This window comes from Nicotiana tabacum, chromosome 16 (assembly GCF_000715075.1).
Source record: "Nicotiana tabacum cultivar K326 chromosome 16, ASM71507v2, whole genome shotgun sequence".
In the NCBI taxonomy this organism is placed as follows: domain Eukaryota; kingdom Viridiplantae; phylum Streptophyta; class Magnoliopsida; order Solanales; family Solanaceae; genus Nicotiana; species Nicotiana tabacum.
This window is the reverse complement of record NC_134095.1, coordinates 64681093-64753181: the sequence shown is the minus strand read 5'-3', so window position 1 is coordinate 64753181 and position 72089 is coordinate 64681093. Positions and strand designations below refer to the sequence as shown.

Genomic DNA, 72089 nt, shown 5'->3' with positions numbered 1-72089 from the left:
TTTTAAATATATCAGTGAAAACCCAAATCTTTCACCGAAAACTTAAAAAAATATGAGATAGTTTGAAAACTATAATTTTTCCCAAAAATCCTTTCCACAATAAATAAGATGTTTCATTTATTCTTTCCAGATAACAAATGTGAAATACCTCACTATGCCCACATATCAATATGTGTGAAAAGTCATGAATAACGTGATACCATACAACATGATGAAAACGCATATATATATATATATATATATATATATATATATATATATATATATATATATATATATATATATATATATATATATATATATATACTTGTAGGTCATGTGTGCATGTCAATGCGATGTATCTCAGAGATGAAATCATGTACTCACACTCTCAGAGTACTCAACCTTACTATCTCGCATTATCTCTTACCGAACTCAATACTCAGCACACTCAGTTACTCAGCACTGTACAATACTCATTGCGGCATGCAACCCGATCTACATACATATACATAGTCGACTGCGCTCACTGGGGGTGTGCAGACTCCGGAGGGGCTCCTTCAACCCAAGCGCGATAATCCATGCGGACAACTCACGTGCTGCACGGACAACTCACATGCTGCACGGACAACTCACGTGCTTTAATATCAAATCAAGATCCGCACGGAAAACTCACGTGCCATAGTATCAATATCAAGGTCCGCATGGATAACTCACGTATTGCACGGACAACTCATGTGCCATAGTAACAATATCTCAAATCAGGCCCTCGCCCTCACTCAATCATCAATTTCTCCAGTCTCTCTCTCTCTCTCTCTCTCTCTCTCTCTCTCTCTCTCTCTCTCTCTCTCTCTCTCTCTCTCTCTCTCGGGCTCACAATGTCATGAAACTAGCCCAAAAATAATGATATGAGGTATCAGTAAATAACAACAGAGACTGAGATATGATATGCATATGAATACGTATGACTAAGTATATAAAGCAATGAAAGCAAATAATTTAATAGCAGAAATGACCTCAGTGAGTCCCAACAGGATAAACATGTAGCCTAGATATGGTGTCCAACATGGATCACAGCTCAATTACTTCATCACATGGTGAAAATACAGATATCAATAAAATAAGGCCATTATTTAGTGCCCTGGAAACAGCAAAGTCACAATTCACAAGGTGCGCACCCACACGCCTGTCACCTAGCATGTGCATCACCTCAACATCAATCACATAACACGTAATTCGGGGTTTCATACACTCAGCACTAAGTTTAGAAGAGTTACTTATCTTGAACAAGCCAATTCCAACACCAAGCAAGCCAAGCGATGCTCCAAAATTACCATCATGCACGCAACGACCTCTGAACGGCTCAAAACTAGCCAAAAGCAACTCAAATACATTAGATAAAGCCCAAGAAAGCAATTACAAATGATAAAGATCGAATTCTACATCAAATCCCCAATCCAACCAAAAATTACACCCGGTCCCACACCTTGAAACTCGACAAAACTCATAAAATCCGACAACCCATTCAATTATGAGTCCAACCATATTAGTTTCACTCAAATCCGACTCCAAATCGGTGTTCAAAACTCAAAATTTCATATTATGAAACTTTAGGCCAAAACCTCCCATTTCCTCTTTAAAATTCCTCAACCAAGAGCTAAAATCGAAGATAGATTCATGAAACATAACCAAAACCGAGTAGAGAACACTTACCCCTATTCATATGATGAAAAATGTCTTCAAGAATCGCCTCATTCCGAGCTCCCTAGCTCCAAAAATGCAAAAATGGACGAAACCCTCGAAATAGAGTACTTTATAAACTTCCCAGGCCTCCTCTTTCGCGAACGCGGGACAACCATCACGTTCACGATGAATAAAAATATCAGCCACCAAAAATCGGCACAAGCCTCACGAACGCGATGAAGAAAGATTCCATAGCTCTAGCTCTCATCTAAACTTTACGCGAATGCGAAGAAGACTAGCCCCAACTCTTCGCGAACGTGGGCCCATATTCGTGAATGCGATGAAGAAAATGCCAATGCCAACCAAATACACCACGCGTTCATGACACTTGCCTCGCGAACGCGATGAAGGACTGAGACACCAGATATCAGCAGAATGCAGCAGTGAAACATGAAGGAAAAATAACCCGAATTCAATCCGAAACACGCCCGCCCCTTGGGACCCCGTCCAAACATACCAACGAGTCCCATAACATAACAAGGATCTACTCGAGCTTCAAAAATACTCATAACAACATCGAAATGATGAATCACACCTCAATTCAAAATCAATGAACCTTGAAACATTAAACTTCTACAACTGATGCCGAAACTTACCAAATCACGTCCGATTGAACTCAAATTTTGCACACAAGTCACATTTGACATAACAGACCTGCTCCAACTTCCGAAATCGGAATCCGACCCCGATATCTGTGATGACCTAGCCAGTCGTCTCATGAGTTACCACTCTGTTTCCCCCATTTCTGTTTCTTTATGCTTTGTTTATCTGTGTTATGTGGTATCGGTTCGGTCGGATCGAGTTCGGAAATGATTTGGTAAGGTTTGAGACACTTAGTCTTTTTAGAATGAGTTTAAGTTGGAAAAGTTAACCAGATGTTGAATTATATGTTAGAGGGCTCGGATGTGAGTTCCGATGGTTCGGTTAGCTTCGGGAGGTGATTTAGGACTTAGGATCGTGATCGGGATGCGTTTTGGAGGTTCGGAGTAGATTTAGGCTTGAATTGGCGAAATTGGATTTTCAGCGATTTTCGGTTGGTTGGTGATATTTTGATATAGGGTTCGGAATGGAATTCCGAGGGTTGCAATAGTTCTATTGTGTCATTTGGGATGTGTGTGTGCAAAATTTCAGGTCATTCGGATGTGGTTTTGTTGGGTTGTTGATCAAAAGCAGAATTTAGAAGTTTTTGGAAACTTAGGCTTGAATCCGATGTATTTTGGTCGATTTCATGTTGTTTGAGGTGTTTTGAAGATTGATACAAGTTTGAATAAGGTTTTAGGATATGTTTGTTCCTTTGGTTGAGGTCCCGGGGGCCTCGGGTGAGTTTCGGATGGTCAATCAGACCATTTCATACCTTGGAAAGTTGTAGATTTTGGAGTTTAGCTGTTGCAGAGTTTTTACTCTTCGCGATCGCGTAGGTTGCCTCGCGATCACGTAGAGCTATTATAGGGCCAGTCCAGTTTGCTCAGTGAGTTCGCGAAGTTGGGGATGCAATCGCATAAGGTGAAGGCATTGTTGATCGCGAACGCGTGGAGTGGGTCGCGTTCACGTAGAGTTAAGTGGACTAGGGGTCTTGGCTTGAAGTTGTTCATGGCGAACGCGGTAGCCAATCTTCGATCGCGTAGTGTTAGATGCCCGAGCATCGCATTCGCATGGGATTTTACGCGTTCACATGGGATTAATTTTGGGAACTGAGAATTTGTGCTTCGCGATCGCGAAGGATGTCCCGCGATCGCGATGAAGGAATTTAGGCCTGGGCAGAAGGTTTAAATACTCGTCTTATCCGCGAATGTGGGGTTTATTTCTTCCATTGTTTGTCGTTTTTTGAGCTATTTGAAGGGGGTTGAAGAGGGATTTAAGGGGAATCACTTGGAGGTAAGATTCTTGGACTTAAAACTCGATTCTATTGTGAAATCTACCTAATAAATCATAGAATCTAAGCCTAAAATTGAGGAATTAGGGCTTGCGATTAAGAGACTTTAAATGAGAATTTGAGGGGTCATTTGGACTCCGATTTCAGTGTTCTTTGTATGTATGGACTCGTGGGAGGATAAGAATTTCATTGATATGATTTTTATCGAGGTTTAAGACATGGGCCCGGGGTCGGGTTTGGCCAATTTCGAGATTTTTGGTATTATTTGATTGTTTTCGCTTGGGCTTCGTTCCCTTAGCATATTTGATGCCATGATTTTGATTTAGGATAGTATCGACGTGAGTAGAGGCTGATTCGAGGGGCAAAGGCGTTGTGGAGTAGTATTTTCACCGGATTGAGGTAAGTAACCATTGTAAATCTAGAACTGAGGGTACAAACCCCGGTATTCGACTTGTTTTGACAAATGTAGTGACGCACATGCTAAGTGACGAGCATGTGGGCGTGCACCGATACGGATTGTGACTTGGTCCATCCCGTAGCGACTATTGAGCTGCGTATTTGATTTGAAACCTTATGATATTCCGTACTTTAGTCATTTATATTGTATTATGGGTTGTATGCCATGTTTGGGGCCTTGTGCCGACCTGTTGAGTCCCTTAGGGGCATTTTTACTATTTTTCCTCACGTTACTTGTTGAAAGCATATCCTCAGTCATGTTTTACCTGTTTAAATGTTTAAAACTTGTTTTATCACTCCACTTCTAATTGTGAGGATTGTTTGGACTGAGTTCCCTAATTTTTATTGTTGTGCCCGAGAGGCTGTGAGGTTAATGACTGAGAGAGGTTGAGAACCTAATAACTAGGATATTATATGTATATATTGGATCCGGCTGCACGCCACAGCGATACTTATATGAATCGGGTTGCACGCTGCATCGATATATATATTGGATTGGGCTGCACACCGCAGCGATATATATATTGGATCGGGCTGCACACCGCAGCGATATATATATTGGATCGGGTTGCGCACCGCAGTGATATGACTCTTGGGCTGTAGGAGCCCCTCTGGAGTCTATACTCCCCTAGTGAGCATAGTCGACTATAAATTATGGATCGGGCTGCACGCCGCTGCGGTTACTATGACTTCTATTATTATGAGATATTAATGAGCCTGAGTGTTGAGAGTGAGTACTGAGTGACGAGAGTGAGTCACGATTGACTGAGAGGCTGTCTAAGAGGCCATGTTCTGAGTGATACCTTGCCCGAGGGGCCCAGTTATGATATTTTCACTGATTTAACTCTTTTTTTAAAATAAGCCTTTGTTGGAAAATTGCTAAGTATATGATTTCAAGTGTTTAAACTAAAATTAATGATTTTATGACGAAACTGGTTTTAAACTGTGAAGTTGACCTATTATCATGTTGTTTATTCAGTTATATGATTTTTAACTGCTCGTTGCTGCTTTCAGACCTTATTTACTTTAGTTACTTACTGAGTTGGCATCTATGTTGCGCGGACTCTCCAAAACAGCTGCCGCACCCGTGTCGGATCTTCCAAACATACACTATTTTTGGAGGATCCGACGCGCACCCATCGATATTATCGGAGAGTCCGAGCAACATAGGTTGGCGTACTCGCATTACTCTCTATACCTTGCGTGTAGATCCAGGTGCCCGAGTGGCAGAGTGAGGGTCCTCAGCTGATCCAAAGGTTACCGGAGATTTCAAGGTAGTTGCATGGCGTCCGCAGCCCTGTTTTCTCCTTCTTATCTTGTTCTTTTTCCGCATTTTCTAGACTTATGTTGTTATCAGACAGTCAGTTATGTAGTAGAGGCTCAAGACTCATGACACCAGATATTTGGAGTTGTGTATTTCATGTTTATTTGACTTCCGCTTATATTTTGTTGTTTTTAAACACTTATTATGGAAAATTGGTATCTAAACCTGTATTAAAAAAATGGTTTTATAAAAGGAACTTATTGTGGTTAATGGTTTGGGTTTGCTTGCCTAGTAATGTGATAGGCGCCATCACGATCGGGTATTTGGGGTCGTGACAATATCAAAAAGTCCACTCCCGGTGAAACTTTCCAAAATTTCAACTTTCGCTATTTCAAGCCAAATTCCACATCGGACCTCCAAATCACAATTCGGATGCGCTCCTAAGTCCAAAATCACCCAACGGAGCTAATGGAACCATCAAAAATCCAATCCGAGGTCAAATACTAAAAAGTCAAAACTTGGTCAAACCTTTCAAATTTAAAGCTTCTAGCTGAGAATCATTCTTCCAAATCAATTCCGAATAACCTGAAAACCAAAACAGACGATTCACATAAGTCATAATACATCATAACGAGCTACTCATGCCCTCAAATAACAGAGCGAAGTGCAATTGCTCGAAACAACCGGTCGGGTCGTTACACTCTTTTACATTTTGAATATTATTTTTTCTTTTAAATTTATGTTATAGACTTACCTATAAAACAAAAAAATCTATTCATAAAGTAAAACGTGCAAAATATTTTTCAAGCATATATAATTTTGGAATAATAAAATAATTGAGCACAATAAAATTTTTAATTAGAATAATTTAATTAGAAATGATTTTGATAATAATGACAAAAACTCAAAACAAAATTACAAAATTGAAATAAAATAGAATAAAAACTTTTAAAACTTATATTCCATACGTTTAATATAAACAATGCAAAATAGAGATATAGCTGATAATATATTATATATGCTTAAAATTTAGGCTCAATTATTTATTACACCAATATTATATATGCTTAAAAAATATTTTGCATTTTTTCGCTTTATAATAAAATTTATTTATTTTATAGGTAAGTTCATAATATAGATTAAAAATAAAAAATATCATAATAATTTTTTTAAAAAAAATATACAAATGAAAATCTAATGGGTAAAATAGATAATTAGCACTTCAAAGTTTGAGAAATTTTGGCTGAGTGCTATAGACATTGTTCAGTGACATTTCTGTTATAAATGAAAGAAAAATGACTTTACTAGATAATTAGGGATAGTTGAGTAATCATTTGAGTAATAGATTATACTCACTAACATAATTTAGAGCCTGTTTGGTCAAGCTGCTAAAAATTGCTTACTTTGAAAAGTACTTTTTTCAGAAGTGCTTTATCCAAAAGTACTTTGGAAAAAGAACAGTTTGTGCTTGGCCAATTTATTTAAGAATTACTTTTTGCAACATTTGATAAACAAATTGTGTTTGGCCAATCTTTCTAAAAAGTACTTTTGAGTGTCAAATTACCAAAAAGGACAGTACCAAGGTTTTATAATTATTTTAAAGAGAAAAATAAAGTTAAATATTTTGTCGTAAGAGACTTTTATTATTATTTTTTATTTAGTTAAAATATAAAACATAAAGTAAACATACTTATTAAAGATTTAAATCAATATAACACATATAATTATACCAAAGTATAAAATATTATCTCGTATAATTACTTATTGTTTACATGATGATTTGAATAATTAAAATACGTCATTCAGTATGAATTAGAAGTTTATTCCACAAACTACTATATATTGAAAATCCACCATGAAATAATAAGTAAAGCCACTTACATGATAACATTTCTCAACAAATTAGTAGAAGACTTGCCTTGCATTTCTAAAGGAATACTAGAAGGTCTATATCCTTTCTCAATCTCTGTAGTAATGTCTTCATTAGTGTCACGACCCCAAATCTATCATGTCATGATGACGCCTATCGTACAACTAGGCAAGCCGACTCTTTTACCAAAATAACCCGATATTTTAATTTAAAAATTTCTTTAATCTATTTAATTAATAAAGCTTTATAAGATCGGTCTAAATAACAAAGTGCGGAAAGAAAAGTCCGATATTGAGGTGTCACTAGTCATGAGCATCTACTAAAAACTGTCCGAAAATGCTAAGACTAATATAGTCTAGAAATCAACTAATAATATCTATAGGAAGATAGGAGGGAGAAGAGCAAGGCTGCGATCGCCATGCAACTACCTTGCTAACTCTAACAGATCCACAACGGATGAAAATCAACACTCGCTAGCACGTCCAACAACCCTTGGATCTGCACATAAGGTGCAGGAAGTAATGTGAGTATGCCAACTCAGTAAGTAATAAAGGTAAATAAAGACTGAGTAGCAGAAAACACATAAAGTCCACATCACAAAATCTCAGTAAGTATAATATGCTTTTAAATCAGTATATGAGTCAAATTATCCCGTTTAAAAATCCAGTTGTCGATAAAAAATCATTTGAATAGATTTTTCAATAGTTTCAAGAGAGGCTCAATGCAAAGAGAGTAAAAGTGATGAAAATCATAAATAGCCACTCGGACTAACATCGCTCGTATATAGCCCCTTGGGAAGGGGCAACATAAATCATCAACAGCCCATTAGGCATAACATCACTCATAATCAGCCTCTCGGGCAAACCTCACAGTCACTCGAAAACAGCCCCTCGGGCATATCCCATATCACTCACTCAGGGTACCCGCGCTCACTGGGAGTGTGCAGACTCCGGAGGGGCTCCTACAGCCCAAGATCTATATCAAGCCACCATGTGGCATAAATCAATTAGGCCATCGGCCTCTCATAATCATGAATCAGTAAAAACATGTTGCGGCATTGTCACGATCCCAAAACCAACCCGGACGTATCATGGAACTAGGCCAGCCGACACAAACCCAAAACCAATCAATATCTTCACTCTTAGGATGAGATTAAATCTATTTAACAATAAACCTTTATAAAGTGTTTAAACACAACAGTGCGGAAAGAAAGCCCGACATCGGGGTGTCACTAATTATGAGCATCTATTACAACTGTCTGACAACCTCAAGACCAACATGGTCGGAAAAATCACAGAATACACTAAGGGAATATAAGGAGGGAGAAAACTAGGGCTGCAATTGCCAGGCAGCTACCTTGCTATCTCCGATGAACTTGCCACCGAGCTCAGAAATACCTGAATCTGCATACAAGGTGGAGGGAGTAATGCGAGTACGCCAACTCAGTAACTAATAAAAGTAAATAAAGACTGAGCAATAAAAAATAGTAAATCTACATCATGATAAACTCAGGAAGAACAACAAGCTTTCAAATCAGAATATGAGTCAATTATCTCCTTTAAAATCTAGTTTTTGGTAAAAATCATTTGAAGATGCTTTCCATAGTTTCAATAGAGGTTCAATGCAGTTTATAGTAAAAGTGATGAAAATCATAATCGATCCCTTGGGCAAAACGTAGTTCGTATACAGCCCTTTGAGCAAAACATGAATCATAAATAGTCGTCGGGCAGACACCTCGGTCACTCATATACACCTCATAACATAAAATATCAGTGGAAATAACAAAGCCAAATCTGTAATTGAATTCCGAACATCTCGTAAAAACTCTAGTTTCAATAAAAGTTGTTTAAAAATATTTGTTCAACATTTTCAACAAAGGCTCAATATAAAGAGGAGTGAAAACAGTAATTTCATAAAAACAAGCCCCTAGGGCAAAGCATCACTCATGTATATATATAGCCCCTCGGGCAAGCCTCTCGGTCACTCGAGACTCAGCTCTCATCAATCAACGCTCACACTCAGCAGTCACGCTCAATAGGTACCTTAAAATAACTGTTGCGGCGTGCAGCCCGATCCATAAATATATAGTCGACTGCGCTTACTAGGGGTGTGCAAACTTCGGAGGGGATACTACAGCCCAAGCGCTATATCGTTGCGGCGTGCATTCCGATCCAACATATCACTGCGACGTGTACCTCAATCCATATATATATATATATATATATCGCTGCGGCGTGCAGCCCGACCCATAAATATATAATCTTCACAACCAGGCCCTCAGCCTCTCTCGGTCATCAACCTCATAATTAGGCCCTCAGCCTCTCTCAGTCATCAACCTCACAATCAGGCTCTCTACCTCTCTCGGTCATCAACCTTACAAGCCACTCGGGCTATTAGTAAAACAGGGTGGTCAGCCAAAAAATATCATTTTTATGCATCAAAGGAGTAATAAATACTGAGTTATGAAATCAATAAAAATATAACATGACTGAGTACAGATCTTAAGTCAAAATAGTGAGAAAATAATAAGGAAAAGCCCCTAAGGGTCCAAACAACTTGGCACGAGGCCCAAATATGGCATTCAACCCAAAATATAGTAATATTTTCCAAAACACAAGTGTATCAAATAGTTTCAGTCAAATACGCAACTTAAGAGTCGCTACGGGACGGACCAAGTCACAATCCCCAATGGTAAACACCCCCACGCTCGTCATCTAGTGTGTGCGTCACCTCAATATAGTGAAACGAAGTGAACTCCGAGGTTTCATACCCTGAGGACAAGATTTACAATCATTACTTACCTCAAACAGGATGAACATCTACATCGCGATGCCCTTGCCGCTCGACTCGGCCTCAAATCACCCCGAATTTATCCAAAATCAGAATCATAACATCAATATAAGCCAAAGGGATAGAGCCCATGCAAAAACTGGAACCAACATAGCACATAACCGTGCAATCAAATGATCATTAGCAGATTCCCCCACTTGGCTCAAAGCCATAGATCAAAACACATGATAACTCATAATGCCTATACTCTATTACTGCCATAATACCATAGTGAGATTAAACTCAATCCCTCATAAGCTCGTGCAATACAGACCATCTAGTACTTCAAATCTTCTGCAAATCCCGCATTCATCCTCATAACAGTTAAGCCCACTCTCTTAAACGATCCAAATTCAAATTGCAACACTACATTTCACTGGTAAAAGAGGTCTTCCAACAAATAACGTAAGGATCACACAAACTTCAGAACACTCCGCAGGAGATAACCCACCTGCTTCGCCTCAAACTAACATCTCTTTATACCCTTCCACCATTATAAACATCACGCAATCACTTAACCTTCCTGAGTCTGAACTCATATCACAACGTGAAATCTACTTCACTTCCCAACTAGACAACATGAAAAGATCCTTCAATACACCTACAACTCAGGGTTATACATCAAATGACGATGGAAATCAAGCACCAGATATTTTTGCTACCCCAAGCAGACCCTTCTCATCTTATTCAAATCATATGAACAAAGCTCGCAGTCACATCATACTAATCACGTAGCTATCCAATCATCACTTCCCCTAATAGGGACACTATCGAACATATAAATCTAAAAGCACGTGCTCCCACAATTAACACCTCAGTGCTCAAGCTACAAACAGAGCCGGCCTCAAGTCATCTAGACTGGCCCAACATCAACACACAGAAATCACATCTTGCCCTCGATCAGGGAATCACAAGATGTCAATGCATAGCCGATACCGAGCGCTCATACGCGCATACGAACGCGTGGAAGGAAATTCAAAGAGTTACATTTCAAGAGGAATCAATGTCGCACGATAAGAATTCAAGAATGTGAAGTTTTTCTAAAGGTTCTGCAGCCTCTCAAGGATAAGTACATACGTCTCCGTACCGATCCACGAGACTTTACTAAACCCGCTCATGACTCGTGAGACCTATGTAACCTAGGCTCTGATACCAACTTGTCATGACCGCAAAATCAACCCGGTCATGATGGCGCCTATCATGGAACTAGGCCAGCCGACACAAACCTAAAACCAATCAATAGTTTAACTCTTAGGATGAGATTAAATCTATTTAACAATAAACCTTTATAAAGTGTTTAAAAAAACAACAGTTCGGAAAAAAAGCCCGACATAGGGGTGTCACTAGTCATGAGCATCTACTACTACTGTCTGACAACCTCAAGACCAACATGGTTGGAAAAATCACATAATACACTAAGGGAGAATAAAGAGGGAGAAAAACAGGGCTGCAATCGCTAGGCAGCTACCTTGCTATCTCCGATGAATCTGCCACCGAGCTCAAAAATACCTGAATCTGCACACAAGGTGCAAAGAGTAATGTGAGTACGCCAACTCAGTAAGTAATAAAAGTAAATAAAGGCTAAGAAGTAGAAAATAGTAAATCTACATCATGATAAACTCAGGAAGAACAACAAGCTTTCAAATCAGAATATGAGTAAATTATCTCCTTTAAAATCTAGTTTTTGGTAAAAATCATTTGAAGATGCTTTCCACAGTTTCGACAGAGGTTCAATGCAGTTTATAGTAAAAGTGATGAAAATCATAATCGGCCCCTTGGGAAAAACATAGTTCGTATACAGCCCTTTGGGCAAAACATGAATCATAAACAGCCCCTCGGGCAGTCCCCTTAGTCACTCATATACACCTCATAACATAAAAATCTCAGTGGAAATAACAAAGCCAAATCAGTAATTAGATTTCGAACATCTCGTAAAAACTCCAGTTTCAATAAAAGTTGTTTAAAAATATTTGTTCAACATTTTCAACAGAGGCTCAGTATAAAGAGGAGTGAAAACAGTAATTTCAAAAAAACAAGCCCATCAGGCAAAGCATCACTCATGTATATATATATAGCCCCTCGGGCAAGCCTCTCAGTCACTCGAGACTCAGCTCTCATCAATCAGTACTCACACTCAGCACTCACGCTCAATAAGTGCCTTAAAATAACCGTTGCGGCGTGCAGCCCGATCCATAAATATATAGTCGACTACGCTCACTAGGGGTGTGCAGATTCCGGAGGGGCTCCTACAACCCAAGCGCTATATCGTTGCGGCGTGCAGCCCGATTTATTTTTATATTTATATATATATCGTTGTGGCGTGCAGCCCGATCCATAAATATATAATCCTCACAACCAGGCCCTCAACCTCTCTCAGTCATCAACCTCACAATCAGGCCATCGGCCTCTCTTAGTCATCAACCTCACAATTAGGCCCTCGATCTCTCTCGATCATCAACCTCACAAGTCATTCGGGCTATCAGTAAAACAGGGTGCTCAGCCAAAAAATATCATTGTTATGCATTAAAGGAGTAATAAATATTGAGTTATGAAATCAATAAAAATATAACATGACTAAGTACAGATCTTAAGTCAAAACAATGATGTAATAATAAGGAAAAGCCCCTAAGGGTCCAAACAACTTGGCACGAGGCCCACATATGGCATTCATCCCAAAAGATAGTAATATTTTTCAAAATACAAGTGTATCAAATAGTTTTCAGTCAAATACACAACTTAAGATTCGCTATGGGATGAACCAAGTCACAATCCCCAACAGTGCACGTCCTCACGCTCGTCATCTAGCGTGCGTGTCACCTCAATATAGTGAAACGAAGTGAACTCTGGGGTTTCATACCCTCAGGACAAGATTTACAATCATTACTTACCTCAAACCGGACGAACATCTACACCGCGATGCCCTTGCAGCTCGACCCAGCCTCAAATCACCCTGAATCTATCCAAAATCAAAATCATAACATCAATATAAGCCAAAGGGACATAGCCCACGCAAAAATTATCAAATTAAACTCAAAATCTCGAAATTGGCCAAACCCGACCCTCGGAACCATGTCTCGGAATCTGATAAAAATCACAACACTAGAATCCTTAACCTCTCACGAGTCTATACATACCAAGAACATCAAAATCGGACCTCAAATGGCCCCTCAAATCCCCAATTTTAACTCTCCAACTTCAAGCTCTAATCTCTCAATTCCTTATCTAATTTTCCCACTAACTTCATGATAAGACAATGGAATAATCACCATAAACACAAGATACAAAGCCCAAGTAACTTACCTCACTGAAAACACTTGATTTCCCATTGAAATCACAGCTTGGAGCTCGAAAGTCGCACAAAAATGATGAAGAAATGACTGAAAATTGCGAAGGGCCTTTTTATACATTCTGCCCAGAACTTTCGCACCTGCGGCCCATTTCACGTACATGCGGGCCGCTTCTGTGGTCAAGATTACCGCATCTGCTGTTTTCACTTAAGTCACAAGGACCGCATCTGCGCCCAGGCACCTCACCTGCGGTCCCACATATACGTCCAAATAACCGCATCTGCGGTTCTTCTCCTGAAGGCCAAACTCGCATCTGCAATCTCCTCATTGCTTCTGCGGTCCCCAATCCGCAGGTGCGGAAATAACAGGAATAGCAAATCTGCAGCACAACTCAAATTCCAAACTTCCCATCAACCACTCAAAATCATCCCGAGGCCCTCGGGACCATACTAACAAGTCACATATCATCATGAAAATTCATACCAACCCTCGGAACACTCAAAACAACATCGAAACACCAAATCACCCTCGGATTCAAGCCTAAGGATTTCCAAACTTCCAAATTCTGCAATCGATCCAAAAACCTATCAAACCTTATCCGAATGACCTAAAATTTTGTACACATGTCATAAATGACATAACAGACCTACTCTAACTTCCGGAATTCCATTCCGACCCCGATATCAAGATTTCCACTGCTGACCGAAAAATACCAAATTCCCGATTTCGCCAATTCAAGCCTAAATCTACCATAGACCTCTAAATCACATTTCGGACATGCTCCCAAGTCTAAAATTACCTAACGCAACTAAACAAATCATAAAAATCCAAATCCGAGATCGAATACTAAAAACTCAAGACTGGGTCAAACCTTTTAAATTAAAAGCTTTAAGTTGAGAATCATCCTTCCATATCTATTCCGATTAACCTTAAAAACCACAACCGACGATTTATATAAGTCATAATACATCATATGAGGATAGTCATGCCCGTGAACTGGCAAGCAAAGTGCAAGTGCTCAAAATGACCGGTCAGGTCGTTACAGGCGTGCAACCAGATCCTATAATATCCTCACAAAAACAGGCACTCGGCCTCACTCAATCATAAACCTCTCAAGCCACTCGGGCTATCAGTAAAATAATAGAGTGCTCAGCCCAAAATAACTTTTTTATGCATCAAAACGGGGTAATAAAGACCGTATTATGAAATCAGTAAACATAACATGACTGAGTATAGATCTTAAATCAAAAAAGTGAAAGGATAATAAGAAAAGGCCCTTAAGGGTCCGAACACCTCTGGTACAAGGCCCAAATTCAGCCCAATTTGTAGAAATTCTTTCTAAATCATATAAGTATCATATAGTTTCAGTCAAATACGCAACTTAATAGTTACTATGGGATGAACCAAGTCACAATCCCCAACGATGCATACCCACACGCCTGTCACCTAACATGTTCATCACCTCAAAGTAGTAAAATGATGTGCAATCCAGGGTTTCATACCCTCAGGACTAGATTTACAATCATTACTTACCTCAAACCGATCAAATCCCTACTCCGTGATGCCCTTGCGTCTGGAATCAGCCTCCAAACATCTCGAATCTGACCAAAAGCAATACAATGTAATCAATATAGGCCAATGAATCAATTCCATACAAAAAAATATCAATTTAGACCAAAATCCCGAAATTCACCCAAACCCGGCCCCCCGGGCCCACGTCTCGGAATCAGACAAAAAATCACAAAACTAGAAAGCCCATCCACTCACGAGTCTACCCATACCAAATTCAACAAAGTCCTTCATCAAATGACCATTCAAATCCCCAAAATCATCTCTGCAATTATCTTCCATCCCCCCCCCCAATTTTACACCCCAATTCCCAATTTAAATGATGAAAATCAAGATACAATCATGGAATCTCACCAAAATCAACTGAAGAACACTTACCCCAATCACCTCTCTGAAATTGCCTTAACAATCGCCCAATTCCATGGTCTCTAACTCAAAATATGAAAAATGGGCTCAAACCCTCGATTTTGATATTTAACACCGCTGCCCAGATTTTATTCTTCGCGAACGCGATAGTGCCCTCACGTTCGCAAAGCGCAAACCGCCTCAGACCAAAAGTTCCTCCTTCGCAAATGCGAGGACCCACTCGCAGACGCAAAGACCACCCTGCTTGACCCTACGCAAATGCGGAACAATCCTCGCGAACGTGTAGGCTTAATTGCTTGAAGCTCCAATGACCGTTGACTCTACGCAAACGCGATGCCCAGGTCGCAAACGTGTAGCTTTAAAATCCTAAACCTTCACGAACGCGGGAACTATATCGCGAACGCGAAGAACAACTCAACTGCCCCTCTCAAAATCCCTTCGCGAACGCGAGAGCCCTCTCACGAATACGATGAAGGAATTCTCTACAACAAAAAATACCAAAAAATCTACCAACTTCCAAAACCAAGAATTGATCCGTTAATCACCCGAAACTCACGTGAGGCCCTCGGGACCTCAACCAAACATGCCAACACATCCCATAACATTATTGAAACTTAGTCGAACCTTCGATTCACTCAAAACAACATCAAAATACCAAATTACCCCCGGATTCAAGCCTAAGAACATCTAAATTTCCAAATTCCGCAAACGACGTCAAAACCTACTAAATCACCTCCGAATGACCTAAAGGTTTGCACACATGTCACAAATGACACTACGAACCTACTCCAACTTCCGAAATTTCATTCTGAACCAGATATCAAAATTTCCACAACCGACCAAAAAAGGCCAAATTTCCAATTTCGCCAATTCATGCATAATTCTACCACGGACATCCAAATCATATTCCGAACGCGCTCCTAAGTACAAAATCATCGAACGGAGCTAACAGAACCATCAAAATTCAAATCTGAGTTCATATACTCATAAGTCGACATCCAGTCAACTTTCCCAACTTAAGCCTTCTCAAAAGAGACTAAGTATCTCATTCCATACCGAGACCACTCCAAACCCAAACCAACCAACACGATACAATAAAATATAGCTAAGGAACACATAAGGAAGCAAAAATGAGGGAAACGGGGCTATGATTCACGAAATGACCGGCCGGGTCATTACATCCTCCCCCTCTTAAATAAACGTTCGTCCTCGAACGAGTCTAGAAACATAGCTGAAGCCTCAAACAGGTGTGGATATCTGCTCCGCATCTCCCGTTTGATCTCCCAAGTAGCCTCCTCCATTGGCTGACCTCTCCACTGCACTTTCACTGAAGCTATATCCTTTGATCTCAACTTTCGGACTTGTAGCTCCAAAATAGCAACTGGCTCCAAATCATAAGTCAAATCACCGTCTAACTGAACCGTGCTGAAATCCAAAACATGAGACGAATCGTCGACATACTTTCGGAGCATAGAAATATGAAATACTAGATGCACACCCGATAAGCTAGGTGGCAAAGCAAGCTCATAATCCACCCCCCGATCCTCCGAAGCACCTCAAAAGGCCCAATGAACCGAGGGCTCAACTTGCCCTTCTTCCAAAATCTCATAACACCCTTCATGGGTGAAACCTTTAGTAGAACCTTCTCCCCGACCATATAAGACACATCCTGAACCTTTTTGTTAGCATAACTCTTTTGTCTCGATTGCGTTGTACGACGCTGCTCCTGAATCACTTTTACCTTGTCTAATGCATCCTGAACCAAGTATGTACCCAAAAGCCTAGCCTCGCCCGGCTCAAACCAACCTACTGGAGATCTACACCATCTCCCATATAAAGCCTCATATAGAGCCATCTGAATACTTGCCTGATAACTGTTGTTATATGCAAACTCCACGAGTGGTAGAAACTGGTCCAATAAACCCCCAAAATCAATGACACAAGTGCGTAACATGTCCTCCAATATTTGAATAGTGCACTCAGATTGTTCTTTCGTCTGAGGGTGAAAAGTTGTTCTCAACTCAACTTGAGTACCCAACTCTCGCTGCACGACCCTTTAAAATTGTGATGCGAACTGAACCTCTATCTGAAATGATGGAAACTAGGACACAATGCAGGCGAACAATCTCTCGGATATAAATCTCGGCTAGCCGCTCTGAAGAATAGGTAGTACTCACAAGAATGAAGTGCGCGGACTTGGTCAACTGATCCATAATCACCCAAATAGCATCAAACTTACTCAAAGTCTGTGGGAGTCCAACTACGAAGTCCATGGTAATCCGCTTCCACTTCCACTCTGGAATATCCATCTGCTGAAGCAAGCCACCCGGTCTCTGGTGCTCATATTTCACCTGCTGACAATTGAGGCACTGAACCACAAACCCCACTATATCTTTCTTCATTCCCCTCAACAAATAGTGCTGTCTAAATTCCTATTGCATCTTCGCGGCACCCAAATAGATGGAATACCGCGAGCTATGGGCCTCCTCTAGAATTAACTCTCGAAGCCCATCTACATTGGGCACACATATCTGGCATCGCCGTGCTGAACTCTGTCCTTGAGGACAAGCAAATGAGGATCATCATACTGGCGCTCTCTAATACAATCAAACAAGGAAGATCGAGAAACCACATAAGCTAGGATCTGTCTGGGCTCTGAAATATCCAACCTCACAAACTGATTGGCCAAGGCCTGAACATCAACTACACGAGGTCTCTCCCCAACAGGAATAAATGCAAGACTGCTTGAACAAGTGTTGGAGGCTACGATGGTAAATGCAACACTACATTGGCCTTTCCCGAATGGTACAAAATAGTAATATCATAGTCCTTTAGCATCTCCAACCATCTTCACTGCCTCAAATTGAGATCCTTCTACTTGAACAAGTGTTGGAAGCTACGATGATCAGTAAACACCTCACAAGACACACCATAGAGATAATGCCTCTAAATCTTCAATGCGTGAACAATGGCAGCCAACTCCAAATCATGAATAGGGTAGTTCTTCTCATGGGGCTTCAACTAACGACAAGCATAAACAATCACTCTACCCTCCTGGATCAACACACACCTAATGCCAATCCGAGAAGTATCACAATATACCGTATAAAAACCTGAAGCTGTTGGCAAAACTAACACTAAAGCTGTGGTCAGGGCAGTCTTGAGCTTCTGAAAGCTCGCCTCACACTTATCTGACCACCTAAAAGGAGCACCCTTTTGAGTTAATTTGGTCAATGGTGATGCAATAGATAAAAATCCCTAAACGAACCGACGGTAATAACCTGCTAAACCAAGAAAGCTACGAATCTCTGTGGCTGAGGACGGTCTGGGCCAAGTCTGAACCACCTCTATCTTCTTCGAATCAACCTAAATACCCTCACTGGACACCACGTGCCCTAAGAATGCCACTGAACTAAGCCAAAGCTCACACTTGGAGAACTTTGCATAAAGTTTCTCCTCCCTCAACTGCTGCAACACAACTCTCAAATGCTCAGTATGATCCTCTTGAATATGCGAGTACACCAGAATATCATCAATGAATATAATAACAAACGAGTCGACATAAGGCCGAAACACACTGTTCATCAATGCATGAACGTTACTGGGACATTGGTCAGCCCAAAAGACATCACAAGGAACTCATAATGACCATATCGGGTCCTAAAAGCTGTCTTAAGAATGTCTGAGTCCCTAATCTTCAACTAGTGATACCCTGACATGAGATCAATCTTGGAGAACACTCTTGCTCCCTGAAGCTGGTCAAATAAATCATCAATACGAGGCAAAGGATAATTGTTCTTGATTGTGACTTTATTCAACTGCCTGTAATCAATGCACATCCTCATCGTTCCATCATTCTTCTTTACAAATAGAATAGGCGCACCCCAAGGCGACACACTAGGCCGAATAAGGCCTCATTTATTTGCATTTAATGGAGGTCTGAATCTTAATCATTCAGATCTCAAATATTAAGTGCGTTTATTTTTAAAGTCTGAATTTTAATTATTCAGATCTTAATCATTAAGTGTATTTTTTTTACTTCACACCCACTTAATGGGTCTGAATAGGTCTGTATGATTAAGATCTATAATAGAGACTTAATTTCATTAAGATGCTATCATATATTTATTATTAACTACCATCACCGCCTATCACTATCAACTACCACCATGCCGCTACCACTACCATACTCAACTAACACCACCACCATCACCACCACCTCCACCACACCACCATCATCCTCAATCATAGAATCATAGTCACCACCATTATCGACCATCACCACCCACTATCCCCGCCACCATGCCACTATCATCCTCAATCATAGCCGCCACTATTATCGACCATCACCACCCACAATCCCCACCACTCTGACCACCATCATTCTCCCCTACAATCAATACTCATCCACCTCAACTACCACAACTGACCACCCCATCACTATCAACAACCACGACCGACACTGCCCATCATTACAACCTACCACCACCAACCCACCATCTTCCTCAGTCATAACTACTACCATCACCCGCCATTATTAACTATCGCCAACCACACCACCACCATCCTCAATCATAATCGCCACCACTACCAATCAGTCCTAGCTACTAGCATGAACGACCATCATCAACCAAAACTACCACCAACCACCGCCTCTAGTCGACATTCACCCATTAGCCATCCCTACCAAGAATTATCATATGTTAAAAAATTATATATTTTATTGATAGAATATTAGATTAGTTAGTTCATTTGAATTTTATGTTTATTAATTTTCAAATAAAGATAAATTTTATATATTCAAATGTTAAAAATCAAACAGTCTTAATTATTTCTATTCAGATCTTAACACACATCTTAATATATTCAGATTCAGATGTCTTAATCTTAATACACATCTTGATATTAAGATGTGTATTCAGATTCAGACGTCTTAATCTTAAAAAAAAATGAGGCCTAAACCCCTTATCAAGGAGTTCTTGAAGCTGCTCCTTCAATTCCTTTAGCTCTGTCGGTGCCATATGATACGATGGAATAGAAATGGGTTGAGTGCTCGGCACCAAATCAATACTGAAATCAATATTTCTGTCTGACGGCATGCCTAGCAGCTCTGCAGGAAATACATCCAGAAAATCTCTCACCACCGGAATTGAATCAAGGGTAGGAGTCTTTGTACTGACATCCCTCACAAAGGTTGAATCATTCTTGAAGGCCCAACTATCTGTTGGGCCTTCAAGAATGAAATCATCCTACTGGGAACATAATCCTCGAACCTCACCACTCAATCCGTGGCACCCCCGGCATAGCCAACATCACCATCTTAGCGTGACAGTCCAGAATAGCATGACACAGAGACAATTAATCCATACCTAATATCAAATCAAAATCCACCATACTAAGCAATAAAAGGTCCACTCGGGTCTCCAAACCCCCAGTAGTCACCACACATGACAGATATACGCGGTCCACAACAATAGTATCGCTCACCGGAGTAGATACACTAATATATGAAACAAGAGACTCGCGGGGCGTATCCAAATACTGAGCAAAATATGATGACACATATGAAAATGTGGAACCAAGATCAAATAATACAGAGGCATCCTAGTGGCAAATTGAGACAATACTTGTGATTACTGCATTTGAAGCAATAATATCTGGTCTGGCTGGGATTGCATAGAAACAGGTCTGACCGCCACTTGATCAACCTCCATCTCTAGGGCGACCCATAGTTGACTATCCTCCACCCCTAGTTGACTAGGCGGGTGGTGAAGTAACTAGTACTGAAGTCAATCGCTGACTCCTCTACTGAGGCGGACCCCTATGACAATGAGGATACTACCTCCACATATGTCCCAACTCCCCACACTCATAGCAACCCCCTAGTGCTGGTGACGGGGACTGAAGGGAACCCCTAGCACCAGGATGATTGGCAGAAGAACTTGGCATAGAAGAGCCCTAAAATGATGGGGCACAAGACGAACTCTGGGCTGGGAGGGCACTAAGTGATGAATGGCCCTGATGAGAACTGTGAGAACTATGGTCCGATGATTCCCCACGGTGAACTGGGCGAGCTGACTGAGCATGTCTGAATAGACGGCCTCTGCCGTACTGAAACTGACCCCCATGAGGAGCACCCCCAAAACTACCGGATACATGAGGCCTCTTGGCCTCCCTCTCCACTCGCTCCTGATGGTGAATCAACTCTATATCCCTAGCAATGTCAACAACCTCCTCAAAAGAAGCACAAAATACCCTCACTCTGGTCATAAGAATTAGTAACTGATACGAAAGGCCATCCACGAACCTTTTGATACTCTCCATGTCCGTAGGAACCAACCAGATAGCATGACGGTCTAACTCAGAGAACCTTATCTTATACTGCATCACAGTCATATCATCCTGTCACAACTGCTCGAACTATCTACGTAGCTCTTTTCTGCGGGATTGTGGCACATACTTCTCCAGAAAGAGAATAGAGAACTGCTGCCATGTAAGGGGAACTGCACCAACATGCCTACGCCTCTCATAAGCCTCCCACCAAGTAAAGGCAGCTCCAGAGAACTGAAAGGTGGTGAATGAGACCCCACTAGTCTCCAGAATACCCGTTGTACGTAGAATCCTCTGACACTTGTCCAAGAAACCCTGAGCATCCTCGCCCTCTGTACCATTGAAAGTTGGAGGCTGAAGTTTGCCAAACCTCTCCAATCTATGATGCTCATTATCAGGCATGACTGGTACCATATAATCCTGAGCAGGTGCAACCGGCTAGGCTGGTGGTGCTTCCGGTGTCTGCAGTCCCTGAACAACCTGCTCGGGTGTACGGGCGATGGGAGTCTGAGTGCCTCCTCGGGCCTGGGAAGTAGCTGCTGTAGTAGAAACAGCGACTGACTGAGCAAGACTAGAGCACATGGTCAAGATCTGAGCTAAGGTCTCCTGAAGACCTGTGATAACAATAGGCACAACTGGTGCCTGAGCCGGTCCCACGGGAGCGTCCACAACTGGGTTATAATCATGAACTGGGGCAGCTGATAGATCTGGAGGTTTTGCCCTAGCTGTTGTGTGCGCTACACCCCTGCCCCTACCACGACCTCGACCACGACCTTGGCCTCTCGCTGCCCCAACTAGTGGTACTAGTGGTCGTCCATCCTGACCGGTAGCATGTGTCCTCACTATATGTGAGAGAATAGAATAACAGAAGTTTAGTTACCAGAATTAACAGATTCGCACGACAAGAATTCAAGAATATAAAGTTTTCCTAAAGGTTCTATAGCCTTTCGAAGATAAGTACAGACGTCGCCGTACCGATCCGCAAGGCTCTACTAAACCCGCTCATGACCCGTGAGACCTATGTAACCTAGGCTCTGATACCAACTTATTACAACCCCAAATCTACCATGTCGTGATAACGCTTATCATGGAACTAGGAAAGCCGACTCTTTTACCAAAACAACCCGATATTTCAATTTAAAGATTTCTTTAAGCTATTTAATTAATAAAACTTCATAAGATAAGTCTGAATAACAAAGTGCAGAAAGAAAAGTCCGACATCGGGGTGTCACTAGTCATGAGCATCTCTAAAAAATTGTCTGAAAATGCTAAGACTAATACAGTTTGGAAATCAACTAATAATATCTATAGGAAGATAGGAGGGATAAGAGCAAGGCTGCAATCGCCATGCAACTACCTTGCTAACTCCAACAGATCTGCGACGGATGAAAATCAACGCTCGTTAGCACGTCCAGCAACCCTTGGATGTGCACACAAGGTGCAGGGAGTAGTGTGAGTATGCCAACTCAGTGAGTAATAAAAGTAAATAAAGACTGAGCAACAGCAAACACATAAAGTCCACATCAAGAAATCTCAGTAAGTACAACATGCTTTCAAATCAGTATATGAGTCAAATCATCCTGTTTAAAAATCCAGTTTGAGATAAAAAAATCATTTAAAGAGATTTTTCAACAGTTTCAAGAGAGGCTCAATGCAAAGAGAGTAAAAGTGATGAAAATTATAAATAGCCCCTCGGGCAAAAATCACTCATATACAGTCTCTCGGGCAACATAAATCATCAACAACCCCTCGGGCATAACATCACTCAGAATCAGCCCCTCAGATAAATCTCACAGTCACTCGTAAATAGCCCCTCGGACATATCCCATATCACTCACTCAGGGTACCCGCACTCACTGGGGGTGTGCAGACTCCGGAGGGGCTCCTACAGCTGAAGCGCTATATCAAGCCACCTTGTGGCATAAATCAATCAGGCCCTTGGCCTCTCATAATCATGAATCAGTAACAACATGCTGCGGCGTACAACCCGATCCCATAATATCCTCACAATAAAAAAAGGCTCTCGGCCTCACTCAGTCACAAACCTCTCAAGCCACTCGGGCTATCAGTAAAAAAAGGGTGCTCAGCCCAAAATAACATTTTTATGCATCAAAATGGGGTAATAAAGACGGAGTCAGTAAACACAACATGACTGAGTATAGATCTTAAATCAAAACAGTGAGAGGATAATAAGAAAAGGCCTCTAAGGGTCCAAACAGCTCTGGCACATGGCCCAAATATGACATTCAACCCAATTTATAGAAATTCTTTCTAAATCACATAAGTATCCTATAGTTTCAGTCAAATACGCAACTTAATAGTTACTACGAGACGGACCAAGTCACAATCTCTAACGGTGCATGCCCACACGCCCGTCACCTAGCATGTGCATCACCTCAAAGCAGTAAAACGATGTGCAATCCGAGGTTTCATACACTTAGAACTAGATTTACAATCATTACTTACCTCAAACCGGTCAAATCCCTACTTCGCGACGCTCTTGCCTCTCGAATCAGCCCCCAAATGTCTTGAATCTAACCAAAAGCAATACAATGTAATCAATATAGGCCAAGGAACCAATTCCATACGAAAAACTATCAATTTAGACCAAAATCCCAAAATTCACCCAAACTCGGCCCCCGGACCCACGTCTCGGAATCTGATAAAAATCACAAAACTAGAAAGCCCATCCACTCACGAGTCTACCTATACCAAATTCACCAAAATCCTTCATCAAATGACCATTCAAATCCCCAAAATCATATCTCCAATTCTCTTCCATTCCCCCCCCAATTTTACACCCCAATTCCCAATTTAGATGATGAAAATTAAGATACAATCATGGAATCTCACCAAAATCAAGTGAAGAACACTTACCCCAATCACCTCTCTGAAATTGCCTTAAAATCGTCCAATTCTGTGGTCTCTAACTCAAAATATGAAAAATGGGCTCAAACCCTCGATTTTGATATTTAACACTGCGGCCCAAATTTTACTCTTCGCGAACGCGGTAGTGCCCTCGCGTTCACGAAGCACAAACTGCCTTAGACCAAAAGTTCCTCCTTCGCAAACACGAGGACCCACTCGCGAACACGAAGACCACCCAGCTTGACCCTACGCGAACGCGGAACATTTTTCGCGTACGCGTAGGCTTAATTGCCTGAAGCTCTAATGACCGTTGACTCTATGCGAACACGATGCTCAGGTCGCGAACGCGTAGCCTTAAAATCCTAAACCTTCGCGAACACGAAAAACAACTCAACTGCCCCTCTCAAAATCCCTTCGCGAACGCGAGAGCCCTCTCGCGAATACGATGAAGGAATTCTCTACAACAAAAAATACCAAAAAATCTACCAACTTCCAAAACCAAGAATTGATCCGTTAACCACCCGAAACTCACGTGAGGCCCTCGAGACCTCAACCAAACATGCCAACACATCCCATAACATCATTCAAACTTAGTCGAACCTTCGAATCGCTTAAAACAACATCAAAACACCAAATTACCCTCGGATTCAAGCTTAAGAACATCTAAATTTTCAAATTCCGCAAACGACCCCAAAACCTACTAAATCACCCCCGAATGACCTAAAACTTTTTGCATACACACGTCACAAATGACACCATGAACCTACTCCAACTTCCGAAATTTCATTCCGAACCAGATATCAAAATTTCCACTGCCGACAAAAAAAGGCCAAATTTTCAATTTCGCCAATTCATGCATAATTCTACCACAGACATCCAAATCACATTTCGAACGCGCTCCTAAGTCCAAAAACACCTAACGGAGCTAACGGAACCATCAAAATTCAAATCCGAGTTCATATACTCATAAGTCGACATCCGGTCAACTTTTCCAACTTAAGCCTTCTCAAAAGAGACTAAGTGTCTCATTCCACAGCGAAACCACTCTGGACCCGAACCAACCAACATGATACAATAAAATACAGCCGAGGAACACATAAGGAAGCAGAAGCGGGGGAAACATGGCTATAATTCACGAAATGACCGGCCGGATCGTTACAATTAGCATAATATTTGAATTTCTTATCGCTAGAAGAATGTCGTCGGATGAAATTATGTATAGCCATAGTAGCTGTAACAAGATGATTCTGAGTCTCAAACTTGAAAGATGGCATTGAATGTAAAATAAAATAATTTTAAATATTATAAAAAAATATTATTTTTCATAAAATATAGTTTAATATGTTTAAATTCAAATTCAAAAAGAGTAACTAATTATTAACAACACATCATGCATAATTTATTTTTAAAAAAATTTAAATTCAAAAAAAACTAATATTTACAAAACCTAACTAACTTTGTCCTAAATTACCAAGTGGTCTATTGTGAGGCTGCCACTTAGCTAAATGTGGAGGCTTTTTCTTCTTCTTTTAATAATATATAGATTATGCGATGCAATTATAAATTTATTACCTATTTGTAGATAATTTTCACAAATTAGATTTGATAACAGTTTTAAAGATTCGAAAATTAATAGCCTATAACAAAAGAAATTATAAATAACTATTTGTACGAAGAGAATTGAAAGTTTAAAGAACGACGTGGATAATTTGCTTTAGTCTGAAAAAAGAAGAAGTAATTTGGAAAGTTACAAGACATTATACAAAGAAAAAAAAATTAAAAACAAGAAAAGCCAATAAATTTTTTGAAAAGTTACGAAATGGTTCATGTATATGATTTTTTTTAATTTTAAAAGAATGATAAAAACTAAAAACAAAAATGAAAAGAACAAGCTTAAATCAACATGGATAATTTGGAAAATATAAATTTATGGTGAGGATAGTTTTGTCTTGAATAAATTAATTTTCTGCTTTTGCTTCTTGAAAGAAGCTAGAATTTTTTGCTTTTAGCAGAAAAACTACTTCGACCGCGGGTGAAAAGTACTTCTCCGTCTCGACCAAATAGCTTAAAAAAAACCTTTTTGAGGAAAAAAAAATACTTTTAACCACCCAGCTTCGCCAAACATGCTCTTAAGACTCCTGGGAGTACTGTACCGTATGAATGAATCGAAAGCATTAATTTCAGGAATTTACAAGAGAGAGTGAAGTCTTCTCCCGACTTTAACGACACAAACAGATCCCCTCTCTCAACAAGATTTAACCGCCCATTAGATAATACCCCCACTTACATTCCTCACTAATCGTTATTTCACATTGCGACACACATACTAAGGTTTGTTTCTCAGATCTCAATAGTTTCCTTTCGTTTTTCCCTTCACTTCAATTATTTCTTCTTTATTACTGCACTATTTGTGATACAAACTGAAATTATGGTGTCATTTTTTTGTGTCAATTTTGTTGTGGGTTCAATTTGTGCTATAAATTTTCTCTTAGTGTTTGTTTCTTGGGTTCATTGGTGTTCTTGATATTGTGTATTTGCACTGACAAAATTCCCTTTATTGTAGAGGTACATTTGATGCTGTATTGTATGCCTATTTTCTTGGTCAAAGTGAATCTTGAGTTCATAATAAGGTATTCAATGAGCTCCCATATCACGGGTTCGGCAGCAAAACCCTGGTATTTAAGTGGAGAAGGGTAGATGGGGAGAGGGGTCGAACTGTGGTGCCACTAGCCTCCGAGATTTCTCGGTTATCCAACTTAATGTGGTTGTTCTCTGTTTCTCAGATAGTGGTTCCTAGAGAATTTTGTTTTGCCATAAAAAGAACTGATGTTGCTCACTTTTTCTTTTTTCAGTTTTAATTTGAGTTTCCTGGGTGGGGTGGCACTAGGATCTTGATTTTATCTACCACCGTGGTCATTGTACACTGAGGTGTTAGTACATCTATGCTGCGTTCTAGCAGTCTTTTGTTCTGATTCAGATGAAGCTTTGCCTTAATTTCTAGGCGTAGTTGCTTTTGCCTTGTGTGAACATGGGATTGTTGAGTGATGACTTGAAAATGCAGTACGTTGTAACAGGAAAGGATTTCTATGTTGTAGGAGGTTTATGAGAGTGTAATTGAGATGAGAATTGCTTTTTACTGAAGTGTGAAGTCTGTACTTTTCCTTCATCAACCAGGTGTTGATTTAACTGCCAAAGTTTTATTTATTTCAATTTTTTAATGAAGGGGCGTTAATAAATTCAGGATTATATCTCTTTTCGGTTTATCCCTTTTTTCTAGTAACTTCAGTTTATTTGGTAACCCGGACGCTGTAATCAGATACCGAAGGAGAATAATATGCAGCATGTCATGTCCCATGGAGTGCTTAGTCATGTATAGTATGCATATGGTGGATTATTTGGATGCCACTGTAGAGAGTCTTTCTTTGCTTTATCTAAGAGCCTACTGTTTGCAAGATTGAGTGGACTAAGAATTGATAATCTACTTTAGAGGGTCTTACCATATAAGTAGAGCGATAAAAGGACCGATGAGTGGTTCAAGTCAAAACTATTGACAAGACAAGTTCAATTATAATGGGATCTCAGCTGATTGATAGTAAGGAGTATATAGCTAGAAGTTTCCAATAGTAAATGGTCTAGGATTAGGTTCTTTATTACTGATAATATGCTATTATGACTTTCTACACTTAACATTACACAATTATATGCACAAGTGGCCATATTCGTTTGATTTAGATTGAGTTGCATTTTTCATCTTTGTCTGTTTGCTTTCAGTCTTCTTCCTTTTTTATTAGAATACTAAGGGGGCGTTTGGTACAAAGGTGGGATATCCCATGCGATTAATTATCCCACCTTCTATATGGGATAACTAATCCCTCCATTTTAGTGTAAAAGTTATCCCGGGATTAGCTAATACCCCAAACCAAACATGGGATAAAGTCAATCCCAAACCTTAACCCGGGATTATTATTCTTATCCCATGTACCAAACGACCCCTAAGGATTATATTTATGAAGCCATTTGTTGTATTCAGTTCGTTGGAGATTGAAATCAGTCACCATTTAATGGAACTTGAGATTCGATATTGAAAGGGCTAATGATTAGTATATTGATTTTGCAAGTATCCAAAGCCAATTCTTCATCTTGATGATCCTGGACACTGTTACTAGAAACAGTTAAGCTGAACAAGAAAGTTAGCATTATATCATAATTTTACCAATAGGAGTTGGGCGAACTTGTCAAGCTTTTACAATGTGATCAAATCATAGACTCAAGAACATTTTGTTTTGTCGTTTCAAAGTAAGTACATATATCGTTCAAGAAGAAGAGGTTTGACGGTTATGAAGGAAGCAATATGTATTTGATGGTTTTCTGTATTGTTGGTAGCATCTTTTTGAGTTATCTATTGATTTCACGCTTCTCTTTTGGTGAGTTTTGAAGCAGGATATATTTTGAGATTCTTATTCATCTAAAGAATAGAAAGGCACCTTATGTAACTTTTCACGTTCCCTTATTATTGATAGCCCTGGCTGTCCCTGATTGTAGCACCTTTTTCTAGTAAGGAAAAGGAGTAAAATAATCTTTGACCGTAAATACCTAATTTGGAAGACGTTACATGACTTGACTATTGCATGAAGCAATAATAAGAAATAATATGTTTTCATATACCCATAATACTAAGCTTAATTGTTTTTTGTTATTTCATTTTTGGTGCAAAGAGAGCTATAGGGAGGATGTACATTCTTTACTAGATTTGCTAGAAGAAATGTAATCGATTAGAATAGGCAAGGCAGTTGCAGATCTTTTGGGGTCTGATTGTGGCTTACACAATCTCCTGTAAATATTTTTAATCATTTATATAATTTGTTACCATTCTCAAAAAATATACCCATAATACTAAACTGCACTTTTCCATGTACAATATTGAAATACACAAAGTCGTTCATTATATGACAATATCATTTTAAATTAAGGTTAATGTTGTAAACGTATCACTGCTACGCATCTAGAACGTCTCAGACACGTTTATAGTTTTATTCCTTTCCCTCGTTAGGATGCAGTAGTGGGCCTCTTATTCCAGTTTTATTTATCAATGGTTGTATGAGTGTGCCTGTGTCATATTATAGGTATATCTTAACTTAGCGACTACAATTATTTGGCTTGACTATGTTTTCATATGCTTATAGAGACTAAGCTGTACTTAGACAATTATGAAATACACAGTAATTTGTAATATGAAAGTATAATTTAAAATGTATCACTGTTACGTGTCTAGAGCCCATTTGAGATTCTGATAGTTTTCCATTAGGATGCATTTGGTAGGCCTTCTACTCCAGTTTCTTTATCGAAAAAATGAGTGTGCCTGTGTCATATTATAGGTATCGCTTGGTTTATGACTACAAATTATTTGCTTGACACCTCATCAGGAAAAAGGAATAGAAAAATTATTTGGCGTCACATTTTGCTGTCTCTAGATATTAGTTACATACAATATGATGTGGGAAACGAAAGTTTTCATGCTCTAGAAAATTAGCTGGGGTCACTGGTAGCTGGAGCTCCTTAGCACTGCCTTGAGGCTCATTCACCTGGGTTCAGTTCTTGATTGAAGCATACAATTATTCTTTAAACTTGTCCAAAAGAAGTTTTCATGCTCTATATTAAGATGGTCAAGCTAAATTGCTGGTAAAATGACTGGTTGGCCTTGGAGTTGGCAACTAATCATTGAAGAACCCTATTAAAGAATGATAGAAAGAAAAAAGGACATTAAGTGGTAAATATTATGACTTAATTTCAGGTTAGTAAGAGGCTAGGTTTCTATAGATCTGATTTGTTTCTGGACAATTAGGGTAAATGCAACTTCTTACATCTGTATGGGCTGATTCAGAAAATAGGAAGTTTAATTTGGTTACTTCAGGTGGATACAGAGATAGCTATATGTTGTTTTCATATTTCCTAATGCATTTATTCAACTGCCTAGTGAGAAGAAGCTGTAGAAAGGAATAGGGGAGGCAGTTTGCTATGAATTTTTATTATCTCTGAGAATACTTAAAACAAATAAATAGAACATATTTCCTTAATCTCATCACTGGTGTTGTCTTTTCTAATTTTTGTCTCAAAGACATTGAGAAAGTTGCTGAAATTATGAAAAAGAACTGATGGCTCATTGGGTAACTATGACTCCCATTCTTGTTTCATGTATGTGTTTGTTTCTAATACAAAAAGGTTTTTGATATCTTAGTTACAAGAGAAACTTTGAAGTACAATAGTTACAACAAGTTAAGTTTGATATATGTGAAATATTTAAAATCAGCTTGATATAAATTAAGAAGTACGGAATCAAAAATCAGCTTGATATCAAAAAAAAATTAAGAAGTACGGAGTAAACTGTAGTGAGGTTTGCTGCTGGAGAAGGTACATAAGTGATAAGTGTGAACCTAGTAAAGGTGGACAAAGGAAGAAGGAATGGGTGTAGTTTTTTGTAGGTTGTTCCGGATTTAGTTTTTTGCAGGTTGTGGGTGGGTCGGCGCCTGTTGGGAATGGATTGGCTTCAAAGGATGTTTCAAAAGAAATGAAAGGAAGTTGCAAATTTTGGTCTTCTCCTCTTATCTTCAGGCTTTTTGCAATACAGACAGAGATTTTATTTTACCGTTAAATCTGTTAATGGATTTTGTATTGATTTCCAGACCTTCCTTTAGGTACTAAATGAAACTACCTTTAATCTCATGTAAAACAACTAAATGCATCTTTGAGGTGCTGGCGAGAAACTGAGGGCCCTATTTGAGCAAGAATAGGTGATCAAGAAATATTATTGGAAACCAATAATCTTGCTAAAAAGAGCTTGCCAAAGATCTTAATTTAGCAGTAATATAACATGTTTCTCCCTTTCTTAGTTCCCACTTTAGCCTCCCTGGGCGCAGGATTTTTCTTCACTGTAGATCTTGGCTTTGGCTTAAAAGGTTTCTAGGTGCATTCAACTTAGATCAACTCTCACCTTCAGCTCATCTGATAAGTTATGATCCCACGACTTAGAATTTATGGCATTGGAGAAGCGCCTGGTTGTTGTCACCTGTCATCCTACAATGTAGGAGCATGACCTACATTTGCCAACAGGTTAATGGAGAAAGTTCTTTTTTGTATAGTTTAATTAGAAGTTTACTCGAATCTATATTCAGAACATTCACAGGAAAAATAATTCTGTGAACCCTAAGGGTCATTTAATTCATAGTCTAGTTTATAGTGTAAAAGTTCTTATGTGGTGAATAATAATGTAACAATTCTTATGTGATTAATAATAATATGTGGATTGCTATATGGTGAATAATTTTACATGAATAATATTGAAGGGATAGCCAACTTTAAGGGCACTTTTGTTTTTACTTATCCATGTATTGCTAATACACATTCTTATTTCATATTATATTCCGTATACAGTAATACATAGTCTCGTGTAAGTTATACTGATATTAGCAATACAACATTTGGTTTTGTTGTATTAATCTCTGCATAACCAGAAAGCAAACATTGCGTTAGTCGTTGGAGATTATACTAGCAATACACCTTTTTATATCGGAAAGCAAGCGCTGTATAATAATACATAATTTAATACCGAGATTAATATTCCTTATCCCTCAAACCACAGACCCCTAGGAGTCCCAGTAGTCCCTTGTTGTGCAGTTCTGGAGCAATCACTCTAGTTTTAGTCTCTTTCCCAACCTTTGAAAATGCTGTGTGTGATCATTGAGCATTATTTGACCTTCTTACTATTGCCCTAGTGCTTGGGAGCTGGAATTTCCGACAGAGTTCTCTAAGTAAAAAAAATTAAGGTCATTCACAACTTTACAAGGGTAGTGGTCTACTGGCCAAAAGATTGAGCAGTTAATTTTAAACTCTATGGGAACATAAATAACCCAGCAGCATCTAATTGCATATTACAGCCATGAATGCACAACAATTTTTACACTACTCTACAGTCCTATGTCTAGTTTTATTTCTCCAGTTTTCTGTATGAGATCTGGACCGTATATGATTTGTCAAGTCAATTTGGTATTGTAAAAATATCGTACTAGTGGATTCTTATTAGAAGAGAACACTTTCTTTCATGAATTTTCTCAGTATGTTTATATTTTGTGAGCCTGCATGTGTGGGGAAGCCAAATATGTATTTTTTCTTTGTTTTTGGCGTAGGATGGCTGTCATAATCTATAATTGATGAAAATGTGAACTTGGTGTGTTGCATTTGCAAAGGTTGAAATTGTTGCATGTCACCAAAACTTTTGGGATCTCTACTGGCAATCATGACATGCACATAAATTGATATAAGGTTTCTAAACTTCCATTTCGATTATTTGCATCCCGAGCACATTATCACATAATCACTTTCAATAGGTTCCTTTGCAGTGGCATCTAATAGAACCTTATTTTCTTTGAATGCATTGCGCAGCAAAAGAGATTGTGCACCAAGTGAAATATGAGTCTGGCATGTTTGGTATGCCATAGTGTTGAAAGCCCATCACATTCCTTCAGAAGTTACTCTGTTTCAAGTTCCGACAACGATGGGAGATGTTCGGCGATTGCCAATTGCTTGATCAAGAAGATAACGCTTAGCCACCCCAATGCAAACGGTGGCATCACAACATCTAAAGTAACCCCTCAGCCAACTGATCAGAGTAATGGCATGACAGGTCCCCCACGACTCGTTAGGAGCCGTGCCGTGAGGAGGGATATAGTGAGAGACTGGAACTTTGATGAGGTTGCATTGGAGCGCTAGTCCAGTATTGGAAAGAGCAATATGTAGGCGCAGAGACAATATGCTTGTTTTTAGTGTTAAATCAGGTAGAATTTTTAACTCAGTACTTTGAATCTAGTTTTGGGTGTAATTGGTGTTGCAGCAAATGCCACACTATGAAGAATTTTTTATATAAATCATCTGTTGATATTCCCTTCCCTTCTCTCTATTTTCAACTCCTGTTCTGGTTTTCTAGCTCGAAATTGATTAGGTCTACTTCTGCTACTTTTTTTTTTCATTTAATAAAGACACTCTCCGTTTCATTTTATATGTCAATGTTTGGGTGAAAATGAAGTTTAAGGTATCAATTGGATGTATTTATTACCTGTATTTAGATAAAAACAACAAAGTACAATTGTTAAAGATTTAATTTTGTACAAAAGTAATCACATCAAAAGTTTAAATAGATAAATAAATGGAAAAATTTCACATTAGAACAATTGGGCTCCATACTTTTCAATTTTATAGCCCATATTTCAATTTACAACCAACTAGCTCAAAAATAATAGGCTAAGATTCAACATCCAACTCCAATAGGTTCTCAAAATTACTATTTATTTTTAAAAAAAGATTCCTCAAGCTTTTAAATTAATTTTCGAATCAATAACTGTGACTCAAATATTAATTCAAGAAATCAAATTCATTTGGACGGTGAAAATTAGATTTTTGACAAGCTTAAATATGTGAGTTTAAATTTCGAATTTGATTTTGTGAGAAATTTGGAGTGGGTGTTATTTAGACTTGTTAGAAATTGTATAAGGAGGTTGTATATAAAATTTGAAGTCATTTAATGGAAATTTGGACTGGTTTTGAACAAGAATTGCAACTGAAAATCGTGGAAGAAGTTCGTCTACAGATGCTTGTATAAAGATGTATAAAAGTGTATAGTAGTGTATAAGGTGTGTTTCTACACTCATATACACTACTATACATAATTATACAAAAAACTGACTTCGTCCTCTTCCTTGCGTCTTTTCTAAAATTTAACTCAAATCTACTCCAAATCGCTTCAAATTTAAATTTTGAACTTATTTTGATAGTTTCAATCAATTGGAACAACACCCAATCCAAACAACTAATAAATTCAAAAAAATCCATTTTCAAAAGCAAAACTTTGGATGGTCTTGAATGGTGGACTTCTACTCTTCAATTTTCTTACATTACAAGCAGGTGACACAAGGGTAGAAGCATAAAATACACAACCCCTAGAAGCATATGTTGAAGATGTGAGAGGAAGAGAGAGTAAAAACAAGTTGTGAGAACACAGATTTAATTCCATAGCTTTTAAAAGCAATGGTTATAGAACACAGATTTTAAATTTGCTAGTGCTTTCAAATATGTAAAATATGGGCTAGGTGGGGTAAAACTTAAACACATGAGTCATTTTGTGTTATGGTAAGAAGTCATGTGTATTTTCTTGTAATTCTTTCTAAGTTATATTTGTATAAATCTTGGAGTTAGGTGTCTAGTAATATGTTCACATTTTATTACCAAATTTTGTCAAGAGTAAGTATATGTGGTCTCAATTCAAATATTTAATAGACTTTATTTCTTAAATTTAATGAAAATTATAAAAAAATTCACTAGACAAAATATATCCAAAAATAAAAGGCAAAAGCTACACTTCTCTAGATAAAAGAAATAAATTAAAAAAATAGTAAAAACTGTAAAAAAAAAAATTACAAGAAAATACACATGACTTCACACCATAACAAAAAATGGCCCATGTTTTTAAGTTTTACCTCACCTAACCCACATTGTACATATTTTGAAAGCACTTCCAAATTCAAAATCTGTGTTCTTACAACCATTGCTTCTAAAAGTTATGGAGTTAATTCTTTGTTCTCACAACCATTGCTTTCACTCTCTCTTCTTCTCATATCTTCTACATATGCATTTTCTGCTTCTCCTCTTGTGTCAACTGCTTTCAATGTAAGAAAATTGAAGAGTAGAAGTCCACCATTGAAGACCATTCAAACCTTTGCTTTTGAAAATGGTTTTTTCTAAATTTGTTAGTTGTTTGGATTGGATGTTGTTCCAATTGATTGAGAATATCAAAAGGAGTTCAAAATTTAAATTTGAAGTGATTTGGAGTAGATTTGAGTTAAATTTAAGAAAAGACGCAAGGAAGAAGACGAAGTCAGTTTTTTGTATAATCATGTATAATCTTGTATATGAGTGTAGAAACACACCTTATACACTATTATACACTTTTATACATCTTTATACAAGCATCTGTAGACGAACTTCTTCCACAATTTTCAGTTGCAATTCTTGTTCAAAACCAGTCCAAATCTCCATTAAATGACTTCAAATTTTATATACAACCTCCTTATACTATTTCTAACAAGTCTAAATAACACCCACTCCAAATTTCTCACAAAATCAAATTCGAAATTTAAACCCACATATTTAACCTTGTTAAAAATCTAATTTTCACCGCCCAAATGAATTTGATTTCTTGAATTAATATTTGAGTCACAGTTACTGATTCGAAAATTAATTTAAAAGCTTGAGGAATCTTTTTTAAAAATTAAATAATAATTTTGAGAACCTATTGGAGTTGGATGTTGAATCTTAGCATATATTTTTGGGCTAATTGGTTGTAAATTATTATATGGGCTATAAACTTAAAAAGCATGGAGCCCAACTGTTCTAATGTGAAATTTTCCCTAAAATACTGCGTCTCTAAATATGAAATTTCATTAGATCCTTTTCTTTACCATTCTCAGTCGATCTAACAGCTAGAATTGAAAAATATTTTATGAAAATTAGAAGTGCATGTTCTTGGCAAACCAAAATACTTATAAGGATATTAGAGCAATTACTTTAAACTTATCCTAAGCAATATTAGGGATTATTTTTGTATTTTTCTCCACAAATTTATGAGTATTTCATATTACACCTCTGAGTCTGTCACTGACCTCGTCTTCTCCGTTTAAATATTTTGATAAAAAAAAATGCAAGCAAGATCAATCATTCCACAGATTCTATAAACATCATTTATTTACACACAACTTGAATCAGTTAAATCAACACAGAAATCCTATTATATAGATGAAACAGGAACCTCAAAGAACAACAACATGATGCCACTGAAGAACACCAATTCATCCTGCAGTATCCCTTCTCTCTTCGTCTCTCTCTCTATACTCTGCATTTTACCACTTTCCCTCTTCTTTTTCCACTCCTCTCCAACCCCAATTAACCCAAATTTCAACTTTCAAGAATCTCGTAATTCCATCAAAGTTTACATAGCAGATCTTCCAAGATCCCTCAACTATGGATTACTTGAAAAGTACTGGGCTTTAGATTCTGATTCAAGAATTGGGAGTGAAGTAGATAATGAAATAAGAAAGACCCATATGGGCAAAAGTTCTCAAAACTTACTTCCTTATCCAGAAAACCCAATAATCAAACAGTACAGTGCTGAGTATTGGATCTTGGGTGATTTGATGACACCAGAAAATTTAAAGTTTGGATCTTTTGCTAAAAGGGTGTTTAGTGCTGAGGAAGCTGATGTGATTTTTGTTCCCTTTTTTGCTACATTGAGTGCTGAGATGCAACTGATTGTAAATAAGGGTGTGTTTAGAAAGAAGGAGAGGAATGAGGATTATGAGAGACAAAGAATGGCGTTGGATTTTGTGAAGCAAACTGAAGCTTGGAAACGATCTGGTGGACGTGATCATGTGTTTGTTATTACTGGTAAGTACTGGAACTCACTGCTTTTTATGCATAGTTGTATGTAATTGGTTCATGACATTTTAGCAAATTTATTCGATTGCTTAGTATGCTGCTTCTGTAGAGACGATGCATCAATGTTCTTGAGGAAATATGAAGTTATAATTCTTTTCTAAATTTGGAGATGATTTGAGAGTCTCAAAAAATAGAAAGTTGAGTTGGATTGGAGGAGACAAAATGCTACTAAAATGTAAAACAAGAATGACTGCAATTTTGATAGGGAAATTTTGAGTTTGCTATTGTACTATTTCTAGTATCGCGGATTGCAATTAGGAATTTGGTAGGGGATTTGTGAGTCATGATAACTATGCTCTGGAGTCTTTTGATCTTTCTAGTTATTGTTTATTGTGCATTGTTGCTTTAGAGATTGGATAATACTGGGTATGTTGTTGTTGTTGTTGTTGTTGTTGTTGTTGCTTGAGAGATTGGATAATTGTTGTTTTGGATGAAGCTTGTATAGTTCTTTCTTTATGATGTGTATTAGAGACTGTTGGGTGCTACCAGTGCTTTTTTCAATAGAATTTGATCTTTTTGCAGTTAGGGTAATCATTTGTTTAGAGAGGTTCCATTCTTCTATATGTGCTAACTTTTGGTTTTAGTGACTTCCGAAGTGTGGAAGTAATCTGCATATGAAGTCAGATGTTTTTTTTCCTGAAATAAAAGAAGGAACTGAGCCAGTTATGTTTTTCTTGATATTATTTTGTAAATGCTCTTCAAAATAGCAAGAAATAGGTGAATATCGTGCTTAGTCTTTCAGGATGCAGCTCAGCTTCAACTGAACTGCAACAATCATCTATCTGATTTAAGTTGTGCTTGGACTTTTAGGCTTTAGCTTAGCTTCAATTGATAGACGTGTCAGGCTGCAGCCGTGAGATTTAATCCATAGATTCTCACATAATACTTACTTTGGTTTTATTTCAATAATCGTGGTGTCCGGACCAGCACACCTCGACTATTCCACGGGTTACTTGCTACGTCCCACCAACACAGTTACCGACTCTATCTACCAAGGCTTTGACGGAAGAGAAGAATTCGCCTAGTGTTTTTGCCTCCGCTGGGAATTGAGCTTGAGACCTCGTGGCTCTCAAAAAGAAACAAATGTTGGCTGTTGTGCACTGTTTGCATGTAATTATGTTCTAGATTTACTCGTGCTACTATCTTATCAAACAGTCACTGAAAAAGAATGCTAAAAGTTGCTGAGTTCTTATGCTTGCCGGATCCAACTTGGACTCTGGTATCTTGGAAAACAACTTCGAATGTTGTATAAAATCATCCTGATAGGGGTTTTGGTTTCTTAATTTTTATTGGGGAGCTGCTGACTTACAAAATATATGCCAAGTAGTAACTATGAGCATAAAAGAGTTTAATTAGATTCAGTAACAATTCTTCGATTTGTCAAATATGTACTTATTGAAAGTGCTTATGCTTGAATCTTTTGAAGCAAACATAATAAGCAGGGCTGAGTTGGACTGCTTGGAGACCATCATAGGGGCACAGGGATTTGGTAGGGCTGTGAAAAGTGATGTATTGACTTAGGTAGAGAAAGTCTTGCCCTGCTTACTTTTTGCATAATTGAGCAATGCTGGAGATTCTTCAGTTGCATCTGAGTTAATTCTTCATGACATATATCTGGTGAAGTGTACTAATATTTTGATGGTATTTTGTTGAGTGAACTGCATCTTGCTATTTCACTTAAAATAGCTCCTTTCCTTTTCCACCCATATTATTTAGTTCAATGCAGTTGTGATCAAATAATACACATTTTTCATCGCTGATCCTCTGCTCCACCTTGAATATGACACGTATGCTGTGTTATTCAGTTGCTTTGTCTGTTTATTATGTGTAGTGATGTAATTGATTCTAAAACTCATGTCTGACCATGAACTAAAAGTAGCAAATGATCCCGAGTTCCAATTTGTAAAATCGTCTCGCCAGCCTGCTTTCCTATTGACTGTGTAATTGTTCTTTCCTAATTATGTTCTACAAAAGAGGGAAGCGGAACATCTTAGAATCTTATAATTTAGTCTCTGCAATGTCAGGTTATTTTACAACTTGAAGCATTCTTTGGCAGACCCTGTTGCAATGTGGCATGTGAAGGCTGAGGTTGCTTCAGCAGTTCTTCTGGTGGTAGATTTTGGTGGGTGGTACAAGCTTGACTCGAAAGCGTCTAATGAGAGTTCATCTGACATGATACATCACACCCAAGTTTCGCTGCTGAAGGATGTAATCGTGCCTTATACGCATCTACTTCCTCGTTTGCCTTTATCTGAAAACAAGAAAAGAGAAACCCTTCTCTATTTCAAAGGAGCTAAACATAGGCATCGGGTCAGTATTATTAACTTTTTCCAGAACTCTGGCTAAATATAATCTGCTACCTGCTTCTAACAATATTGCCTGTGTACGATCTATTTTTATTTGCAAGTCAAGTCAACTATTTTATGAATAATGTTATATCTAATTTAAATACCTTGAAAACTTTGGATTTCAAACTGGGGGGGAATTTCTTCACCAAGGGAACATTTTTAAAGCTTGGGACAAAACTAGGAGCTTGAATTATACCAATGCCTGGTAGAAGACAGGTTGTTTGAACCCAAGGGTATGGCCTAATGGTCAACAAAGTAGGTGAAAATCGTGAGAGACGAAGGTTCAAATTCCAGTAGAGATAAAAAACACTAGATGATTTCTTCACATTTGCTTAAGCCGTGGTGGCCGGTGGGAGGTAGCAGGCATCAGGTAGAATAATCGAGGTGTGCACAAACTGACCTGGATGCCACTGTTATCAAAAAGGAAGGGGAAAAAGATAAGGAAAAACAAGGTGTTTGAATTATACCATGATGCTGTTTATTAATAAATAATCATGCAAAAGTTTGGTCACTTAAAGATGTCGTTGTGCCATGTAGCTATTTACTGCCTCTTTTGCCCTTACAAAAAAAAACCTTCTTTGCTTCAGGGGAAATAAATATATGCATTGGGTAGTATTATTGAGTTCTCCCGTACGTCCATATGAGTATAGTCTGCTTGCTGCTTGCAATCATATGGGGTAAATGATCTATTTTTCTTGTGAGCTTCTTCACAAGATATGACTGGAACTCCTTTTGATCACAATGCAGACGGTATAGACTATTCTGTCATCAGATTTTGGCCTACTATTAATGAACTTGCTCTGTTTCCTGAAACTTTTCTGAGTACAATTAAGTACTAATTGATTGGAAAAATCATTGTTAGGGTGAAGCATAAGAAAAACTTGCGCAATTCTGTTGTATGCATGCTGTGCTTGGCCAGACATGCAACGTTGTATAGGCTTTTCTGTCTGTCAACAAATGCCTATATTAGACTATAACATCCCTCTTCTTGCTCGCTAGTTTTAGGTCATTATGTATTTTTTTGTGTGCAGGGAGGCATCGTTCGAGAAAAGCTTTGGGACTTGCTAATAAATGAACCCGGGGTAGTGATGGAGGAAGGCTTTCCAAATGCTACTGGGAAGGAGCAGTCTATAAAGGGTATGAGGACTTCAGAGTTCTGCTTGCACCCGGCAGGGGACACACCAACCTCGTGCCGACTTTTTGATGCCATTCAAAGTCTTTGTATTCCCGTCATTGTTAGTGACAACATTGAGCTCCCATTTGAAGGGATGGTGGATTATTCAGAATTTTCGCTGTTTGTAGCAGTTAGTGATGCACTTCAGCCAAGTTGGCTCGTGAACCATCTTAGGAGCTACTCTGACGAGCAAAAGGATAGGTTTCGGCATAAAATGGCTCAGGTGCAGCCTATTTTCGAGTATGAAAATGGTCAACTGGGTGGTATCGGTCCTATACATCCAAATGGTGCTATAAATAACATATGGAGAAAGGTTCACCAAAAACTGGCCATGATTAAAGAAGCTGTTATCCGCGAGAAGAGGAAACCTCCCGGTATCTCAGTTCCTCTTCGTTGCCATTGTACTTGATAAGTTTTTTTTTTTTTTTTTTTTTATCATTTTTGTTTTCTTCAAAAGGTAATAGTACTATATACATCATACATGCTTCATGAACTTGTCTAGATTACATAGTTCCTGTAAGTTCTTTTTTCATACGAGTCTTTAGCCCAAAAAAGGGGGAATCACATTTACATTAAATATGATAAGTTTTCCAAAACATTTTCTTCAAGTTGAGTATTTGTGATAAAATGTGTTGAGTATTTGTAATCAATCAAGCAAAGAATTTCTCTCGAGTCATGTGTATTATTTCAATGTCTATTGTAATCCATTGATTCACATGGAAAGTTGCTGTGCAATAGTTTTTTTTTTTTTGGGGATATTTTATGTTATCCTAAATAACTGCATCCCAAACAAGTTATGGATGGCTATATGAATTTTCACCGACGATGTTTCTCGTTTAAATTTATCTCACACCAATACCAAAAGGAAAAGAAAAACTCGTGTGCTTTTCTATGAGCACAGTCCAGACTCTTGAAAAAGTCATGAGAAAGGAAGAGAATTAAATGCAAAACGTGACTGGAGATTTCTTTTATATAATGAAGTAACTTTTATTGATGTAAGAGTTTATCTTATATACAGAGGTGAAATTACAGATATAAACTCCTCTACTACTACCATAGTAAAAAGAGAACAAAAGAAAAAAAGGTGAAAGTTACATCAAGAAGGAGAGAAAGTAAAAAAGAATGTTTTTGCAAATATATAAAGTACTTGGCCAAGAATGGAGACTAATCTGAATAATAGGAAATCCGTGAAAATTGAAACGTGATCCCATACTTTTTGACTCAGTAAAGAGAGAAATTGTGCCTTGTAATCTCTTATTATTATTATTATTATTATATTATTGGGTTGAAAGATTATTTTGTAAACCTGAACAGCTTGCAATTCTAAAACATTTTGAAACCTAAGGTAGAAATTGCTACTATTGAAATTGAGGTAAGAACAAGAGAATCCAATTCACCTTTTATATAACAAGTATTTTTTTGCGTTTTGTTTTAGGGAAGAGAGGCTAGGCTAGTCCAATTTCAACTCAAAAATAACCTAGTGTCCCTTTGTTTTCAACGGGATATATGGGCATCATCTTCTCCTGTCCATGTATTAACTTAACTTCCGATATTACACAGAAAAAGGGGAGCTTTCTTTCTATGAAGAAAACATCAATTTCCTACAAAGAGAGGTATGCATCTTGCAGAAAATGGGAAACCTTCTCCTTTATGTGGCGCACATCTGGATTAGTCAAGCCAGTGATACCAGAACAAATAAAAAATGAAAAAAGTGAAATGCTTGATTTCATCATCTCCGCCAAGCCATACACTAGAGAGGTATTCCTTTTATTTTCTTCCTTTAAAATTTGGAGGCTTTTCTATTTATGTGTGCATGTATATGCACGTGCGTGTAAACACACACACACATATATAGGTTTCTACAGTAACCACAAAGTACTTTTATAATCATTGTTTTGGCTTTCCTATGTTTGTTATTTGATATATGTCGCTAATGCCCATGCCAAAATAACACATGCCCAAACAGACGCACACAACACAGATAAATAAGCAAAATATTTGAAGGAATAATCCTAGAGCATTGCAAAATATTCATATCATGTAAAATCATACATCTGATATAGAATTACAATGCTTAAATAATCACAAATTGGAAAGAACTATGAAATTTGAGAGAGAGAATGAGCAAAGAGAAGCAACTCAGGAAAGATCAGAAAACAAAGTATTTATATGAATAATCATCTTATAGCAAATACTATAAAAGCTTGTGCAGCTGTAACTGGTCCAAGGGATGCCTTTTTTTTTTTTTTTTACAATTACTCAGCAGACTTGCTATATTCAACCTAAAATGACCTTAAAAGAATCAAATGAAACCATCCCCATAAACTTGCTATAAAAAACCGCAGAAATGAGAGGGGGGGGGGGGGGGGGATATATATGTATAATATATACCTAGGTGCTAGGACAACGAGCATCCTAGCAGCTATGTACAGAAATTAATGGCTGGATAATATGTAGCTACTATGCTACGGAAATGAAGAAAAAAACAATAGAAATCAGGTAATAGTATCGTTTTGGTTTCCATGAGCAGTTGATTGGTGCTCATGTCTGTGCTCCTCTTGACCTTTAGACTTAGCATCTTCATTACTAACAGCTATGCCACAAAGTACGGAAAGATTTGAAGGTCCTTGGGAGCACCAATTTTCCGGAACACTTAGGAAATGTGTGTCGATAAACTTTCTAAATCTCTTTTTATACTCCCTTGGGGAGATGACAGTAGGAAGCTGATTCTTGGGAACCACAAGCGAGGATTTGACCCAATTCTCAAGTTGTTTGTCCCATGTGTACTGCCTGAGATAGTCAATGATGCCGCAAACAAGTTCGCGGCGCTCAGTATCCACTCCAACAAGTAAAGAATAGTCCATCACATTGACTGACTGTTATTCAGAAAATGATACCAGTTTAGAAGCTAAACCATAGAATTGCAACAACACATTGTTTATCATAAGCAGAAGTCACATGCCTTTTAGCACAATTATGATTTGGTAAATATGAGCTACAGGTAATTTATTAGTAGGATGTCATGCAAAACTTACATTGAGGAAGCCACAGTCATTCCATACGGCTCGTTGCAAATTCCTCTTTGATCTCGTTCCAACATATAAAGGAGAGATGTTCATATCATTCACAAAATTTTGGTCCAAAAGAACATCTCCTGCAGTATCGCCAGCTGAATTAAATCGAGCATGCAGAACTCCTTTTAGATCATATTGCCTAGTAATATTTCTTCCAAATGAAAGGTTCTCCATCACCATGAGATCATGTCTTGTCTCTTTCCCACTTTTTGTTGGCCTTACAATGACCTGCAAAACATAAAAACTGAGACAAAAATCCAACAGGAGCATTTGTACTGTTCTAATAGCCAGAAAATGAAGTTTGTAGCTGATTAACAAACCTGATAAATGCCAAGAACTTTTGCAAGGCAGGTTTGATTGCCCTTCTCGTAGCACTGTTCCATGTACTCAAAATAACTATGACCAAACTTCAAGAACGAGTCAAATTCTGCTCTCAAGATTTCTTTGATGATAAACCGGTCATCGAGAGTTTTGGCAAACAAGGATTTACTTTTCCCACCTTTCGCATTCCACTTCCTACACCTACTTAGAGAAGCAATATAATCAACTTCAGATGGGCAACATCGACCTCGCAAACGAGAAAAATGGCTAGCATAGAGACACATAACTGAGTATTTACGCTTCCCAGGAAATTTTCCCGAACCAAAGGAGATTTCAGGATGAACAGCAGCAGAATTTAACATATCTAACCCATCTAAACTAGACGAGCGTGTTTGTTCTGATACTTGGGAAGACTGAATCCCCTCTAAATCTAAAGAACTAGTTGAGGAGAAATGAGGAGAAGTCAGTGAGAATAATCGCATTAAGCTTTTCGAACTCTCATATGCATTACCATCCATTCCTCCATCTTTCCTTCCGTCATCTCCAAGATCTTCACACACAATTGGCAAATCCTTCAGCCTTGCTAAAGCACAAGCGATGATGCTTGAAACTTCATCTTCATAATCAGACAAAACGTACTTCTCACTTCCAATGGGAATGTGCAACTTTGCACCCTCATCAGTAACAAGTTTGTAAGCTGTAGTTTCTACCGCATGGGTTGTGATGGATCCTAATTTTGGCGGGTAACCTCTCTGCAGATCCTTCATGTATTCACGCCGAATTTCAGGGAATGGAGCCCACCACCCTTTATCATTCTCAAAATTGTCCAATTGAGGATCCATAGAATCTCTGCCAGTCCTCCCATCAACACTAGAAAGACTTAGTTTTTCTGACTGCAGAAGAGTGAGTGAAGGAAGATTCGATTGTAGATTATTTTCGTCACCAGAATGTGAACAATTAGATTTCACTGCAGGATCCTCGACGGATAATCCATTTGCAGATATTTTTGCTGCAGTAGAGAACTCAGTAACTTCAGCAAAAGCAGATGAAATTGATGATGTGCTTTCTTCTCTAAATCCTCTAAGATTAGCATCAATAGGAATTTCTGCAATGAGAGAACCATTTGCTTCGGCAGATACCAGGTTCAATTTCAGATCACAATTATGGTTCCGAAATTCACAACTTTCTTCAATGGTTTCTGTCCCATTGTTTTCCTCTGCAGAAGAATCCTCAGTGAACTCAATATTCAGATCACGAGAATCGTCCAAAGTTATGTCACCTCTTCCCAGATTAGCTACTGCCTCATAATTAGTATCTCCTTCAATGCTGCACTTTACTTGTTGCTCTTTGTGGCTAAAAGGTTCAATATCTGGCACTGTGGATTGCTTCGGGTTAATGCCTTTGGGATCACTATCTGTATGATAAGAAGATAGCAATGAATGAAGACGGCGATCCCACACACACGCCTCAAGCAGAAGATCCAGTCGTATTCTGTTCAAGCTTAGAAATTTATAAACCACAACATCCTGACTCCCATTCTTAACTACATTTTGTATGTCAATCTGAAATAGAATCCATATATAAGAAAAAGAAAAATAAGTTTCTGAAACTGAAACTTGGAGACTCAATTATGAAGGATAAATCCGCCATGGTTGATCAAATTAAATCCTAGAACAGCAGCAAAAGGGAACTAACCTCACACTGAGATCTCTCTTAGATACCACTATGGCAATGCCTCAATCCAACATGGTTCATCAAATAAAATACTATAAAAATAGGTAAAATCCTAGAAGGTAGCAGAAAGTATCTAACCTCAAACTGAGATCTCTCTTCCTTCAACATGTTTTCAATTTCAGAAAAATCCTTAATTGATCCTTGAAGATTTAGCGCTGTTCCAAGACGAGACTGTACTGCCTTCAGAGCTTTTTCTACATCAAGAAGCATCATAATCCCTTTCATGTGCACCTAGTTTAAGAAAGAAAAGAAATCCTAGGTCAATTTAAACAATACCACATGCAGATTCCATGTTCAGCCAAATGTACAAAAGCATGGTACATAAAAACAGGATCCTACAATCATAAGAGCACATACATCATCAAAGTCCTGCTTAAGAAATTCTCCTTTAACGGAACTGCTAAATTCCAGCTCCTTGGGAGGAAGAAACACGGAATAAGTAGTTACAGTAGAGTACTTGAACATAGCAACCATTCGCCCTAACCTGCACATGTTTACAGATGACATGAATATCTTCAGAGAGGACAGATGAAATACGAGAAAAATCCTCTCATGAATCAACATGGCTATTTATCTCATAAGAAACAGATCTGACGATCAATACGAAAAATAATGATGTCAGTTCAAAGGGGGGGGGGGTAAAAATAGAAGCTTCTGATGGAAAAATAGCCACCGGATACAAATGTATAAATATAACAAACTACTACTTCACAAAGAAAGGAAAATGGAACTATGTTAAGTGGTCATACCCAAAGAAGTAGAGGAAATCCTTATCAAAGGAGTGACCACAGGGAGACAGTCTACTAAAAAAAGAGGAATTTGAGAAACTGAGCTCCAAAAACTTTCCAAAAGAAAAACCACGTGAGCAAGTGGATATTAACACTCTTTTTGTGGATAATGAGCTTCCACTCTGGGATTTGCATTTACAGCAACGACTCCATATCCAGAGTTTCCCTTCACGTTCACCTCGCAGACCCTTTTCCATGGGAAGATGCCGAACTTGAATGGTTAGGAGCTTGTTGTGATGCGCATAATGAAAAATGTGAGCTTCAGGGGATTCACCACAGGTCTTGCACTGCTTCTGCAGAAAAAAGAGCTTCTTTGTGAACAACATAAGCAAATGGTGCCAGCTCGAGAAAATACAAATTAATGCAATCCCTTTCAGCGATATTCCATTTGATAGATTTGGATTATTAAAGCCACCTCAAATGATGTGAATTTAACTGAAAGGACCTTAATGCAAAGAAAGAGTTTGAAGTGGAGAAAAGTTGAGTTACAAGCACCTGATTTAGCAAATTATCCTGCAAAAACTTTTCGAGGGGAATATCAAAATCTCGATAGAACTTAATCCGAGAAAAACGACTATGCTCACACATAGTCCCTCTTGAAGCATTCCGGCGGGACATCAGAATCAAAATACTCTCAGAATCCAATGACGATGCCATGTCATCCTTCATATGTTCTTGGTCTTCAAGCTTTTCACCAGATACTTGTGATTCTAAAGATTCTTCCTGCGGCACAAGTGGAGTATGATATAGCTCCTTTTCAGGTGCATTCACCTCATTAGAACTCGGTTTTTGTTCTGCATCATTATGATTAATCAAATCAGGCACATTAGAAACTTGAACATCAGCTCGTCCCTGATCATCTTTCGTGGCTCCATTAAAACTAAGATATGAGGACATGGATTGACGAGAGGTGGAGAAGAGAGGAAATCTATCCCCCACAATCCTTCTGACGGAGGACGAGATAGATGATAATCCAGATAGAACGACTGGGTTGTATGGCTCATATGGTAGAGAATCGCTTTCTGTGTCTAACATATGATTTATTTCTTCATGGAAGCCACTGGATATTGGAATATCAACTGTAGAGGATGAACTGGCTTCATCGACATGCTCCTCAACATTAGATATAATTCCTTGTCCATCAGTAACCGATGGTGTTTCATTACCAAGTGTTAGATTCACCTCCTGGCTAAGAGGAAGAGTTGAGAACATTGCTTTTTGATCCAGGAGGAAAGAAGTCTCTAGGATTAAATTGTACGCCACGACAATCGCATCATCTTTGACTACACGTTTAATCTTCTTCAATTCAACACTGTTTGATCCCATTAACAAAATCTGCCAAAAAAGATAACATTCAGTGGACAACAACTAAATGCTCCGGATGTAGCAGACAAGGGATAGGGAAACACCGAGTAGACAATCCATGCGACCTGAATAGGCTAATTCAGCAGACTCAATTGCTCATGGAATCAAATTATCATTAATATTGATGTTGTTTTTGGTTAGTCATCCAGGCAGTACCAGATTAAGGTAACTCCATAGTTAATAGCAAAACCAGTTAGCTAAGACAATAAACTTAACAAGTTATGTTATAATTTCAAAATCTTCTGAAAACTCGTAAATTAAGAAATAGTTTGAAGTTTTACTCAGCAAGACAAAAAGGAAAGGGAAGCATCAGTCAAAATCTGGCATCAAATAGGAACTCCCAAGTATAACAGCTCCCACAATTGTTGAGTGTGTATGTGCACGAACAATGTTACTAAAGAGAGACAACGACGTGGCAAACTGTCTTTAATTTTTCAAGGAGTCATAACACCAAAGTGAATTCAGAATGCTTATTTATCAATGCATAACCACCTCCTTCAAAATGCAATCCGATCTTATAATAGAAATCTATTTCAAAGTAATTGACGATAACTAATTATCCAATTACACAAGCTTATTATGATACACCAATTATTTCGGTTACACAAACTCATTGCCACCTTGTATCTGCCATGTCATCAATCTTCTTCTTTTTGATAAGTTATGCCATGTCATCAATCTTAAGAAAGATGTAACAAGGAATTTGACAGTATGGCTAATGAGCACAACGAAGTGAAGATTTGTAAGGTTCACAATGCAAGATTCTGTACTTTTGTAGCACACTGGAGAAAGACGCATCTCCTTCCAACTTATATTCAGGACAAGCTAACAGATAAATGCATGATCCCACTATCAGTAACACATTAGAAATCATCAATCAAAAGAAAACAGAAAATAAGCACACTCACTGTACATCCCAGACGAGTAGGACAGCCCTCAATAAACATCAATGTTTTGCTAGGCTTTTTCCCGGCATCACCAGAAGTAGAATGTTCTTCTACAAACTTTTCGAAATGAAAGGAATCACACTGCATGAGCTTTCGGCCAACCAATACATCAGCAGATAATGAACCTGTGCAACGAGCAACTTTCTCCAAGCGATGTTGTTTCATATCAAAGACTAAAGTTAATCCTTTCTTCAAAATAGACTCCTGTATGCTACGAGAAACAGCATTCTCCACTAAAACCACATTCGGTTGGTATCTTTCTATCATATCGAGGATAGATTTCTCACTATCTATCTCCTGGTAACATAAATAAACAAAAAAAGACAATCACTAGCCAAAGAATATGCTCATTTTGGTGATTTGACACACCGCAGAATTGTTGTTTACCTGTTGCATGGACTCAAATGATGACAACTCACTTGAAGAGAGCCCTAGTGCACCCTGGATCAAAAGCAACCTAGGTTTGTCGTACTTTGTTGGCATGTGCTTGTGAGCAGCATGTTTTTTAAAGACCAGCCCCCTGACAAAACGACTACAAAAAACAAATCCGTTAAGCCTGGAGAATTTGGTGATCCATCCATCCCAAAGTCTTAGTTTGAATAAGCACTTATCATTATAAATTTTACAATAATACTGCATGTTACAGTGAGTGGACCATACGAGGTTTCTATATGTATAGAAGCTTGGGTGTTTTGCATAGAAAACCATGCCTTTTTGTAAGGTTTTTCAATTTTTGGTCGTCTTTTTGAAAACCCTTTTGAAGTCTAATTGTTCAGATGTTGTTGTACCTCTGTTTTCAAATTCCAAAAGAGAGTCAATTTTTTTGGAAGAAGTGCGATAATGGACATTAATGAAAGCATGGCAGAGGAAACCAAATGAAAAAGAGAATTGATGAATGAACACTGCAACAACAACAACAACCCAGTAAAATTCCACAAGTGGGATCTAGGGAGGGTAGTGTGTACGCATAGAAAGGAGAGGATAAAAGGGCTCACACTACCCTCTCATTAATAGGCTGTTTCCGAAAGACCCTCGGCTCAAGATAATAAAAAGAAGATAAAAGGAGAGGATATTAGATTCATCACGGAGATCATGGGAAAAATAGTAACATAAAATGCAGAAGAAAAATGCAAAGCAAAAACGGTGGCTAGTAAATGGATCCAACATCGAAAAATAAAATAGTAAGACACGACATTGCCCCTAGCTCTCTTAGACAAAACCCTACCGGACGAGGCTCACAAAGGTACAAAGTAACGCAAGACTCAACTACCTCCTAGCCTACAACCGTAATACTCGACCTCCACAACGTCCTATCAAGTGTCATGTCCTCGGAAATCTGAAGTCTCATCATATCCTACCTGATCACCTCTCCCCAATACTTCTTAGACCGCCCTCTACCTCTTATCGTGCCTTCCACAACCAGCCGCTCACACCTCCTTACTGGAGCATCTGGGCTTCTCCTTTGTACATGCCCGAACCATCTGAGCCTCGCTTCCCGCATCTTGTCCTCAATGGGAGCCACATGCACCTTCTCCCGAATATCATTGAATGAACACTGCCTAATATCTAATTTTCCTAGGTTTGAATGAATTTGGAATGGAGTAAGTATAACATAGATAAGGGAATAGTGGCTAGAGTGATACCTTTGGCTGGGAGAGCCAGTTGAAATGCATTTTATCTTCACATATTCTAAAGGATTCATCTTTCCTTCTGTAGCATCAGGCTTCACAAATGAAGCAGCCTCCCATGATAAGGAAGTGATTATATCAACCCAGTTATCACCTTCTTTCCCCGAAGTGGCGACACCAACAGATTTAAGAAGGTCACTAACAAGGGCCTTAAGCTTCCCATTCATTACTTCTTGCAATGCCTTTTGCCTTTCCTCTTTAAACTTATAACTACCAAAACCTTCTTCACCGAAGCTGATTAAAGATTCAGGCCTGCCCCAATTCCGACCATCACCACATTCATCATCGTCATCGTCATAATTAGCCACACTGCCCTCAATATCATCATCATCATCTTCTGGTTGTGGGGGCAGCCAGAACTGGGCATCAAATTCATCATTACAAGAGGTTCCAGCTTCGTCATCATCATCATCATATCTTTCCCTTCTACTATCCTTGGGTTCCTCGGAATTACCAGTTCTCGTTAGTTCTACATCTCTTCCTATGCATGTAGCAGAACCAGAATCTTCTTGACTGCTGTCTGTACTACATGCATCTACATAAACCCTGATAAAAAGACAAAAGGGGAATCTAAGTCAAAATAAGTAGGCTCATTCATTATTCAAACCAGAACAATCAGCCTCTCTACTTAACCTCCACCTAAGAAAAACAATAACATAACTAATTACAACTAACCTCCCATCTGTGTTTGCATCAACTGAAAAGTCACCTGAATGATCACAAAACAAGGAATCAGCTTAAAGTGTATGATAAATGTAACTAATATGTCAAAGTATGAGATAAAGAAAGGAGAGCGTACTGCAACATGAGCCATAGCTGTTTATGCTTTGTAATGAAGCAGCTGGATTGATCATCAGACTTGCATTCTCTTGTGTTCCGCTGCAAAATTGGCACAATTGTTCAGAATTCCTGCAAAACTTTAAGGAATTTCCACTGTCCAGTTTTTCCATGCTTCCACCGGGCTTTGTTTATTGAGCACCACAGTATTGACACAATTTTATTGGACGCCAGGAATATCTTAGACCTGCAAACTTACCACAGCCAAGTCAATAATGTGAGGTGAACAACTTAAACAAACAAAAACAGAGTCATCCTCTCAACAAAAAAAGAGTTATATGATGCGGCAACCTAATCTTTCATATGAAGACGACCAAGTCTATGAGAATGCTTATTGACTTCATATTAGCATTATTAGGCCATCACCAAGTATAAAGTTCTTTAAGAAGCTCTCTCTATAATATTTTTTTCATTGGCAAGTTTCCAAGAAAGGCCCTCGTTGATATGTCATAGTTTTTGAAGTATAGAACATAAACAAACTGAAGGAGGACATCTGGGTGCTATAAAATGATAGCAAGTATATGACAGGCTTCCCACATATTCCAGATTCCACCATGCGTATCTCGCCACCTACAAAAGCTCTACCCACCTCCTCACTAGTCCAGTCACATATCACCCTTTACGACACTCCCTTCTGAACCCTATTACCACCATCACTTTTGCCATGTGTGTTCTCTTGTCTTGGAGTTGTATTAGAAAAATAAAATAAAAAATCACTTACAAGTCGTTAGACATGCTTGGAATAGGCAATCATTCTTTTAAGTTGTCCAATTGCCAAGTATTGAACTACTTTCAAGTTAAATGACAATCATTTTGAACTTATGATGATCAATGCACCCATTATCATATATTTTTTAACTCTTTGCTTTTATGGAGTTATTCCAAAACATTCCAACTTTTCTAAATGGAGGGGGTACTTTATAGGCTTCGATAGCAAAACGAGCATTGCAACAAACAGCTTCTGAAAATGAAGATATAGGACGGAGAGGGTACTTGAGAGGCTTAGTTTCAATTGCTAAATAGGCATTGCAGTAAACAGCTTATGAAATGCAATTGCTGAATTCCAGAGCACTAAATGTGGAAATGTAAAACTGTTTACGGGAAATTATGAAGAAATAGAATTTGTTGTCCAAACCAAGCACAATCAGCAGTTAAAGTTTTCCTAAGAACAAACACCATTAAGAAAAAAGTATACACTCACAACTGTTAAAACAATGATATAAATATGATAGAACTGACAGAAAACAAAACATTATAGCATGACAGTTCGGTGGTTTCAGTATAACAATGACTAGCCACAAACAGGGATGTAATCTTGAATCAGTATGTTAAGAAAAACATATAAAGGATAACAGTTACTATTATTCTCTTTTTTCTGTATATGAGTAGGATAACAATTGCTACAATTATTTCTAGCTTTAGGCACAAACCTATATACCAATTCCATGAATTAAAAAGCAGGAAGTAAATCGGGATTTCCCATCCAAACTCATGATTCGGCCCTCAAAAACAAAAGAGAGAAAAACCATTTGCACATTACAAGAAAAACAAATATTTCTTTAAGATAATAAGGACCACCAAAGGTTGTGGTGGGATGGATAATCTCGGGTTAAAATCCTGGAATGGAAAAGAACCATATAGGCAGCGCCAGCGTTATCAAAGGTGAAAAGCGCAAGAAAGCTCTAAGGCATGTTGGGGCTTTAAGCGCAAAGCGTAAATAAAGCGTGGGCTTTAACGAAAAAAGGCGCAAATGGAGAAAAACTACAAATATGTATATGTAGTCCAAAACTAATATCTATAAACATGAATACCAAATATATGGACTAAGAAATTGAAGAAAATTTATAATAAAGTAAAATATCAATTGTTTAGTGTGGCATCTTCAGGATTACGCTCATTGGCAAGGAAAAGTATGTCTTAGAGCTTTGATGACAATGCTGAAACGCTCGCTAAGCGAGGCGAATCGCTCAATATGTTTTGAGTCTCGCTTCAGGGCTTAAGCGCGCTTTAAGCACGCCTTTGATAACACTGGCGCTTCTCCGCGGCCTTATGCGACAAAAATCCGAATTAGTCCGGGTAGGAAATGAAAACAAAAGATTAAGATAAAAGGGTCAGAAAATAACACAGATGAAAAAAAAAAAAGGAAAGAGAAAATCCCTGCACTGCCCACTCGTTTAAACAATAGCCGCCCATGAAAATCTAGAAAACTTAAAGCTTTCCTAGATTTTCTAATATCAACACTTCTTCATGAATCACTAATTAACAGAACTAGTTTGTCAGTAAAGAAGAAAAAGAAAAAGAGAATTCTTCTTATATTCATTAAGAAGTTTGCCTCGAACTTATATACTGTAAATTCTCCAAGAACTTACATACGAAACAATTTATAGAGCGGAAAGTAGTCATGAACCAAATTGCAATGCCGTAACAAAACCAAAAAAAAAAAAAAAAAGATTAATTCACAAAGACGAAAAGAGAATTGGTAGTAACCCCAAGTCCAATCTGATCAACATGAAAAAAAATCTGTACAATAGACCCTAATCAAAGAAAATAACAAGATCATGGACTTAAAAAACAATACATATTACTAACAATCAGCAAAACAAGAAAGCTAAAAAAGATTAAAAAAGATTTCAACTTAACAGTGACTTACAGTTAAAAGAACCAAATTGACATGTTTAGGGTGCCCCTCCAAATCAATCCTTTAGCGAAAGATCTTTACTACCCAGTTAATATTTCCCAATTGGGTATCCCAAAAATGGAAAATCTAGGAAAAATTAAAGAAAGTTTAGGAGAGGGAGATAGAACATTTGATTTTAAATGAATTTTAAGGAAAGAGAAGAATGAAGAATTTTGGAAAGCAATCTTTTTGGTCCTAAGTGGGACCCACTCTTGTTTACTGCTTTTCAATTTCTTTTGCTTCCTTGAATGACAAATTTCAGTATGGAGAAGTGCCATAATACCAAATATTTTTGAATGAGAAAAGTTAAAATTATATTGTACTCCTAGTTGTTATTTAGATTTTCGAATTTTCAAAAATTCAAGAGGCAAAAAGATGAATATACACAGTGCATACACCTCTGTATTCATTTAAACTTTCTTGAAAAAATACAAAAAAAGATGTTTCTTTTTCACACTTATTTGTGACTGGTTACATATGGATATACGAATGGATTTGATTGGCTTCTAGCAGATTTTGTTAAAATTATTGGCTTTTTTGGCCTTTATTGTCATTGTATCCCGTTAATTCTTTTAGCCTTTTACCCCTAAACTCTTTACTTTTGCATTATTTCTTTACTTTCTCTTTTTATAATCAAGACATTTTTGAGCATAAATGAACCAAAATCAATGAATAATAGCTCTGTCCCTTTATATTTTTGCGGAAGGGTTCGAAATCACTTTATTGTCATTGAATCCTTTAATTATTTTTACCTAACCAAGTTTACATTTTTCTGTTTTTGGTTACGGCATCTAATTTGTTTTTACTCATATTAAAAATTCAAACATACTGTTATAGATAAAATTATCGTCTGCTAAATTTCCACCCTTGTGTATGAAATAGTTTGATTCACATGCTGAAGCATCAGAACTATGTAGAACTCTTTATTTAGGCGTTTCAATAATTTTAATCTACTAAAAAGTCAACCGGACACAAATCTAGAGGCTGTGGAATAAATTGAAAATGCTCCAAAGAAAAAAGAATAATGTGAACATAGATTAGACTTAGACGTCTTATTTTAATGGTGAGCTGAATACCCAATCACTTGTTAATAATAGGGAGAGGAAATCTTGTTTTATTTTATTTTATATATAAATATATTTGGCAAGTCAATGAAAGAGAACGACTTGCCAAGTGGTCTTATATAAATAATCACCTTGGATTAACTATGTGTAATAACGAGTTTAAAAATTATTCTAGAATTGAATTTTCTTGTGTTGTTAGAAGCCGATGTTCAATGGCAATTTGGTAGAAATTTGATGGGGCGCTCGCCCCTATTTAATTTAGTGAGTACTTCAAAAAAAAAATTGGACAGTGAACCTTCCACGCCCAATTTTTCTCAGATCTTCCTTTTTATGTAAGCAGTCACTTCTACTCTTCCTTTTTATATGGCTGTTTAGTACCGATATGGAAAAATGGAGGGATAAACAATTAAATAGCAGTACTAAGAAACAAAGGGGAAATAGGTTCCTTATAGTTATACCTACGCGTGCGTAGACTCCGAAAAACATGTTTCAATGCCCCTTCTAGGACGGCTTTTTGTCCACCCATGCAGACAATGATACATTTATAATTAATGAAGTACTATATTTTACAAGGGGATATTGACTTATTGTTACTACTAACTATTTTTGCCACATGCTAAACATTCTTCGCGTAAAACAATCACTACATACTAGAGTGGTAAAAATCCGGACTATTTCGCCTAGTTCAGGGTTAATTTGACACTTTCCCCTTGTCAATAAGTATAAATATGGCTCATTTTTGTAACAAGAAGAATAAATCTGACCAAATATTAACGGAAGTTATAAATTTGGACCATTTTACAAAGTGCATGGGCAAATTTGGATTTTTTTTCCTTATTCGTTTTATTTTGATACTTGCTTCTAACGCGTATGGTCTCGTTCTTATCAAGGTGTTATTAAATTACTTCAATCCTCTTTATTTTTTTTCAAGTTCACAAGCCATATATATTAAGCTCATATATATTTTCTTATTTTGATACTGTGTTTTATCAACGATTATTAAAAATAAATGAATTCAGCATTTTATTTCATACTTAGTTTTTCTATGTTTAAGTTGTTTATTAATTAACTAGTTTTAGCATACGCGCGTTGCGCTTGTCCCTCGTGTTAATGAAAAGTAAAATTTTATAAATAAAATAAATAATATTCAAAAATATGTTTATGTTATTATATAAAATTAAGAGTAGTTCTTCCTTAGGAGTTTGATCTAGTCTAATAGTTCTTCCTTCAGTAGTTTCTCTTGCTTGCTTTATTGTACAAAAAAAGTTATAGGAGTAGCGTTTGATTGAAAGGTAAAAAAATCATTCAACTTTACTTGAGGACTTGGGTATGTACATTGCATGTATATTTCATGTTACTTATTAAAAAATTTATGTAAGATAGTTTACCAACAATTAATTTTTGTTTATCTTTACTCATTTTACGGTACTGCTAAAGTTGTAACCTTATTCTATTAATAACTTAATAATCATATAGGCATCCGAACTCGATTATTATTAACAATTTTTATATTTTTTTTTTTGCTCAATTATTATCTTATTTTACCTAAAATTTCTTTCTAAAGTACTTTTACTCGCGACCAATTACATATATATGTTCTTTTTATATTCCTATTTTGTGTACAAAATATATATTGATTAACTTATTCTACCATTTAAAATAATGTCACATTTAAAAAAGATTATCATTTGATTATTTCTTAATATTTGGACAATAAAAATGGACAAAACTTGTAAGTATATTTCAAATTCTACGTCCTTATTGTTAAAAGAAAATAGAATGTCACAATTGCTTTTTAAAGTCTAAATTCATGCCACCTTAATATGAATTATCATTAATGTTTTCATTTTTTTTAAATCAAAACTATGACTTAAATGCACTATTTCTTACGTGCCTTTTTAAATATTAGGCATAAAATTGATGGATCAGTTATTTACTTTAATTTTATTTAAAACACACGTTATTTATTTATTTTTCATAGAATATATTTCCATGAAAGCAACATGTAAGAATTTTAATTATGTGACATATATAATTCAAATAAGGAAAATATTTAAGTTAAGTAAAGTTTTAATTGACTTTATAGTCCTAAATTTTAGGGTTTCCTACCTAGTTCAATGGAAAATAATTTAATAACAAAAAATTTAGTCAATTTCAAGAACTAAATATTAGGAGAATAATTAAATGACTATTTTGTCTAGTGTGAACTCCAATTTTAAAGGGTAAAAAAGGCGAACGACATTTTGCTAAGGGCCTTCGTGCTTTTAATATAGTATGATTGTTTATTCTTTTAATCATTAAAAATTAATTAAGTTTAAAAGCATACATAGCTGTAAGATAATTATATTAGATTAGTGTCAATAAATAATCGTTATGGATCACAGAGAAAGTCTTTCATATAAAGATGTCCCAGTAGACCATAGTCCGTCAATTTATTTTATTCTTCCTAAATATATTACTAAATATACAAACACGGCATAACAAAATAGTATCAAAAGCAACATAAAATGTACAGTAAATTTGGTATAATGACCAGACCGATCATTTTGCTTTTTAGAACCCCATTTTCATATTTAAAATTTTCCGTAATTTTTCTGTTTTATGACTTGCGGGGACGATTGGTTTGATTTTAGAAGGGTCTGGGTTGAATTCAGAACACTTAGTTCCATAATAGTGGCCTAAGGTGGCCAAGTTTGACTTAAGTCAACATTTTGAGTAAAAGACCTCGGAATCGGGATTTGAAGGTTCTAATAGATTTGTATGGTGATTTTGGACTTGGGAGTATATTCAGATCGTGTTTTCGGATGATCTGGGAGCGATTCGGCACTTATTGTTGGAAGTTGGCATTGTGAAGGTTCTATAGTTCGCTAAGTTTGACTTGGAGTGGACTCTGGTAATATCGGATCCCTTGAGTATTCCAAGCATGGTGATAGGTTCGTATTGTCATAATGGACTTGTATGTGAAATTTGGTCCCATTTTGAGTTGTCTAAGTATGATTCTTCGCGTTCAGAGTTAGTTGAAAGAAGATAGAAGGTTGGAAGATTGATTAGTTTGGTTTGGGGTGCGATTCTTGGTTGCGATGTCATTTTATGTGTTTTGAGGTCTCGAGCAGGTCCAGATTATATTTTTGAACCTGTTGGTATATTTGAACGGGATCCCGGTTGGCTCGGGTGAGTTTCGGACCACCCGGAGCATGTTCAAAGTTGGCAGATTTTTGTTGGTGATGGTATGCTTCGCGATCGCGAAGGAGGTCTGCGATCACGATGAAGGGATTTTGGAGGGACAGATGTTGCTCTTCGCGAATGCAAAGTAGGTTCCGCGAATACAGTGAAGGACCTGGCTACTCTTCGCGAATGTGAAGGAGCCGATGCGAACGCGAAGAAGGGAAGAAAGGAGGGGGCCGGCAGGACTTGGCCTTCGCGAACTTGGGAGGGGAAATCGTGAACGCGAAGGATTGGGTGGCAGTGGCCTTCGCGAACTTAGGAGGGGAGACCGTAAATGAAGGGTTGTGTGGTAGTGGCCTTCATGAACACGATTGTGAGCCTGCAAATGCGAAGAGGCAGGACATGGTAGGGCTTGTCATACCTCTTTTTTCCCAAAGGGGGGATAAAAGGGAGTTTTTCCAATTTAAGTGACATTAATCGAAATGGGATTATTTATTTATTTTAGAGTCACCACTTGAGATAATTATATGGTGTCCCAAGTCACCGGTTTATTTTAAATCCCAAATCGAGAAAAATTGACTCTATTTGTGGTCCGCGAACACAGAAGACCAGGTAAGGAATTCTGTTAACCCGGGAGAAGGTGTGAGGCACTCCCGAGTTCCGTGATTTTAGCACGATCGCTCAACTATTAATAATTAGCCTAATTATCTGATTAATTACATGTTTTAAACCGATTGTGCACTTATAACTTTTTAACCGCTTTAGTTATTTATGAAGTTGTTTATGGAACAAGTCACGATTGTCGTACACTTGTCGTTTTGGTACACATTGCAAACCGCGTCACGGGAACCGTACCCACGATCTACAACATGTTTATTTTATTATTTATTGACTTGAAGTTATTGTCGAATCACGTGAAACACACACTCAAATTGGAATTATGGGAACCGTACTCATAGTCACAATGATTTATTAATCGCGCCAAAAGCAAGCTACGATATTCACGATTTATTATTTCTAAGACTACTTCGAGACTATTGTGAAGCTATGACTTATGGATATGAAATTGATGTGAGAGTCAAAGAAATATATTTAAGAACACAACCTCATTTACGGAAAGTAAAAATGGAGACCACAGAAAAAACAAATATATTACTACTACTTAAATTTACAAAGAGAGGAATTAAAGCGAGAAAAAGTTGATCCAAAACATGTCTTGTACGCAAATTGATCGGAATAATTAATTCGAAAAAAAAAACAATTAAAGCCTCAACAACTACAGATCGTGCCCTCATTTAGATAGAGTGTAAATACATAACATAGCTTCATCAATTCCCTCCTCTCATCAATTTTTACTATCCACATTTATAATAACCAAATGAAAACAAGCAACTGGGTATTCAATAATCCACAAAACTATTTCATTCTAGCCATAATTAGCATTGTTCTGTCAACTACACTAACAAAGAAAGCAATTTGAGCAAGCAAAATACAATAATATCGTGAACATTATTAAACCAATTTGAATTACAAAGTTGAAATCGAAATAGTACTGTAAGACGAAAGTGAATCTGAATGCTTTATTTTTTCCCAGATCTTTGAGCTCTTAGCTAAGGAGAGAAGCTTGGACAGATTCCGGTATAGAGACAGCAGCGAGCAAAGCAAAATCCCCAGCACTTCACGCGTCAACACTCCGTTAAGATCCGCAAAGAAGATGCCATCAGCAACAAACTTTCATTTTTTTGCTAATCTGGGTAACCGAAGTATCCATTTTAAATCATGTCATAATTTTTGAAACAACCGAAAAAAGAGAGCGTGAAGATTTTTGCAGATAAAAAAATGTTCTTCCGAAGCGTTTTTTTTTTTAAAGTTTTCAGTTCTGGTTTTCTTTTGGGATTTTTCTTCTTCTAGATGTACACAGATGAGTAAAGTGAGGTGAGAATGAGAATGTTTGGGTGAGAATCAATTATGTGTGTGAGGAGGGGAGTATGTGTGAGAGTAAGAGTGAATGGAGAAGAAGGGGGAATAGAGAAGAAAGGGAGTGCGCCGTTTTTTTTCTAGAGAAGGGGGGGATCTGATCGTTAGCTTAGAGAATGAGAGAAGGGTTAGTTTTTTTTGTAATTAAAGGGGAGGGGGACCGATTGGGCATGGTAGGGAATTGGGCCATGAAAATTGGCCCATGTCCGAATTTAGACCCCAAAAATAGTCTTTCCCCCTTTTTCTTTCTTTGTTTTCTTTTCCCTTTGATTTTAAATTCTTGAACAAATTAATTAAAATCTAACTTAAATCTCATTAGCAAACTAATTCTATTTATCTATTAACAAATGCATGAAATAATTTGTTTAAATTTTTATGCACTAATTCTAATAATTAAAGAGTAGTTAATTCCTAAAAATACAAATTAAGCCTAAGATGGCATGAAATAGAAATGTGATAATTTTTTATGATTTTAAAAATATTGAACATGCATGAAATGCAATTACATAAAGAAAAACTTCTAAAATTCATAAAAATTATTTTTGGTCTATTTTTAGGAGTTATTTTCATGTGGGGCAAAAATTAGATGCTCACAGCTGCCCCTCTTTACTCGGAAACATGAAGAGTTTTCGGGCAAAGATAAAGTGAGCAATTACGAGCGATTTTTCCCATTTGGATACTCCATGGGAAGCGTTTTGAAAAAAATTGACCGAACCTTGCTTCGGAGGTTGCCTAGATATCTTTGGCTATAAAAGAATCATGTCAGTGTAGTTCTGGAAGTTTTGGTAGATGGGATTGCCGAATAGCTGTGATTTCACTGTTGTTGCTATTGTTACTGCTTGTTGAGCTCCTTATTACACCAAAATCAAAATGAAAAACTGAACTAACTAAACCTATCAACTACGAGTTACAAGATTCCTATCTATAAATCTTCAGAAGCTTGATCTTGAGTTTTGGTTGGTTCTTTATGCAGACTCTGATCTGAATCTTGATGCTTGTTAGCTGCAAGTGCTTGTTCATTCTTCTTCAGCTTTTCGGATTAAGGCGGGACATGCAAAGCTTGTGACTTTAATCATGTCTTGAGCAGTCCACATCTTTTCTCCGCTTCTGCACTTTGAGTTCACTTCTTTTTCTTTTGTTTTTTTCTTTTATTCTGGATTGAGACTTCTTTTGGTCGTCTCGAAACTTGTATGTCACGATACCAGTTCGCCCTCCGTGAACTATCGTGACGGCACCTAGTCTCTACGACTAGGTAAGCCTAACAATTTGCGGAGAAAAGAGACAAAAGATAAAAACTAGTAGAAACTGCGGATAAACATAATGAAAACGTTTAAGATGCCGCTCAGCATATACAAATACACACTCTCAACTGAAAAGATCTTCCAAAACTCGGAATCTCATGAAATCACAAGCTATGGATACTACATAGTGCTCTAACTCCAGAATGTCTAAATCAAAATAAATACAGAAGGGCTATAACTATAAGAGAGAATGGAGAGGGACTCCTCGGTCTGTGGACGCGGAAGATATACCTCGAAATCTTTGAAGAATCACCTCGCCTCAAGGATAGTAGGGCGGAGTCGAAGAACCTGGATCTGCACACTAAAAACATGTGCAGGAAAGGGCATGAGTACACCACAGCGGTATCCAGTAAGTGCCAAGCCTAACCTCGGTCGAGTAATGACGAGGAAGGTCAGGGCCCTACTGGGGTGTGTGTATATATATATATATAAAACAATATGAAATGTGATAATATAAGTAAAATACTAACAATTAACACAGGATAATAAGAATAATAACAACTATAACAGAGAGAGAAATCACAGAAAGAATATAACTCCACACAGAGAAAGCAACCGGAGATCTCCTAGGATGCCGTTTTGTAGTCCCCAAATGTAAATATCCAGTTGATCTCCTGGGTGTCGTCTCGTAGTCCAACTCAAAATCAACTCAAAATCACGTTCTTCCTACGAGTATCCAACTCTGGGTGACCCAAATCTAATCAAATTAATACCAATACGTAAATACAACTACAAACAACTAATTTAGCTAAAGGAAACGAGGCTAAGACAAGAAAATAGGAACACACCCGAAAATTCTCTCCGGTCCCACGTCTCGAAATCGGGTAAAAATTATAAATTATGAACACTCATTTACTCACGAGTCTAACCATACCAAAATCCCTCAAATCCGATACCAAAACCTTGATCAAAACCCCAAAATTAGGCCTAAGAACTTTTCTTAACTCTTCCCTAATTTTTCATCCCAAATTTGAATTTAAATGACAAAACTAAAATTAGATTATAGGAATACAACTAGAAAGGGATTAGGAATCGTTATCAACTGATTTCCTCTTCAAAATCTTCCCAAAATCGCCCTCAACCGAGCTCCAAGTCATTTTTCCAAGTTTTGATTTCAAACCCTCGAAATTTCCCTTTTTTTGACCAGTGAAACCGCTTATGCGACCATGGGACCGCACCTGCGGTCCCGCTTCTGCGGAAATGACCTGCACCTGTGACTATTCATTAAAAGCCACCCTTCCGCACATGCTACCTCTTTTTTACAGATACGGTGCCGCTTCTATGATAACTGGGCCGCATCTGCGGCCAGTCTCAAAATCGCCTCAAACTGCACCTGCGATCCTCATACCACTTCTACGGTGCCACACCTGAGGTCCCATACACGCAAGTGCGATTATGACAGGTTCAGCCAACTTCAAATTTTCCTAAGTCCAATTCAACTTCCGTTAAGCACCCGAAACTCACCCGAGGCCCCCGGGACCTCAACCAAATATGTCAACAAATCCTAAAACATCATACAAACTTATTCCCACCCTCGAATCACATCAAACAATGCTAAAACCACAAATCACTCTCCAATCCAAGCCTAAGGATTCCCAAAACTTCCAAATTCCGCTTTCGATCAAAAAATCTATCAAACCTCATCTGAATGACCTGAAATTTTGCACATATGTACCAAATAACATGACAGACCTACTCCAATTTTTGGAATTCCATTCCGAACCCGATATCAAAATCTCACTATCGAACCGAAAACTTCAAAAATTCAACTTTCGACATTTCAAGCCTAAATAAGCTACGGACGTCCAAAACATAATCCGAACACGGCCCTAAGACCAAAATCACCCAACGGAGCTAACGGAACCAACATAATTCCATTCCGATGCCGTCTTCATACTGCTCTGACTATGATCCAAATTCTAAAGCTTAAACTCTCATTTAGGGACTAAGTGTCCCAAAACACTCCGAAACTCAAAACAAATCCTCCCAGCAACTCACAATAGTAGTAATAAGCAAGGGGAATGCAGTTATTATGGGATCGGGGCGTTAATTCTAAAAATGACCGGTCGGGTCGTTACATTGTGCCTCAAGTTAAAAACCTGCTCAGGCACCAAAAAAAGTAAAACGAACAAAATTTATCTGCCCCAGTTTTCACTAGGAAAATTTCGTGAGTTATTTGTAATAAAAACTCTATACTACTTTATTATTGAAAGAAATGAAAATTCGGGATTGGTGTACCCTTGGAAAAATAGAGATTAGGGAGCGAAGACCCTATATCTAGAAAATAAAATCAACTAGGGATTGGAAACCCTATGTTGGAAAATCATCAACTAGAGAGTGGTGACCCTATGTTGGCATCAGGTTATGCTGGCATCAGGTTATGCTGGAATTAACTAGGAAGTGAAGACCATATGTTGGCATCAACTAGGGAGTGGTGACCCTATGTTGGCATCAGGTTATGCTGGCATCAGGTTATGCTGGCATCAACTAGGGAGTGGTGACCCTATGTTGGCATCAGGTTATGCTGACATCAACTAGGGAGTAGGACCCTATATTGGAAAGTGATCAGGTTATGCTGGTATCAACTAGGGAGTGGAGACCCTATGTTGGAAAATTATCAGGTTATGTAGGCATCAACTAGGGAGTGGGAACCTATGTTGGAAAATCATCAGGTTATGTTGATATTAACTAGGGAGTAAGACCCTATGTTGGAAAATCATCAGGTTATGCTAGCATCAACTAGGGAGTGAGACACTATGTTGGAAAGTCATCAGGTTATGCTGGCATCAACTACAAAATAGAGACCCTATGTCGGAAAATCATCAGGTTATGCTAGCATCAACTAGGGAGTGGAAACACTATGTTGTCATCAACTAGGGAGTGGTGACCCTATGTTGGCATCATGTTATGTTGGCATCAACTAAGGAGTGGTGACCCTATGTTGGCATCAGGTTATGCTGGCATCAACTAGGGAGTGGAGACCCTATGTTGGCATCAACTAGGGAGTGGTGGCCCTATGTTGGCATCAGGTTATGCTGGCATCAACTAGGGAGTTGAGACCCTATATTGGCATCAACTAAGGAGTGATGACCCTATGTTGGCATCAGGTTATGCTGGCATCAACTAGGGAGTGAGACCCTATGTTGGAAAGTCATCAGGTTATGCTGGCATCAACTAGGGAGTGGAACCCTATGTTGGAAAGTCATCCAGTTATGCTGGCATCAACTAGGGAGTGGAGATCCTATGTTGGAAAGTCATCAGGTTATGCTGGCATCAACTAGGGATTGGGAACCTATGTTAGGAAAATCATCAACTAGAGAGTGGTGACCCTATGTTGGCATCAGGTTATGCTGGTATCAACTAGGGAGTGGAGACCCTATGTTGGCATCAACTAGGGAGTGGTGACCCTATATTGGCATCAAATTATGCTGGCATCAGGTTACGCTGGCATCAACTAGGGAGTGAGGACCCTATGTTGGAAAAACGACTAGGGAGTAGAGACCCTATGTCTAGAATAAAATCAACTAGGGATTGGAGACCCTATGTTGGAAAAAACGCAGCTAGGGATTGGAGACCTTATACTACCATGTTTTTGAATTTTTTTTTCTTTTTTTTTAATCTTATTTTCATCATCATTTTTTCTTTTCTTTTTTTAATCTTATTTTCATCATCATTTTTAATTTCAGAGAATGAGTAAATGCAGGAAAGAATTTTGGAGGAGACTTCCCTTTTTGGAGTTATTGCCGCAAAACTGTTTTTAGCCCTTGCGCAGTGTCTTTTTGGTAGCACCTGCTTCTTGCAAGGTTGCTTCTGCATTGCACCTGTTTCCTATTTTTTTTTCAACAAAGAATAATTTTTCAATTTGAAACGGTGGCTGATTTTGTGGCTTGATTATTTCATTCACTTGATCTCGGCCTTTTCAATTGCAACTGGTTGTTTCTTGAATACCGATTGCATTTCTGATCCCGGAGAACCTCTGGCTTTTCCAGACTTTGCCATGACAGTTTGTCGCATGGGACTCAACTGTTTTCGACCTTATTTTGCCTTTGTAGGCCTTTCACTTCTAACTTATTTTTTTTTAATTTTAAGATTGTAGCATTGGGGAACTTTTGGCTTCTCAAACTTTGGAGCAACGGTTAACCGCGTGGGACTTAACCTTTTCTAACTTCGCTTCGCCTTCGTAGGCATTTCATTTCTGGGTTCTTTCTTCCGACTTCAATTTCAGAGCATTTGGGGTACCTTGGTTTTTCAAACCTTTGCCGAGACGGTTAGCCACGTGGGACTCAACCTTTTCAAGTTCATTTTCCTTTATAGGCATTTCAATTTGATTTTCTCATTCCAAGAGTTTTGAATTCGAAACATCGGCCGCCATGGCCAGTCGAGGTTGACTTGATACCCCTGACGAGGCTGGGTTCCTTTTTTGCATATTAGCTTGTATTAAGCGGGAGCCCTGTAAATCAGTCTTGCCTTCCCTTATTTATCTCAATTTTCGAATAGAGTTAGACCGAAAGGGATTCAAAAGAAAACAAACAATGAAATGGACAAATAAACTTAGACGAGATGTATCCCTTTCGGGGAAAGGAAAGAAGGACTTATCTGGAGTACACGAGGACTTCAATGAACATGACATGCCTTTTGGACTGGATACCTGATATGTGTAAATCGTCCGACTCTTAGAAATTCATCACAGCTTTCGCTTCAAAATCAAGAAACCTTGTCGGGACTCTGTCGATGTCGATGGCTGTGAGGGTAATTTTTTTCTCCGATCAGTGGTGCCCTTTGCGGATTTTCACCAGATGGCCTCTCTCATTTCTCTTCTCACCGTCGCCTTGTATCGGTCTTTGCGAGTTTTCTCTAACAAGACTCTCTCTTTTCAATTTCTCTACTTACCATCGCCTTACGGTGCCCGTAAGGGTTTTCACCAATAGGACTCTCTCATTTTGATTGTATCAAATCCGAGTAACCGTATCCTTCATTTTGAACATCTTTGTCGATTGATCAGAAGGACTTGAACATGATTTGAGGTAAAAAGAATTTTGATTGAATTACAACTATGGAACCTTTTAGGCGAAACCATCACCGAACCATTATAACTTCTGCCCCAGTTTCAACTTTTGGGGGAATTTGTATTTTTTATTTTGGTGTGACTGAACCCTCGAGAGAGGCGTCCTACATATCCTTTCGGAATCAAGTCGAACTTAGTTTAAGGAACTTTTGTTGTTGTTTTTTATTTGCTTTTCTTTTTCTATTTTGTTTTGTTTTCTCTTTCTTTTTCCTTTCCTTTTTCTCTCTTTTATCATTTTTCATTTCATTTTCTTTTTTTCCTTTTTTTTGTATCTTTATTTTTCTTCTCTTTTTTTCATCATTATTTTTTTCATTTTTCATATCATTTTTTTTTAATTTTTTTAATAACACTTTCAGGTTCCAAAGAGGGTAATCAAAGAAGAGTAACCAACTCAAATTTGTTTACAAAAGGGTTAATGGTGTTTGGGTAGCGAGAATGAAAGCCTTCGTCATCCCAATCAGAGAACATTAATATTATCTGGAGGATCAAATATAGTACCTTTTGACTGTATTTTGCATTGAAAATTATTTCTGGGACATTTCCTTCGATGTTTCCCAAGTACAACGCTCTCTTTTGGCAGTACTCTTGTTAGTTCATGTAATGGATCTTTCTAATCTGGAACCAATTTTCCTTTAGTTGTTCCAACTCTTTGTTTTATTTCCTTAAACTTATCTTCATAGTATTCTGATTCTTGGCTAATTATTTCGAAGTCTGACAACATTTTAGGATCTGGGTTTGAAGTCTGCAAGCATGTCATGTTATTGAAATATGCATTTAACATAACTGAAAAGAGAATAAGAAAAGTGACAAGATTAAGAAAAGAGAAATTTCTGGACGATGAAATATTAATGCCATTTGATTTTTTTTTTGAATTTTAAAGATAGAATGGTTTACATCAGAAAGTAAGACAATAAAGTAAAACATCCGGATCACACGCTGAAATAATCCGAACGCAGAAAGGATAGTAAGACTGGCTACCGAGACTTCCGTCTAATGGGGAACTTTCAGTCTTTGCGACTGTTTTTTGGCTTTTCTTCTATCTCGGCAATGGCTGCAATGGCCTTCAGTGCCAGATCAAATTCTTCATCTTCACAAATCATTCCGACTACTGCCCCGATGTTGTGAGCATGCAACGGATTGCTCATCTCACAAGAGCCTCTTCGTCCGGAAGAACGATTCTTTCAGCTTCAATCAAATCTTCATCTTCCCTTTTGAGGGTCCAACATTCCTCCGTACTGTGTCCCACTGCTCCAGAGTGGTATTCACATCTAGCATCAGATCGGTGCAAGGGGGACTCGAGGTTTGTCCGGTTTGGGGCCACTGACTGTAGCAGACCTCGCTTGACTAGCTTTTGGAACAAGCCCGAGTATGATTCACCAATAGGGGTGAACTGATTCCCTTTGAAAGGCTCTCTTGGGCGAGGATTGTACTGGAGAACATTTGATTGAGGATTATATGGAGCTTGGTATGGATGGCCATTTCTGGGAGGTGGAGCTCGATTTTGTGTATAATGTTGTAGCCGCGTGCAAGGTTGCGCATTCATCACAACATACCAACAAAACCAACCACCAGAACAAAACCTGGCTAATTTGCTCATACCACAACCTTGTTAGTTTTGAGATATTTAACATATAGGAAATCTCACGTTGGGATGCAATGCACCTAACAGTTAAACGCTTCTACCATGTATTTGAACGGTTGCATGTTTCATCCCGACCTTAACTAACCCTTTCAGTATGTACCTCTTTTCTTTTATTTCTGCCTCTCTTTAATCACTTTTTTTCTATCGCTCTTTTATATTTTGGCACTCTCTTTTCTTTTTCTTTTTTTTTTGTTTTTTTCACTCTTTTATTTTTTGTCACTCTTTTTTTTTTCTTTTGTTGTCACTCAATTTTTCTTTCTCTTTTTTTTTCAGTTTATTTTTCACTCAATTAATTTTATGGCTATGATCGAATCTGATGGGGATTGACTACGTATCATGACGCTGCATGAATCAGATCTTGCATAGGTCGGGAAGATCGAAAATGGAATAAATAAGCTAACTATTTTTTTGCTTGCTTTTTATAAAACTCATATCATGAAAGCTTTTAGAAAAAGAAAAAACATACATTTTTTTTCAATTTCGTTTTTTTCTTAAATTTTTGAAATAAAGACTTTAAAAGAAGAAAGAAAATATTTTTGAATTTTTTTTATTCTTGTTTGAAGTGTTTGAAAGAGAGACTTCTAAAGAAGAAAGAAAATATTTTTTGGATTTTTATTTGATTTATTTTTTTGAATTTTTGAGAAATAGACTTCTAAAAAGGATAGAAAAATTCCAATTTTCGAGTTTTCTTTTAAATTTCCGAAAGCGAACTTGTGAAGAAAAGCAAAAATATTTTTAGACTTTTTTTTGAGGAAATGCTTCTAAAGAAGAAATTAAAGGAAAAATATTTTTGATTTAAAATTGGGGCCATAACCGATGAGATTTGCTTACGTATCCCATATCCGATGAGAATCAGACCAGCGTAGTTCAGTTAGTTTTGACGGAACAGGGAAACACGACACTTGAGATTTTGGGCTCATTTTGAAATGACCTTGTCTTTTTTTTTTTCCACAATTTCAGTAGAGTTTCAGGATTTTTTCAAATACCTGGATTTTTCAGAACCCGGTGAATTTTCTCTTTCCTAACTCACTCTGGTTTTCTATTTCTTTTTTTTTTTATTTTCTTTCCTTATTCTAGAAGGCGGTCAACATGCAAGCCGAAACAAACAGATGCGCAAGTAGCACGTAAGATGCATCAGGATGGTCTTTTAATTTGGTACACCTGTCCTAGACGGACCCAACCCCTGTGTTGAGTCCCCAAAGTCAAATGCACATGATGCAAACAAGAGTTCCTATTAGGGATCCGGCATGAGGCTATGTTATTCTAGATTTAAAACCTGAGTGTATTGTTCTAGACCTAGCTTACCCGAGCGGACAACTCGAGCTGAAAGGGGGTAACGTACCGGTAACCAAAAGGCCATCCGACTTTGTAACTGATCCGATCCTCATTCCAAACTAGGGGATGACACTAACAGAAAAGAAGTCATGCCAGCGTGCACTTCCCAGAAGATTTAGAAGACTCAGACAGAAAAAGGGTTTCGTAATAGTTTTATATACAGTTCAAACAATATCAAAGCGGTAAAAAGCAGTATTTAGCATATTAGGCTGAAACATGTAATAAAAATCAAATAATAAATAAAATCCAACTATAACAGCTATTCTAAACTCAAATTCTGAACCTTGAACCATAGATTTTGGGTTCTTATCCCCAGCAGAGTCGCCAGAGCTGTCACACCTCATTTTTCCCAAAGGGGGATAGAAGAGAATTTTTCCAATTTAAGTGACATTAATCGAAATGGGATTATTTATTTATTTTAGAGTCGCCACTTGGGATAATTATATGATGTCCCAAGTTACCAGTTTATTTTAAATTCCAAATCGAGGAAAATTGACTCTATTTTTGGTTCGCCAACACAGAAGACCGGGTAAGAAATTTTGTTACTCCGGAAGAAGGTGTGAGGCACTTCCGAGTTCCGTAGTTTTAGCAGGGTCTCTCAACTATTAATAATTGGCCTAATTATCTGATTAATTACATGTTTTAAACCGATTGTGCACTTTTAACTTTTTAACCGTTTTTAATTATTTATGAAGTTACTTCTGGAACAAGTCACGATTGTCGTACACTTGTCATTTTGGTACACATTGCAAATCACGTCACAAGAATCGTAACCACGATCGACAACATGTTTATTTTATTATTTATTGACTTGAAGTTATTGTCGAGTCACATGAAACACACACTCCAATTGGGGATTATGGGAACTGTACCCATAGTCACGATGATTTATTAATCGCGCCTAATGCAAACTACGATATTCATGATTTATTCTTTCTAAGGCTACTTCGAGATTATTGTGAAGCAATGACTTATGGATATGAAATTGATGTGTGAGTCAAGAAATATATTTAAGAACACAACCTCATTTACGGAAAGTAAAAATGGAGACCACAGAAAAAACAAATATATTACTACTACTTAAATTTACAAAGAGAGGAATTAAAGCGAGAAAAAGTTGATCCAAAACATGTCTTGTACGCAAATTGATCGGAATAATTAATTCGGAAGAAAACAATTAAAGCCTCAACAACTGCATACTGTGCCTTCATTTAGACAGAGTGTAAATACATAACATAGCTTCATCAATTCCCTTCTCTCATCAATTTTTACTATCCACATTTATAATAACCGAATGAAAACAAGTAACCGGGTATTCAATAATCCACCAAACGATTTTATTCTAGCCATAATTAGCATTGTTCTGTCAACTACACTAACAAAGAAAGCAATTTGAGCAAGCAAAACACAATAACATCGTGAACATTATTAAACCAATCTGAATTACAAAGTTGAAATCGAAACAGTATCATAAGACGAAAGTGAATATGAATGCTTTATTTTTTCCCAAATATCTAAGCTCTTAGCTAAGGAGAGAAGCTTGGACAAATTCCGGTATAGAGACAGCAACGAGCAAAGCAAAATCCCCAGCACTTCACGCGTCAACACTCCGTTAAGATCCGCAAAGAAGATGCCATCAGCAACAAACTTTCATTTTTTTTTGCTAATCTGGGTAACCGGAGTATACATTTTAAATCATGTCACAATTTTTGAAATAACCGGAAAAAGAGAACGTGAAGATTTTCGCAGATAAAAAAAATGTTCTTCTTTGTTCTTCCGAAGTTTTTTTTTTTTAAAGTTTTCAAATATGATTTTCTTTTGGGATTTTTTTTCTTCTAGATGTACACAAATGAGTAAAGTGAGGTGAGAATGAGAGTGTTTGGGTGAGAATCAATTATGTTTGTGAGGAAGGGGGGTCTGTGTGAGAGTAAGAGTGAATGGAGAAGAAGGGGGAATAGAGAAGAAAGGGAGTGCGCCGTTTTTTTTCTAGAGAAGGGGGATGAGAGAAGGGTTAGTTTTTTTTTAATTAAAGGGGAGGGGGACCGATTGGGCCTGGCAGGCGTGGGCTTGGATGGGTTTTGAGGGAATTGGGCCAAGAAAATTGGCCAATGTCCGAATTTAGACCCCCAAAATAGTCTTTCCCCCTTTTTCTTTCTTTGTTTTCTTTTCCCTTTGATTTTAAATTCTTGAACAAATTGATTAAAATCCTAAATTAAAATCTAACTTAAATCTTATTAGCAAACTAATTCTATTTATCTATTAACAAATGCATGAAATAATTTATTTTAATTTTTTTATGCACTAATTCTAACAATTAAAGAGTAGTTAATTCCTAAAAATGCAAAATTAAACCTAAGATGACATGAAATAGAAATGTGATAATTTTTTATGATTTTAAAAATATTAAACATGCATGAAATGCAATTAAATAAAGAAAAACTTCTAAAATCCATAAAAATTATTTTTGGTCTATTTTTAGGAGTTATTTTTATGTAGGGCAAAAGTTAGGTGCTCACAGGGGCAGCAATGGCCTTCATGATGGCGAGGGTTCTTCCGTGATCAAAATGAAGGATGCCTGGGCAGAATATAAGATTTAACTTCGAGACATAGCTCATT

General features: G+C 37.7%; 2 protein-coding genes and 1 long non-coding RNA gene across 6 annotated transcripts; 2 read left to right on the top strand and 1 right to left on the bottom strand.

Moving 5' to 3' along the window:
- The first annotated feature begins 26537 nt into the window (after nucleotides 1-26537).
- LOC107824414 (uncharacterized) lies at nucleotides 26538-33368 on the top strand. The gene is made up of 2 exons (XR_012700076.1): nucleotides 26538-26765; nucleotides 32871-33368. It is a non-coding gene; the product is annotated as an uncharacterized LOC107824414 (long non-coding RNA).
- Nucleotides 33369-35967: 2599 nt separating this feature from the next.
- Nucleotides 35968-41165, top strand: LOC107824413 (putative arabinosyltransferase ARAD2). Its single transcript, XM_016651162.2, has 3 exons — nucleotides 35968-36920; nucleotides 39028-39281; nucleotides 40351-41165. The coding sequence occupies exons 1-3, from the start codon at nucleotides 36302-36304 to the stop codon at nucleotides 40900-40902; spliced, it is 1425 nt and encodes a 474-aa protein (XP_016506648.1). The 5' UTR covers nucleotides 35968-36301; the 3' UTR covers nucleotides 40903-41165.
- Nucleotides 41166-42640: 1475 nt separating this feature from the next.
- LOC107824412 (putative 1-phosphatidylinositol-3-phosphate 5-kinase FAB1D) lies at nucleotides 42641-54202 on the bottom strand. 4 transcript variants are annotated; one of them, XM_075232886.1, is made up of 13 exons: nucleotides 53898-54202; nucleotides 51210-51434; nucleotides 51086-51119; nucleotides 50366-50956; nucleotides 49110-49254; nucleotides 48684-49019; nucleotides 46906-47745; nucleotides 46372-46703; nucleotides 45980-46106; nucleotides 45701-45853; nucleotides 43888-45450; nucleotides 43529-43795; nucleotides 42641-43369 (listed from the first exon to the last, which is right to left on the bottom strand). In XM_075232886.1, the coding sequence occupies exons 2-13, from the start codon at nucleotides 51358-51360 to the stop codon at nucleotides 42989-42991; spliced, it is 4920 nt and encodes a 1639-aa protein (XP_075088987.1). In that variant the 5' UTR covers nucleotides 51361-51434; nucleotides 53898-54202; the 3' UTR covers nucleotides 42641-42988. The 4 variants fall into 4 exon arrangements, with proteins under 4 accessions (XP_075088987.1, XP_075088988.1, XP_075088989.1 ...); XM_075232887.1 differs by having other exon boundaries at nucleotides 51210-51441; nucleotides 53898-54066; XM_075232888.1 differs by lacking the exon at nucleotides 50366-50956.
- Between the last annotated feature and the right edge of the window lie 17887 nt (nucleotides 54203-72089).

Excerpts from the sequence above, each read along its gene's own strand:
- LOC107824413 (XM_016651162.2), top strand. The coding sequence starts at position 36,302 with ATGATGCCACTGAAGAACACCAATTCATCCTGCAGTATCCCTTCTCTC. Across the intron at positions 36,921-39,027 it reads TCATGTGTTTGTTATTACTG|ACCCTGTTGCAATGTGGCAT; the intron begins GTAAGTACTGGA and ends ATTCTTTGGCAG. Across the intron at positions 39,282-40,350 it reads GAGCTAAACATAGGCATCGG|GGAGGCATCGTTCGAGAAAA; the intron begins GTCAGTATTATT and ends TTTTGTGTGCAG.
- LOC107824412 (XM_075232886.1), bottom strand. The coding sequence starts at position 51,360 with ATGGAAAAACTGGACAGTGGAAATTCCTTAAAGTTTTGCAGGAATTCT. Across the intron at positions 49,255-50,365 it reads ACTGGCTCTCCCAGCCAAAG|TCGTTTTGTCAGGGGGCTGG; the intron begins GTATCACTCTAG and ends TGTTTTTTGTAG. Across the intron at positions 46,704-46,905 it reads AGGATAATTTGCTAAATCAG|AAGCAGTGCAAGACCTGTGG; the intron begins GTGCTTGTAACT and ends TTTTTTCTGCAG.